At 35.2% G+C, this 65,157-nt stretch overlaps 3 protein-coding genes across 3 annotated transcripts; all 3 read right to left on the reverse strand.

Moving 5' to 3' along the window:
* Positions 1 to 25,016: 25,016 nt before the first annotated feature.
* LOC128558060 (uncharacterized) lies at positions 25,017 to 27,143 on the reverse strand. The gene has a single exon (XM_053546847.1). The coding sequence runs from the start codon at positions 27,141 to 27,143 to the stop codon at positions 25,017 to 25,019; it is 2,127 nt and encodes a 708-aa protein (XP_053402822.1).
* A 10,289-nt stretch (positions 27,144 to 37,432) lies between these two features.
* Positions 37,433 to 53,587, reverse strand: LOC123548737 (GPI mannosyltransferase 1-like). The gene is made up of 7 exons (XM_053546070.1): positions 53,498 to 53,587; positions 49,103 to 49,271; positions 47,851 to 48,389; positions 47,059 to 47,209; positions 42,830 to 42,937; positions 41,665 to 41,769; positions 37,433 to 37,738 (listed from the first exon to the last, which is right to left on the reverse strand). Exons 2-7 carry the CDS (start codon positions 49,247 to 49,249, stop codon positions 37,433 to 37,435), a joined length of 1,356 nt encoding a protein of 451 aa, XP_053402045.1. The 5' UTR covers positions 49,250 to 49,271; positions 53,498 to 53,587.
* On the reverse strand, positions 49,308 to 56,687 carry LOC123550444 (uncharacterized). The gene is made up of 3 exons (XM_053546848.1): positions 56,608 to 56,687; positions 49,433 to 49,986; positions 49,308 to 49,324 (listed from the first exon to the last, which is right to left on the reverse strand). The coding sequence occupies exons 1-3, from the start codon at positions 56,685 to 56,687 to the stop codon at positions 49,308 to 49,310; spliced, it is 651 nt and encodes a 216-aa protein (XP_053402823.1).
* Between the last annotated feature and the right edge of the window lie 8,470 nt (positions 56,688 to 65,157).

Below are 65,157 nucleotides of genomic sequence, written 5' to 3' on the forward strand. Positions count from 1 at the left end.
ATATATCTAAGTCCAAAGGACAGGAACAACAAAGGGAAGAAATTTAACCAAAAAGAAAAAAAATTACAAGTTACAGATATGTCAAAATACACCTAAAAATTGGAGGTACCATCCATGTTGTACCACAGAATAGTGGTCTCGGTTTTTCCCTACGGCCAATAATAAAAAAGTTACTAAATAAGCTGTTTATAGTAACATAAAAGGGAAGTAATTAAAAAAATATATTGTAAGTGAACAAAAGAAGGATCTGCCAAATGAAAACAAGAGCACTGCAATGCAACGCAAATGCAGAGCAATATACCAACAAAACAAAGTCATATGACCTTTGACCCCTAAGTGTGACCTTGACCTTGAAGTGAGCCATCCAAAACATGCGCTTTGCATGTCGTTTCAATGAGGTGAACATTTGTGTCAGGTTCCTTTGAAATCCTTCAAGGGGTTCAAGAGTAACAGAGTAGAAGGGAAATTGCTAACCAACAAACAGACAGACAGACAGCGAGGCGATAACATAATACATCCGTTCGAGCATATAAAAAGGAATTGAGATCTTATGGTGATACAAGTTGTGTGCAAGTTTGGTTAAAATCAAATAATAAATGAAGCTGCTATTGTGCAGAAAAGGTCAAAATAGCTTATTTTGGCCCTTTCAGGGGCCATAACTCTGGAACCCATTACGGGATCTGGACGGTTCAAGGAAGGAACCAAGATCTTATGGTGACACAAGTTTTGTGCAAGTTAGATTAAATTCAAATCATAAATGAAGCTACTATTGTGCAGACAAAGTCAAAATAGCTAATTCTGGCCCTTTTAGGGGCCATAACTCTGGAACCCAAAATTCATGAAGATTAATTGAAAAATACAGACTCTATCGCATACACTATGTTTTTCTTTGATTTGACCTAGTGACCTAGTTTTTGACCCCAGTTGACCCATTTTCAAACTCGGCCTAGGTTTCATCAAGGTAATCATTCTGACCAAATTTCTTGAAGATCAGTTGAAAAATACAGTCTCTATCGTATACACAAGCTAAATGTTGACGGACAGACAGACGACAGACAGACAGACAGACGCCGGACATCGAGTGATCAGAAAAACTCACCTGAGCAGGTGAGCTAACAAGAGGACCATGATGGTCCTGAATCACTCACCTGTCCAAACATGACCCAGTTTTGAACTGAGAATGACGTCGTTTTTTTCTATTATTTGACATAGTGACCTAGTTTTTGAGCTCATGTGACCCAGTTTTGAACCTGACCTAGATATCATCAAGATGAACATTCAGACCAACTTTCATACAGATCCCATGAAAAATATGGCCTCTAGAGAGGTCACAAGGTTTTTTCATTATTTGACCCACTGACCTAGTTATTGATGGCAGTTTCAAACTTGACCTAGATATCATCAAGATGAACATTCTGACCAATTTTCATGAAGATCCATTCAAAAGTATGGCCTCTAGAGAGGTCACAAGCTTTTTCTATTTTTAGACCTAATGACCTAGTTTTTGACCGCAGCTGACCCAGTTTCAAAATTGTTCTAGATATCATCAAGATGAACAATCAGACCAACCTTCATACAGTTCCCATGAAAAATATGGCTTCTAGAGAGGTCACAAGGTTTTTTTATTATTTGACCTACTGACTTAGTTATTGATGGCACGTAACCCAGTTTCAAACTTGACCTAGATATCATCAAGGTGAACATTCTGACCAATTTTCATGAAGATCCATTCAAAAGTATGACCTCTAGAGAGGTCACAAGGTTTTTCTATTTTTAGACCTATTGACATAGTTTTTAACCGCAGCTGACCCAGTTTCGAACTTGACCTAGATATCATCAAGATGAACATTCAGACCAATTTTCATACAGATCCCATGAAAAATATGGCCTCTAGAGAGGTCACAAGGTTTTTCTATTATTTGACCTACTGACCTAGTTTTTGATGGCACGTGACCCAGTTTCGAACTTGACCTAGATATCATCAAGATGAACATTCTGACCAACTTTCATAAAGTTCCCATGAAAAATGTGACCTCTAGAGAGGTCACAAGCAAAAGTTTACGCACGGACGCACGGACGGACGCTGCGCGATCACAAAAGCTCACACAGTCACTTTGTGACATGTGAGCTAAAAATAAATTATAGAAAAAGGTAATAATATATATTCTATCTATCTTTAGTGTACCCGTACATTTATCTTAAATGTCTTTCTGTAAGTACTGCATTATATTGTTTGGGGAAGGTGGCCAGTATCAAATAAACATTCGTCATTGTCATAACTCCCAAAATATATAAATTTAGACAGTTTTAATTATTTCAAGTAGCAGATTACATCATCATCATGATTTAGAAATTTATATATAAGAATGAAATGCATGGTTTTTGTGTAAAGTGCATGTGAAGACTTCTGGCCTCTACAAACTTAACACATGCATATGTTTCATACCCAAATATGAACTACAAAACCACAGTCTTTTTCTTAATGAAAGGGAATGTATGGTGGACATAAGCATTTTTACACTGCCTAGTACTCTAAACAAGAGCTGTCCGTAAGACAGAGTGCTTCACTATTCGGGGATTTGACAGTAAAAAGAACATATGTCTCAATAAGAACCCTCTACTTTAAAATGAAGGGGCAAAATTCTGTCAAGAACACAAGTTAGAGTTTAGTTGGATAGTTACAACACAGATGAAGATGGTAAAGATTATTTTGAGTTTCAAATCACTATCTTATATAATATCAAAGTTATGTCCAGAAAACGAGGTTTGTTAAAAAAATTAAGTATAAAAGGGGCATAATTTGGTCAAAAATACAAATCAGAGTTATGGAGATTGTTACCACACATGTAGAAGATGATGATAAAGATACATTTTAAGTTTCAAGTCTTTATCTTATATTGCATTAAAGTAATATCCAGAAAGCGAAGATTTTTCAAAAAAAGTTTAATTACAAAAGGGGCATTATTCTGCCAATAAGAGGGTCATGATGGCCCTATATCGCTCACCTGAGTAGAGTTGCTTGCCTGAACAAATTTCTTAGCTAAAGCTTTAAGATCTAGGCCTTCCGGTTTATTTTTAGCAAATTTATGAAGATTTCCCTATGCACAATCAAGTAACCCTGGGACAGGGTCAATTTGACCCTGGGGGTCAAGATTTGAACAAATTTTGTAGAGGTCCACTAGGCAATGCTACATGTCAAATATCTAAGCTCTAGGCCTTCTGATTTATTTTTAGAAAATTTTGAAGATTTTTCTATGTACAATCAAGTAACCCCATGGGGCAAAGCCAATTTGACCCCGGGGGTCATGATTTGAACAAATTTGGTAGAAATCTACTAGGCAATGCTACAGGTCAAATATCTAAGATCTAGGCCTTCTGATTTATTTTTAGAAAATTTTTGAAGATTTTCATATGTAAAATCAAGTGACCCCTGGGGCGGGGTCAATTTTGACCACGGGGTCATGATTTGAAAAACTTTAGTAGAGGTCCACTAGGCAATGCTACATATCAAATATCTAAGCTCTAGGGCTTCTGGTTTTTGAGAAGAAGATTTTCCTATGTAAAATCAAGTGACCCCGGCGGCGGGGCCAATTTTGACCCCGAGGGTCATGATTTAAACAAATTTTGTAGAGGTCCACTAGGTAATGCTACATGTGAAATATCTAAGCTCTAGGCCTTCTGGTTTATTTTTAGATTTTTTTTAAAGATTTTCATATGTAAAATCAAGTGACCCCTGAGGCTGGGTCAATTTTGACCCCGGGGGTCATGATTTGAACAAATTTAGTAGAGGTCCACTAGGCAATGCTACATGTCAAGTATCTAAGCTCCAGGGCTTATGCTTTTTGAGAAGAAGATTTTTTAAGATTTTCCTATGTACAATCAAGTGTAAAGTTAGGGGAATTAACTCCTGATTTTATTATGATAATTAATAAGTCAACCAACAATTCCATTTTACTATGTTCCTTTTATTTCTATGGTTCTAAGATATATATGTAACGTTCATGTCCATCATAATTAATAACAAAATATATTTCCAAAACCTTATTTAAATCTTTCACTTCATTATCTCATTAATAATATTTTCTGCATAATTTCTTAATTTCCGATCTAACTCCAAATTTTGACCTAAACAGTTCTAAACCTAAAAAGTATTCTGACCTAAACAGTTCTTAGTCTTAAAATCTTCTGCCCACAACAATTTACAAACTTGAGCAGCTTCTGAACGTAGCCACACCTACAGGTATCATATTTCACAGGGCTGACCCTTTCTTAACCAATCAATGCCTTTGTAAAAGAATAGATAACTTGTCAATATTCATTAATTAGGTTACTAATGATGATTCCATCTTTTCCCACCAAACTAAAGATCAAAGGCACTTTCACCTATGTGTGACTTTTAACAAGTAATACCATACCAAATTGCAGTATGTAGATCATGCTGCTTTCTAGACAAAACCAGCATGGACATTATGTTATATCAAAGACAAGCTATGTACACTTAATTAGCTCACACCTTGCCTAATATCTATACTTAATTCTGTCCAGACCATAATAAATATGCAGCTGCTGTGCATTCATGATTTGACCTAACAACTACTTAAAAATTTATCAAATATTAATAATGCATAATATCAAATTCATCAAAAATAATATTCATAATCATAACTCTGTGACATATCCTCACTCCTTCAAAAATTTGCTCCGCAAATCAATATCATTAAGGTAAAATTTGTAATGTCCAGAAATATGAACAGGTAGCAATTAAAACATATGATAATAGCAAAGTATGTACATAGTAAGGAAATGAACATTAAATAATCAAATTTTCAGCAAATGAAAGTTTCAATAGATAAGGTGTGCATCTGAAACTTAAAACTGGCTTTTCAAATTTCACATCATACATAATATATACAAATGAAACATACTATCAATGAAGAAGACATGATTCACAATTGATGAACATGAACAATAAAATAAAGCAAGAAAACAAGGCAAATATCATAACATAATCATAACCATGTAAGTATCTCAAAAATCATCTTCATAAAAAAAGTCTTGGTATGGATAATTACAATAAGAGATACTACACTATATAACACTTTATTGTTCTCTATACATGTATGTCTCTGTCTCATTTTTTTTTTTTGCAGGTCAATCATAATTTCTGATTGCAACCTTAAGTATGCCACTTAATATCATGACACTGTTTGTTGACAAAATTTTATAATGATGTATTCCTATTTTCAGTTGTGTTTGTGCCTGTCCAACCCAAGAATATTACTATAGATTCCTAGAACTTAGATAATTTCATATTGCTGTTGCTATGTAGCATTTATCTATCATGTTCTGTTACTAACATGAGCATTTTCATGTCATGTTCTTAGTTTTGTCGACTTTATTCAATTAAGTAGTTATAATTATTACTTGGGTGCCACTTAATGCTTTAATAACACAGACCGTCAAGTTGAAAATAACAAGGTGGAATATATATAAATTGTATATGCAAGTACTTTCCCATCCCCATGAAAGTTTCTAAAAAGCGTCTAGACTTAATTTTGAATGATATTAAAATAGTAGTTACACATCAATAAATAGATTCCAACTTAATCATTTAACACTTCACTTCAGGTTATAGCAGTGGAAGGCTAACATCTTTGTTTTATTATAAAGTGTGTTGCTAATTACCACTTTATTATTTTTTTTTTTGTGTACTACAACTGAGGTCGTTTACGGATTTTTCCAGAAAACGTGTATTTTATATGAAAATCTTTTCTCACATCTTCTGGCAAATCATCCCCAAATACCCATAAGCTTCTACTTTTATTCTGCTCATCCCTGTATCTCACTTTGTACACAACACGACCTTTATAATTTGCAGCTTGCAACACTTTCTCAAACTCCCAGTCTTCAACATCACTGTTTTGATCTACAGCTTTCACAGTATCCTGACTCTCATTCTCTCCCCGTCTCAGATCATCATTTTCTCCCTCAAACTCCAACTCTGTCACTTGCATACCTTGCAATTCTGTGAGAATATTTGTAGGTCTTAAACTAGGGTCACAGTAAGGTTTCAGTCTGTTCGCATGAACCACATTTTTAACAGCCTTATGAGACTTTAAATCTCTTAACCTGTAATTTACTTGACCTAGCTTTTCTGAAATGTAAAATGGTCCTACCCACCTTTTAGTCAACTTTGGGGACAAACCCGGCTCTGTTCTAGGGTTATATAACCATACATTATCACGTACTTGATAATTCTGAGGTTTTGCATTTTTGTCAAAGCTTTTCTTGTAATTCTTTTGAGCCTTAGCAATGTTTTCTTTGACTAATTCCCTACATACAGTCTGATTTTCAATGATACGCCTTAAATGTGCTTCGTGACTGGTTCCTGCAGTAACTGTGGGAATCAAAGCAGTGTCAAGAGGCAAGGTACATTCACGCCCAAACATGATATAATATGGGGAGTAACCTGTTGAGACATTCGGGCTTACACGGTAACTGAACATAATACTAGGTAACAGTTGGGCCCAGTTAGTTTGCTTTTTGTTACAAAAGATTCTCAGTTTTTGGAGAATAACACTGTTCATACGTTCAGCTGATGAATTTGTTGCAGGGTGATAGCTGCTAGTGTTAATCTTATGGATTTTGAATATATTGCAAAGCTCTTTCATCAAGTTTGACATGAAATTGGCCCCTCGATCTGTCAAAATAGATAAAGGACAGCCATACCTGCAAATGATTTCATCATATAATTTCCAGGCTACCTCTCTTGCCTCCATAGTGATCAATGGTATAGCTTCACACCATTTTGAAAATGAATCAACCACCAATAGTACATAGCGGTACCCTTCATCAGTCTTTACAAGTGGGCCTAGGATGTCAATATGAATTCTTGACAAAATGTCACCTATTGGCAAAGGTTGCAGCAAAGCTTTCTTGTATTGGACATAACGCTTTGTTTCCTGACATGATTCACATGACTGACAGTATATCTTAATGTCTTTATACATGGATGGCCAAAAGAATTTCAATTTTATTGCCTCATAAGTTTTCTCAGTAGCATAATGACCTCCACTATAAGCATCATGATACGACTTGAGGACTGCATCCCTAAATTTATGCGGTACTGCTACTTGTTTCTTAATGTCAGTCCATTTGTGACCTTTTGACCTAGGGTGGTACAAGTGATATAAGATACCCTCATCAAGCTCATAGAACTGCGCCTCAGCCACTAGTCTATTTGCTTCATTCCTATCTTCAGGTACCTTACCCTTTTCTTTATATTCAAACATAGGCGCAAAGTCCTTTTCTGACAATTGTGCTTCTCTCAATTTCTCAAGTGTCAAATCATTAATCTCTAACATATGTTTGGCAGGGTCTAACTTATCATAGGCATCTATCGCACATATCATTTCAGACAATGTATCATTCTCACTCCTAGCTGACGAAGAATTCATGACTGGCTTATCACACTCTGCATATTCAAAAGTGTATTCCATCACAACAGGTGTTTCTGACCTTAGATTTAGAGAACACACTTGAGGATCAATAGGTAAATCATCCGTATCATTTTCATTGGAAGAGACTGACAAGTCACTCTTATATTCCCTTCTAGAGAGTGAATCTGCATTAGAATGCAATTTACCTGCCTTATACACAACTTCATATTGGTAGCCCTGCAAAAACACACCCCATCTACCTAATCTACCACTTGTTCTGTTATCCCTTAATGATCTCAAAGCTATATGATCAGTAATGACCGTGAATTTTCTATTTGCCAAGTATGTATGATACTGCCTAATACCTTCAACCAAAGCCAAACCTTCCAAATCACTAATGCCCCAATTTCTCTCTGCTGGCTTTAGAGATCTACCACCATAAGACACTACTCTCTCTCTACCTTTGTCATCTTTCTGGCCTAATATAAAGGAAATTGCCTGTTGACTTGCATCAGTGTATAATATGAAGTCCTTACTGAAATCAGGGAATGCCAAGATTGGCGCTACAGTTAATCTCTGTTTTAAGGTATCAAATGCTTCTTGACATGATTCGGTCCACTTGAACACTGAATCTTTGCGTAACAAATCATTCAAAGGTCTAGCAATCTTAGCATATTCCTTTATGAAGCGGCGATAGTAATTGGACAAACCGAGAAAGGATCGAACCTGGGTTTGAGTTTTAGGTGTAGGATAGTCCATGACTGCAGAAACTTTCTCAGGATCTACACTTAACCCATCTTCATTGAATATATGCCCCAAGAATTTTACTTCCTTAGCTGCGAAAGTACATTTACTTGGTTTCAACTTCAAATTTGCCTTGCGAAATCTGTTGAACACCTCGGACAAATGATTCAAATGCTCTTCGAAATTTCTTGAGAACAGTAAGCAGTCATCTATATATACTAGGGCGTATTTGTAATTTATGCCTCGTAATACCTCATTCATGACCATGCTAAAGGCAGAACTTGAATTCATGAGTCCAAAGGGTAACCGATTGAACTCCCATACCCCCTGATGCGTGACAAAACCTGTCCTATCTTTTGTTGCAGGATCTAGTGAAATTTGAAAAAAAAACTTGGGCCATATCAAGCACAGAATAAATACTTGATTTTGACTGACCTAACGAATCCACAACATCCTGAAAATGAGTAATAGGGAAGCTAACTGGTTTCGTTACCTTGTTAACGCCTCTAAAATCCACCGCAAACCTGTATTCACCTGTCTGCTTCTTAGCAACTAATACTACTGGACTTTGCCATAAAGTACTTGATGGACTAATTATTCCATGTTTTTCAAGATCTTCCGTTTGACGCTCAATTTCACGTCTTTGATCAGGTGTTACCCTGTACGGACGTCTACGGACTGGTGCAGCATCACCTGTTTCTATTTTGTGAGGATAGTAATGCGTATGGCCCAACTCAGAAGTATCAACAGCAAATACATCTCTATTCTTGCCCAGAAATACCATTAATTTGGTCTTTTGCTCATCAGTTAAATTTGCATTCGATAAGTCAATACCAATAGACCTGGCAATTTCAATATACTCCTCCTCAGATTTATTACATTGTATGTCATCATAGCTTACAGAACTCTCATCAACCTCTTGAACTATGCAACTTGTATCTATTCTGTCAACTCTCGCAACCGGCTCATTCTTATTCATATGCACCCACTCATCATTGGGATTCATAATTTGCACAAAAGAAGTGCCATTTTCTACCTTTCCAATCACCCTACCACCTATAACCTGACTCTTACTAGGCAAAGTTCTAATTGGGTCAATCATGGCCAAGCCTTCATTATTTTGCCCTTTTACCTTAACCTTAGTAACCGTAACAGACTGAGGTGGAATGCTTATTCTGTTTACCAGTCGAGCTAACCTTGACTTACGAGGAGACGAAAACATTTGTGCAGTGACCATACCCCCTTGAATTTCAATAACATCATTTCCAAAGTCTACCCATGCTTTTTGGTCCTTCAAGAAGTCCCGACCTAAAATAACAGACATATTCAATTTCTTGAATATGTAAAATGTCTGGGTGAGGGTAAGCCTACTTATAGTCATGGGAATTACAACTTTTCCTATTATTTTCATATTGGTACCATCAACAGTCTGGGCATGTCTTATTTCTGAATTCTCAATTTTGTAATCATTGCTCAAACCACTTCTTTTGTACATATCATAAGTTATACATGACAAAGATGCCCCACTGTCTACCATAGCAGCAACTGAAAATTTCCCAAGTCTGATATTAATCAAATTCTTTTCATCTCCTAACTGATATGCTTTACCAATAACTTGATCACCCATATTTTTGTTTTTGTTTTGCCCATCCCCCAATTTATGTGAGACAGGCGCGAGTCCCTATTTTTTATATCTAAAGTGCATCCTAGCGGTATGTCCTGTACAATTACATTTTGGGCATGTGGCAAACTTAAAGAAGCATTCAGAAGGTTTATGATTAGACCTACCACAATGTTTTCACTGCTGTCTGTTGTCACTCTTGTCCCATCTCCTGTATCGTCTATCTGTCATCTCACGTCCTCGAAATGGTCTGCTTGCCTCACTTTGGTTTATCGTCACATTATTATTCCTGTAAGTCCGTTTGTTTTGGCTATTTCCTTCTACACTCTCTGCCATTTTTGCATACTTTACAAGTTCTTCTATTGACTGTGGCTCTTTCATCATAACATGACTTCTTATGTCATTATTTAATCCATGTATAATTTTGTCCATAATGTCCTCATCACTTTTGTCCAAATCACGTCCCAAACTCGTAATCGATTCCACGTAATTTTGAACACTATCAAGTCCCTGTTCGGCGTTCACATATTTCTTAAAGAGATTTGCTCTATTTTCTATATTACCAAACCGAGTCACAAATGCCTGTTTCAACTGTTCAAAATTGTTCTTCACCTCTGGCTTCAAATTCATGAACCATGATTCTGCTTCTTTAGGTAATGCTATGCATAATTGTATGCACTTCTGTTCTTCTGTCCATTGGTTAATATTTGAAAGTCCTTCAAATTTTTGGATATAAAACTGTGCACTTTCTGATGTTTCGTATTTTGGCGCATAGGCCTCCATTTTCTGTGCCCTTGGCATTGTAATCTTAACAACGTGGATGTAAACAGTAATCCAAACAGAACTTTATCAAACATAATTCCAGTTTTTATCCATGTTTTTGACTCTACTCCTCGGTATCACTACCACTTAGATTCTCGCACCATATGTAAAGTTAGGGGAATTAACTCCTGATTTTATTATGATAATTAATAAGTCAACCAACAATTCCATTTTAATATGTTCCTTTTATTTCTATGGTTCTAAGATATATATGTAACGTTCATGTCCATCATAATTAATAACAAAATATATTTCCAAAACCTTATTTAAATCTTTCACTTCATTATCTCATTAATAACATTTTCTGCATAATTTCTTAATTTCCGATCTAACTCCAAATTTTGACCTAAACAGTTCTAAACCTAACAAGAGCTGTCGGAGGACAGCAACGCTCGACTATTTAACAGCCTTGTCGCTTGAATAAATAAGAAAGTCGAAAAAGGGGCATAATTTAGTAAAAAAGTAAAATAGGGTTATGGAACCTGCATAGTGCTTATCAGCTCATGACAGTGGACAAGTGTATGAAGTTTCAATCCATTCCTATTAGTGGGTACTGAGATACCAGCTTACATATAAGAATTTAACCCAAAAACTCCTAAGTTGAAAAAGGGGCATAATTTTGTAAAATGCAAAGTTGAGTTATTGACCCTTTGCACTGCATGTCATATCATGACAGTGAACTAGTGTGTGAAGTTTCAGTTCTTTCCCATTAGTGGATACTGAGATACCAGCTTACATACAAAAACTTAACCAAAAATTTCTATGTTGAAAAAGGGGCATAATTTTGTAAAAAAGCAAAATAAAGTTATGGGACCTGCTTTGTGCATGTCAGATCATGACATTGAACAAGTGTGTGAAGTTTCAATCCATTCCCACAAGTGGTTACTGAGATACCAGCTTACACACAAAACCTTAACCAAAAATTTCTAAGTCAAAAAAGGGGCATAATTTTGTTAAAAAGCAAAACAGAGTTATGGAACCTGTGCAATGTAAGTCAGTTTATCACAGTGAATAAGTGTGTGAAGTTTCAATCCATTCCCACAAGTGGTTGCTGAGATACCAGCTTACATACAAAAACTTAACCAAATCGGGACGCGGACGCCGACGCGGACGCCGACGCGGACGCCGACGCCGACGCATGGGCGAGTCCAATAGCTCTACTATTCTATGAATAGTCGAGCTAAAAAGTATTCTGACCTAAACAGTTCTTAGTCTTAAAATCTTCTGCCCACAACAATTTACAAACTTGAGCAGCTTCTGAACGTAGCCACACCTACAGGTATCATATTTCACAGGGCTGACCCTTTCTTAACCAATCAATGCCTTTGTAAAAGAATAGATAACTTGTCAATATTCATTAATTAGGTTACTAATGATGATTCCATCTTTTCCCACCAAACTAAAGATCAAAGGCACTTTCACCTATGTGTGACTTTTAACAAGTAATACCATACCAAATTGCAGTATGTAGATCATGCTGCTTTCTAGACAAAACCAGCATGGACATTATGTTATATCAAAGACAAGCTATGTACACTTAATTAGCTCACACCTTGCCTAATATCTATACTTAATTCTGTCCAGACCATAATAAATATGCAGCTGCTGTGCATTCATGATTTGACCTAACAACTACTTAAAAATTTATCAAATATTAATAATGCATAATATCAAATTCATCAAAAAATAATATTCATAATCATAACTCTGTGACACAAGTAACCCCTGGGGCGGGGTCAATTTTGACTCCGGGGTCATGATTTGAACAAATTTGGTAGAGGTCCACTATGCAATGCTTCACACCATATATCTAAGCTCTAGGGCTTCTGGTTTTTGAGAAGAAGATTTTTAAAGTTTTTCCTATATAAAATAAAGTGACCCCTGGGGCGGGGTCAATTTTGACCCCGGGGTCATGATTTAAACAAATTTTGTAGAGGTCCACTAGACAATGCTACATGTCAAACATCTAAGCTCTAGGCCTTCTGGTTTATTTTTAGAAATTTTTTGAAGATTTTCATATGTAAAATCAAGTGACCCCTGGGGCAGGGTCAATTTTGACCCGGAGGTCATGATTTGAACAATTTTAGTAGAGGTCCACTAGGCAATGCTACATGTCAAATATCTAAGCTCTAGGTCTTCTGCCTTTTGAGAAGAAGATTTTTTAAGATTTTCCTATGTAAAATCAAGTGACCCCTGGGGCGGGGTCATGATTTGAACAAACTTGGTAGAGGTCCACTAGGCAATGCTTCACACCAAATATCTAAGCTCTACGGCTTCTGGTTTTTGAGAAGAAGATTTTTAAAGTTTTTTCTTTCGGTTGCCATGGCAACCAGAGTTCTCCATGGAATTCAATTCTTTGAACAATTTTGAAAGGGGGCCATCCTGTGAAGTTTGGTGTAATTCTGCCCAGTGGGTTTCAAGAAAAAGATTTTTTTACAAATTGTTGACAGACGACGGACGACGCACGACAGACATCAAGTGGTCACAATAGCTCACCTTGTCACTTTGTGACAGGTGAGCTAAAAATACAATTAAGAGTTATGGGGTTTGCAACCACATATGCAGATGGTGATTATAAAGAAATATTTTTTAATTTCAAGTCATTATCTTTTAAAGTACCAAAGATATGTCTATAACGAAGCTTTCAAAAAAAATTAACATCAAAATAATTCCAAGTATAACAACTTTGTGACCTTGACCTTGGGTATAATGGACCCAGCCCCTGCATATACTTTGTTTGTATGCTGGACAATGTTTATGTGAACTTACAGTAAGACATTAGCAATAGTAACAAAGATATAACAGAAAAACAAAGGTTGCCGAAAAAACCTTAAAAATATCCAAAGTATAACAGCCTGGTGACCTTGACCTTGGGTATAATGGGCTCAGCCCCTATACATACATTGTTTGTATACTGGACAATGTTTATGTGAAGTTACAGTAAGATATAAACAATAGTAACAAAGATATGACAGAAAAACAAAGGTTGCCGAAAAACTTTAACCAAGAAGGGTCATGCAGATGCGGACACCGACGCCGAGGCGAGTAGAATAGCCCCCCTCCACCCCCACCCCCCCACCCCCCTGTTCTCCAAATAGTGGAGCTAGAAACAATAATAATAAATATTGCAACTTTACATAACTAGGTAAAACATCGTTTTGACAATTGTTTACATTTATTTCTTTACATATGGCATTTTTATTTAAAGGGGGACAACTCATTTAGAATATTTTAGGTATCCAACTCCGTGGGACAGAACAGTAAAACATGTATTGGACAGATAAGTTGTGTGTCAACTTACTCAAGATGCTGTTAATTCGCTAAAAAAAATCTGTTGTTTTGTGATATACTGCTAAACCTTAATCGGTATTTACATCATATAAATGCATTTTTGTTTGGCCTTTCTTTAACATTCTTTACACTGATTCCGTTATGCATATTTTTTACATTGGGACTATTGGAACAGCAGACATACTAGCATGCATCATTATGAAAGTGTCATATAGCTAATGTCCACTGTAATCTAAAGGAATGACGACGCGAGGTCTGTAAGCAATTGTACATCAAAGCCTTGTGATTTTTGTAGCCCTGTTTTGGAAAAGCCACTTATCTTTTATAGAAAAGTATTAAGTTGCGATTCATTTCTTAAGTTAATCAAACTGTGTTTATATCTGACAAAGGGCCTCCATGGCCGAGTGGTTAAGGTCCCTGACTTCAAATCACTTGCCCCTCATTGATGCGGGTTCGAGCCTCACTTGGGGCGTTGAATTCTTCATGTGAGGAAGCCATCCAGCTGGCTTACGGAAGGTCAGTGGTTCTACCCAGGTGCCCGCTCGTGATGAAATAATGCACAGAGGTGCAACTGGGGTCTTCCTCCATCAATAAAGCTGGAAAGTCGCCATATGATCTATCATGTGTCAGTGCGACGTTAAATCCAACAACAACAACAAAGAATATTTAAAGATTGAATGAAAGTTGACATTAAAACATGATTTAGTCACACAAAACATGAATACTGTAATCTTACAGAGTAATTATTAACCTATCATCACAAAGGTCTATGCATGACCATAGTGTAATTCATTCTTATTCTTATTCTTACAGGGTCATTGAAATGTTTTGATGGGCTTCATTCATCCAAGTAGTAATACACCAGACATCATGCGACCATTTGACGTCATAATGGACTTCATAATGCTCCCTTACCAGTCCACGTGTCAACCGTTGTTTATTGCAGATTCTAACTCGACCAAATTCATTTTCCTAGCTGAATATTGTGTATTAATTGTTTAAAAATAAAATATATATAACTTTATTACGTATTAAGCCAATTCTGGCCCATGTACATGCATCAATATAACATAATCAAAGAAGAAATAACAATGCAACTTTGCAAGATGTGTAAGCAAGATGACAATAAATATATCAAAAGATAAACCCTTCATACCAAATGCATGCTGTATCTTTGACAGAGAGAGAGACTGTGAGAGCATTATCTAACATTATGACAAAAGTTAATATCAAGTGTTACATCATAATAGAGACTTTTTAACATATATATCTGACTGCTACATTGAATTAAAAATCAAGTTTCGTTTTTCAAACGCCTTGTAAACATACGCTGTAAGTTTTCTTAAATCAGTAATATTTTCAGTTTTAATTAGTTCCATAAATTTGATATAGTTAGGATGAAACCAATAGTATCTTTTAATGTACTGATGCCTTAAATCTGTATATAGAGAGCACTCAATAATAAAATGGTATTCATCCTCTAATAAATTACAAAATAAACATTTTCTTTGATCCAAAGGGACGCTTACAGGTTTTTTCCATCTGCCACTTTCTATTTTTAGTCTATGTGATGACATTCTTAGTCGAGACATACTTATTCTATGTTTTTCAACAATGACATCATTTAAATATTTCTGAAAAGTAAAAGTAGCTATTGTTCTGTAAAATAAGGCACGAGAGGATCCCTGTAAGCTGTTGTTCCAATTTTGTTTAAATATATCATAAAGACGAACCTTCAAGGTTTGTAAAAATATATTAATGTCCCCAACTCCTTGGTTTAACCACACCTCATAAAAACCTAACCTTGACAATAAATTTCTAACACTGTGTACCCAATTCATATGATTAGGGTGTAATTCAATATCATTTTTAATAGAACATACCTCTTCGCACTGACACAATTTTAACCAGTATTTTATAATATTAAATATCTGTGCGTAATATATGTCACTCTTCCAGTTTCACCATATACAAAAGCATTTTGACAACAAACTTTAACTCCTAACAACTTTTTATAAAAACAAAGATGGGCTCTTTTAATATGTGTACCCTTGTTAAAACCCCATATCTCTGAGGCATAATTCATTACCGGCCGGTGTAACTAATTCATCATAAAGATTCAATACATGTTTTGGCGAGATAGATGTGAACTTATACAAATATTTATTAAGTTGAAAGGTGGCTTTCAGTGCTTGGCCTGCTAACATTTTGTCCATCTCGTTAAAAGCACCACCTGTCGTAAAAAGAACACCTAGGTATTTAAAGTTGCTAACAATTTCTATTTGTTCATTATCATAAGTAAATGCTAAATTATCTGGCAACCGACCACCTTTTCTAAAAATCATAATTTTTGTTTTCTTCGTATTAACAGTGAGCTTCCGTTTAGAACAATAATCATACAAAACATTTAAAGAGTTCTGGAGACCGTCTAGGGAGAGGAACTATACAAGTTCTCTTTCGTTCTTATCCCTTTCGTATTTGTGTTAAATATGTATACCTGTAAAAATTTAAATTGATGTATTTTCGAAATAAATATGTTTAAACTAAGACCGTCTGCAGACTGAGAAAATAATATAATATCATCAGCATATAATAACAGACAGAGTTTCATAGTACCAATATCAATACCTTCTATACCTTTGTTTATGAACGTGTCTTCTATGTCGTTTAAAAACATGCTAAAAAGGAAAGGAGAAAGGCATTCGCCTTGTCTGACCCCTAAATGACATTCAAAAATATCACTGATATTATTAGAGAGTTTAACTTTTGATTTTACATTATCATACATAGACTTAATAACACTTAAAATTTTCCCATTTACTCTTGTTCTAATAAGTTTGTACCATAAAATGTCTCTTACAACGAAATCAAAAGCCTTCTGAAAATCAACAAATGCACAGAAAAGTTTTTCATTACTATTACATATATGAGAAATAAGGCTGTTTAACACAAAGATATTATCTATTGTGCTCATATGTTTACGAAAGCCAGCTTGCGCTTCAATATAAACATGATAGTTTTCTGCCCACTTGTTAGTCGGTTGTTTAAGATTCTGGTGAACAATTTACCTAAAACACTTAAAAGTGTTATACCTCTATAATTGCTTGGCTCTCTAATATCACCACTTTTAAAAATGGGAACAATAAAACCGTCGCTCCAAGGGTCTGGAAAATAACCTATATTTAGACATTTGTTAAATAACTGAGACAAGTATGGTAATAAAACATCTATTCCGTGTTTGAAAAATTCCTTTTTATAATAAATCTGGACATCCACTTATATTACTTTTCAACTGCTTAACTGCTTTCAGTATTTCTGTGTGACTAATATGTTCATCTAATTTGGTGAACATTATTTGAAGTTCCCCGTTTAAATACCTTTCGTTAAAAATTTTGGCTTTAAAATATCTAGCGAAATTATCCAGTGTAAGAGAGTTAGGATAACTACAGCTAGTTAATCCCTTCAACATTTTCCAATACTGCTTAGCATTATCTGTTCTCGCTTTAATCAGCTTATTATAGTTTCTTTCTGTCTATGTTTATAATGCTTATTTCTTAGTACATGTACATGCTTATACTGAGATCGTGCCCTGCACATATTTAGTCTGTTAATATCACTTTTACAGTTTCTATATGAATTTAAACAGTTATAGAATAAGTCACGCTTATATCTCATTTAGTGATTTGTCGCTGAATAAATCATTGTTTGGAGTTCAGATGCGAAGGAATTATATCATGAGGGCGCAGCCCGAGTGATATAATAACATGCATCTGAACGACAAACAATGATTTTATTCAAGAGCAAATCACTAAACGAAATATACTATTTTGATAATAAACACGTTACCAAGGACTTTAAAGTACATCCTTGACAGCATTCATTAAATATTTGCCCGTTTTCAATTGGTTTCTTTTCCAGAGCGCTGCTACGCTGTTTGACGCTATGACGTAATAATTGTGATGTCAGAACAGTGAATTGTTGTATAATAATTCACTGTTTTCATCCTTCTTTGTTTAATAGGAAAATAAATCGGATCGTGTTAGAATATTAACAATACATTTTCCTGACGTCACAATTACTATGTCAAAGTGTTAGACAGCATACAGTCTAAAAGAAACCAACAGGAAACAAGCAAATACTTATGAATATCATCAACGATGCACTTGAAAGTCCTTCGTAATGTGTAAGAATCGAAAGAATATATCTCATAAATAGTGGTTTGCTCTTAAATGAAATCATTGTTTGTCATTCTGATGCGTATGATTATATCACTCTGGCAACCAAATCCAGCCATGTTAGAATGTGCAAAATTATTTATGGTAAAGCATTCAATTGTTTATATGAGATTTATTTATTAAGTGCAGCTAGAAGTAAGACTTTGTTAAACATGAGATTCTACTCTATTAGTCTTTTTGTGACTAAGAACCTTTTAATCTAAATACGGAAGTGCCGGGATACTCGTAAGTAACCAGTATAATAATACATTAATCACGTTAATGCAGCAAATATGCACAATCTATCTCCTTGTACGATTACCTCCCTTTTAATTGAGTAAACTGATGTTGCTTTTTTTCCCGGAAAATGATATATTCGATTGCTGATAATGTCACAAAATTGTAAATAGTTTTTGGTGGCTGCTGCCACCAGTGTCAAAAAGAATACTAAGTTTGAGAATTATTATAACAACCAAAAATAGTCCCAGGCCTTCCAGGGAAACAATTATCTACACAACGTGCAGAATATGCAATGCTACAAGGTATGCCTTAAAACCATTTTTAATTTAAATTCAGCGACTAAAATCAACATAAACTGAAGTCAACGTTTTAATTAAACCAACCACGTGTATGAATATAAATATGCAAATTTATGGTCACATGAATAAAGGATGACCTCATGTCACCTGAACTGGAGCGATGATATTTAGCTATTGGTTGTTTCTTATCGTATCATACCATAGCATGGAGGTAACGTAGCTTATAACGTAGAAAAGGTGAAACCTAGCCTGGGAATCAGCATTGTGTCGGTTTCGTTTCAAAGAAGCATGTTAATTAGGCTATTTATAGAAAATCGATAATCAGCAGTGACATGGATTTCCTCAGGCATTGATACTGCCAATTACCATCATGCATAGATATACATGTATGAGGTCAAAAAAGAATTATCAACGTAGAAACCCACAGGTCGCCCAAACTGATAAATGTTGCAAGCTCACTTTGACTAAGTGGTACTACTGTCTCACAATTTTATCAACTTGTAGGCCATATATGAACCTGCAGCGATGATATTAATATTTGCCAGTTACATATTTTTCGATTTTTTCTCTCGGTCTGACTAAAGTTGTAAGCTTGTCTGATTGAATGTCCAGCATTTTTGTGAAGCCTGCTGTTATGTATATATAGCGGACTTTTGAGTATAGGAGGTGGAGTGAAAAATAATGCACCTCGAAAATACACTGGCTGCAGAACTGACATTCTGAGGTACATTTGTGGTGTTTTCTTTCATAAAAATCTCATGAAAACCACAGCTATCTGATAAGGACTAAATCAGTTTGTATATAATTAATAGTAGGCACTGTCCAAAAGCTTTAGAAACAAATCTTAAAAGCTGAATGATTTGGAAAAAAGCTTATATTATTTATTTATAGTAAAAACACTGTCGATCTAATTTATGTTGTAGTTTTTGTCACAAATAATCAACTAGAATGTGTCTGTAGGACACAGGGTGTGCCCCCCACTGGTACATTTGTCACAAATAAGGGGCAATAATTCAAATGTTTGTAGTCTCAGTTTGAGGATATAGCCTCAACAAACATTTTATGAAAAGGATTCATTATTCTAGGCCATATACTTTTTGAGCTATGTGCATCACAAACAAAGAATCCACTATTTTGGCTATTTCAAGGGCCATAACTCTGTAATAAGAGCTAAGATTCTTAAGAAGAATGCCAAGTGTGCAAGGTCACATCACGATAAAGACTCCAGCAAGGTTTTCTAAATTTACATCAAATACTTTTTGAGCTAGGCACATAATTTGGTGAAAAAGTGCATTTTTTTGCTATTTCAGGGGCCATAACTTTAAAAATAGGGGGTGGAGCCAGCCAAAAAATTAGAGGTGTGCAAGTTTATATCATGATTAAGACTTATGCAAGTTTTCAACCATTTATATTAAATACTTTTTGAGCTAGGTGCGTCACAAAGTGAAAATGTGCATTTTTGACTATTTCAGGGGCCATAACTCTAAAAATAGGGGGCGGACCCAAATGAAAAATAGGAGGTGCACAAATTCATATCATGATTAAGACTCATGCAAGGTTTCACGAATTTTTATCAAATACTTTTTGAGCTAGGCATGTCACAAGGTGAAAATGTGCATTTTTAACTATTTCAGGGGCCATAACTCTGAAAATACCGGGCGGAGTCAGATAAAAAAATAGGAGGTGCACAAGTTCATATCATGATTAAGACTCATGCAAGGTTTCATGAATCTATATCAAATACTTTTTGAGCTAGGCATGTCACAAGGTGAAAATGTGCATTTTTGACTATTTCAGGGGCCATAACTCTGAAAATAGGGGGCGGAGCCAGATGAAAAATAGGAGGTACGCAAGTTCATATCATTATTAACACTCATGCAAGGTTTCATGAATCTATATCAAATACTTCTTGAGCTAGGCGTGTCACAAGGTAAAAATGTGCATTTTTGACTATTTCAGGGGCCATAACTCTGAAAATAGAGGGCGGAGCCAAACGAAAAATAGGAGGTGCCCAAGTTCATATCATGATTAAGACTCATGCAAGATTTCATGAATCTATATCAAATACTTTTTTAGCTAGGCATGTCACAAGGTGAAAATGTGCATTTTTGACTATTTCAGGGGCCATAACTCTGAAAATAGGGGGCAGAGCCAGACGAAAAATAGAAGGTGCGCAAGTTCATATCATGATTAAGACTCATGCAAGGTTTCGTGAATCTATATCAAATACTTTTTGAGCTAGGCGTGTCACAAGGTAAAAATGTGCATTTTTGACTATTTCAGGGGCCATAACTCTGAAAATAGGGGGCGGAGCCAGACGAAAAATAGGAGGTGCGCAAGTTCATATCATGATAAAGACTCATGCAAGGTTTCATCAATTTATATCAAATACTTTTTGAGCTAGGCATGTCACAAGGTAAAAATGTGCATTTTTGACTATTTCAGGGGCCATAACTCTGAAAATAGGGGGCGGAGCCAGACGAAAAATAGGAGGTGCGCAAGTTCATATCATGATTAAGACTCATGCAAGGTTTCATGAATCTATATCAAATACTTTTTGAGTTAGGCGTGTCACAAGGTAAAAATGTGCATTTTTGACTATTTCAGGGGCCATAACTCTGAAAATAGGGGGCGGAGCCAGACGAAAAATAGGAGGTGCGCAAGTTCATATCATGATAAAGACTCATGCAAGGTTTCATCAATTTATATCAAATACTTTTCGAGCTAGGCGCGTCACGAACTTCGGACGGACGGACGCACGCACAGACGGACGGACGCACGGACAAGACCAAATCTATATGCCCCCACCACTCATGGGGGGGGCACAAAAAGGACCAAAACTTTTCATTAAAGACAGTGAATCTGTGTGTGTAAACAATGACTGGCAGTGAAAAAGGATTAATTTTGAAACACAAGCTGAAAATGCAAAAAATGTTCTTCTTGTCTATATCAAGAATTCCTCAGATGTCACTTTCTTTACAATATTTTAAACACATTGATAAGCAGCCACCATCAGTGCTTTGATTCTTAAAGGTTTTGTATTGAAAAATGACTATTATAACCTTAGGACGGCCAGCACATATTTATGCAATCTCGCCAGGCACATGTATGTTTTTGACAACACAGAAAATGACGTCACTCGACCTTCAGCTATTTCCGGAAGTAAATAAAATGAAAGTAGAAATGCTAAACTTGAAAACGAAAGCCGCATTTTGATTCGTAGATAGTCAGGGGTCACCCCGTCTAAATGTATGCGCGTGGACTTCTTTTTTTTTTTTTTTTTTTTTTTGCTATTGGGGAGCCAATTTTCAGCACTTTATTACGAATTGAAATTACCTGGGCTTTAGTACAGCGTGTCAGCTTTTAATCTATGAAAAAATATTTGAGCTCTGGATAAACAGAAATCCCACAGGGGTCCGTAACGGACCAAGAGTACATCGATAATTTTGGAACTTCATCAAATTGCTCAAAATGTCATTTTTGATGCTGTCTGAGAGTGTCAGTATATGCCTCAGATGTAAGATATAACCATATTTGAGAGCTGCAGACCTAGACATTTCAGAAATATTTTCAAAATAAGTTTCGTGTAATAAATGTTGTTTCTACGGAAGCGTGAAAGGGCCATCAGACGCTAATACGTTTTAGTACGTTAAGACTGCGGAAAGGATATACAGATTTCCTAAAATGCATTTTAGTTTAGCCATTTTTGTCTCAAACGTCAGTTTTGGTACAGACGTGTTAAAAAATGTCGAAAAAGCACAGATTTTTAGATAAAAAATGATTTCTCTAATAACCTTAGGACGGCCAGCACATATTTATGCAGTATCGCCAGGCACATGTATGTTTTTGACAACACAGAAAATGACGTCACTCGACCTTCAGCTATTTCCGGAAGTAAATAAAATGAAAGTAGAAATGCTAAACTTGAAAACGAAAGCCGCATTTTGATTCGTAGATAGTCAGGGGTCACGCGCAGGGGTCACCCCGTCTAAATGTATGCGCGTGGACTTCTTTTTTTTTTTGCTATTGGGGAGCCAATTTTCAGCACTTTATTACGAATTGAAATTACCTGAGCTTTAGTACAGCATGTCAGCTTTTAATCTATGAAAAAATATTTGAGCTCTGGATAAACAGAAATCCCACAGGGGTCCGTAACGGACCAAGGGTACATCGATAATTTTGGAACTTCATCAAATCGCTCAAAATGTCATTTTTGATGCTGTCTGAGAGTGTCAGTATATGCCTCAGATGTAAGATATAACCATATTTGAGAGCTGCAGACCTAGACATTTCAGAAATATTTTCAAAATAAGTTTCGTGTAATAAATGTTGTTTCTACGGAAGCGTGAAAGGGCCATCAGACGCTAATACGTTTTAGTACGTTAAGGCTGCGGAAAGGATATAGAGGATGAATATTTGTTGTCTTTTTCTGAAATATATTATTTATTTATACTGTTTAAATTTTGCATTCCTATAAAGATAAATTATGTAACAACTTTGTCAAGTTTCGTTAAAAATGTTACTACATAGAGCGTTTTTATCAAAATAATGGAAGTTGTTGAGCATGAATAAACTTGTGAGTAAATATGCTTTTGTTACTATAAATAGAAAGATATTAACACAAAACACTTAAATCCCCAAAATCTTAAATTTCTATTCAAAAAGAAATTTGCTGAAAATATCTTTTATCTGAGTTGTCTGCCCCTGACAAGGTGGTGTGAAAAGTCAATGTTTCATGTCCAGATTTCTATTTGACATAACCTTCAATTATTTTATGTTCATAGCTTGTCTCTACTAAAAAGTGCAAGATCAAATGACTTATAAGTGTAGAGCTCTACATTATGTATTGGGTGAGACCCCTTTTTTTCAAATAGCCTACAGTTCTCATTTATGACCCGATTGCTAACAGCTCTCATTTATAATCTAACTGCCTACAACCCTCATTTATGATCCAATTGTCTAAAGCCCTTATTTATAATCCAACTGCCTACAGCCCTCATTTATAATCCAATTACCAACAGCCACCATTTACAATCCAACTGCCTACAACCCTCATTTATAATAAAGTTGCCTACAGCCACCATTTATAATCCAATTGCCTACAGCCCTCATTTAAAATCAAATTGCCTACAGCCCTCATTTATAATCCAGTTGCCAACAGTCCTCATTTATGACCCAATTGCTTACAGCCCTCATTTAAAATCCAATTGCTGACAGCCTTCATTTATAATCTAACTGTCTACAGCCCTTATTTATAACCCAATTGCCTACAGCCCTCATTTACAATCCAATTGCCAACAGCCCTCATTTCTGCCCCAATTGCCTACAGCCCTCATTTATAATCCAATTGCCAACAGCCCTTATTTAACGTCCAATTGCCTACAACCCTCATTTATAATTCAATTACCTACAGCCCTCATTCATAACCCTATACTCTACATCCCTCATTTATAATTCAATTACCTACAGTCCTCATTTATAATCCAATTACCTACAGTCCTCATTTATAATCCAATTGCCTACATCCCTCATTTATAATTCAACTGCCTACAGCCCTCATTTATGACCCAATTGCATATAGCCCTCATTTATAATCCAACTGCCTACAGCCCTTATTTATGACCCAGTTGCCTACAGCCTTCATTTATAATTCAATTGCCTACAGCCCTCATTTATGACCCAATTGCATACAGCCCTCATTTATGACCAAACTGCCTATAGACCTCATTTAAAACCCAACTGCCAACAGCCCTCATGACCCTATTGCCTACAGATCTCATTTATTACCCAAATGCCTACAAACTGCATTTAGGACCAAGTTTAGTTCATACTCTCAGTCAACAATCCCTGTGGATTCAGATATGTACAGTCAGAGATGTTGTATCCTTTCTGTATGAAAGCAAGATCAAAATCATCTAATCTGCAACAGTTTAGTTTACCAAAATGAAATGATGTTAAAAAACTTTTTTCCTACCAACCTACCCTATCAACCTTTTTTTTGTTTTTTTTTGTTTTCTTTTCAACATGTTACCAAACTGTAATAGTTTGTGTTGGCTAATCCTTTGAAACTCTTCAATAGTAATCAGCATTACGACAGCTTTATCAAAATTTTCTTTAAAAATGGGGCATAATTTTGTAAATGGGCTAGAGAGCTATATAATTTAACTAACAATTGTGGGGAAGTGTCTCAAATAGGCAAAAAAATGACAGCTTTTGTTTGTGTATAGTGTACATCCGTTCATACAATTTTTCTGCATGAATGAATTACACACCGAGTCCTCTACATTGCCTGTATAGTACTTGTAATAGATCATTCATAAGTGTTTTACAGCAACCTACAGTATCTTTATGTGTTAACGATTTCACAAAGAAGTCTGCAAATAAGAAAATTTGCAGCATTGTTTCTTGCTCGGATATTCAAAGACATTATATAGCAGCGTAAAGCATCATTATGTTGGTTTTCCTGTTCCATACACTGTCCTAGTAAGTTCAGTGCTGTTTCCCTGTGATCTAGAATTAATTCTCTTTCAAAGGTAGTGTCCAGGTTTGCAAGTGCACATTGTTGGTCTGCCACTCTATGAAGAGCACCATAGGTCTTATACTGTAGGAAATACAGGTAAGGGAGACTATCCACTATAGCCCAATCCAGCCAGTAGTCAACCATTTCATTCCTTTCAAGCCTGTCCTCTTGTGTTGATCTAAACATTTCATATTGTAACTCTTTAGGAACACAGCAAATTTCACATCGCAGAAATCTAACACAAAATGCTGTGTAATGTTGTATTAGTTCTTCATTTCCAGTGTTACATTTATGCGTGAATCCTTGCTTTAAATACATGGGATGATCATAACATTTACATAAAGGTCCAATAGAATTCGGATCATACTTTTCTTCTGTACTCCTCAGAACAAACTCTGCCCTTCCCATATCTCCTACACAATATAATGCTGATGCAAGTTTCAGTCTACCAGATGCCACATCTGAGTTCAAACCAACTGAAAACCAGGACAGTGCTTCTGGAGATATACTGCGAGTAGTGTAAATGTCATGAGATGCTATCACAGATCCTAGGGAAGATGAAAATAGAGGTGCTAAAAGCTTCAGTGCATATTTTTCCAAATTGCTAAAACCCACTTCTTTGTACATTTTAGTTAGTGTTAACATAAAGTTTGATACATTCTCACGCACTATTGCATTTCCATCATGACTCATTTTTCGTAAAAAGTCCATTTGACAGACAGTTACTGTACAGGCAGTATCAATTAGCAGAACTGCTGAAATATGGGCATACATTTGTGCTGGAGTTTGGTAATACTGAAAAGCTTCATCCATGTTCATTGTCACCATTAGTCTTGGACCAAGGTCATCAATGGAAATCTCCAGCAGTGCACGACCCTCACTTTGTATGATCTTTTGTAGTATTTCAAGAATTCTGAGTTTGTTATGAGGAGAAATTCTTCCAGCCATCAGGTTGTTTTCAGGTATTGTAAAATGTGGACAGTTTTCTTTCCTAACGAAGTTCTGCAATACTGTAAGGCAGCACAACAAACATGCAAGTAAGTTAGATTTCACCCAGTTATTTGAACATGTATTCTGTATACAATGAAATAAAACAGTTTTGCACATGAAACTTGAAAGTACACCATCACACTGAGGATTTATGAATGTTTTAAGAATCATCTTCATCAGAATGTAACATCTTAATTGTGTGATGTTTAAATTAAACATGAGACATCTTTCAGCCTGGGAAGTAGATATTCTCCATTCAAGTTGCTCATTCTGGCCATTTTTACTGCTTACTGGTACAACAAAACATCCAGTAGTCTCGCAATATCTCTTCATGTCTTCTGTTGGCCATCTTCCTATGCCTTGTTGTAATAACCATGGTCGGGCTTCTACAGGCCATGATTTACAGTGGTATGCTGTAACATGATCTTGATCAGCTAAACCTGGTATTCCTTGTAATGATTCAGCAGGACCATTCATTACACTTACTGGTAAGACAGCATGTCTTAAAGCTGTGTTCTTCAGTAGCACTTTACCTCTGCTAACTGTATGATCTCCGTCTTGTTCATTATCAAGTACAGCAGTAGGAAGAGGAAGAGGCTCATCAATCCTCAGACATTGTAGTAGACAGTAACCTGGTGATGTGGTGTCATCCTGGATCACCAGTAGATTGAGCATGCCAGGTTGCCACTCACCCCAGTCCTGTATCATATTATACTCATTTAGGCACAGGAGTGTATCATTATCTGAATTGAGTCCTTTTGTTGTTGACCCTTCAGACCGGCTACCAAAATTATAGATGGACACATTAATGCCCTGCAATCTGTTACTACTAGTCTGCATAGTTTCAAACAACAAGGCCGTCCTCCTCCTCTTCTGAATCATTCTTTCATTGACACAAATATCACTGAGCACCTCTGACAGTTTCAGTGATACGGTCTGGTAATAATCAGGATCCTGAGACATTCTGGAAATGTAAGGCAGAAAAATATTGATGTTTTTATCATCTTATTTCTTTAAATGTATTTTTTTTAATCAAAATATCACAGCAGCTTGGAAATTTTTGCATTTTAAAATATAATGTCTATTTAAATTCTGTATCTTTGTATTTTCTTGTGCTATATGATATATTACAACTGGTTATAAGACATGATGTCGTTTTTAACAAAATAAAGATTTTATTAATATGGTCAAGTGTGACATATCAGGTGTAAAGACATAGATATGCTTCATTTCTTTTAAAGAAGTACCAGTAATGATCAACTCACCTTGAAATTTTCCTGCTAACAAAGTGATTTTATTTATTGTCTATTTTACTTCTTTAAAGACATATGATGTTGATGACTTTAAATTTTATAGTTTTTTTAAGGAAATTTTATTCAAATTTACTTCCTCTTGGTGTTATTCAACTAAGACAGGTAATTCATTCTCATAAAACTAGACAAGAGGGTCATGATGACCCTGGATCGCTCAACTGAGTAATATGAGCTACATGTTTCAAATGTCAAACTGATGATATAATATTTTAAGAAAGTCAGCAGGTCACATTCATGGTCAATGAAATTCAGTTTTACGATTTGTGTGCAAAACTGTGTATGTCATCAAAATTTCAAGGCTTTATCTTAAAAACAAGAAAGTAGGTCAGTATGTCCAGGTCACAGTCAAAAAATCATCTGATCCTATTTCTAAGACTGTTTGGACAAGAAGATGTTTAAAGTTTTTCCTTTCGGTTGCCATGGCAACCTGAGTTCTGCATGGAGTTCAATTCTTTGAACAATTTTGAAAGGGGGCCACATAAGGATCATTCCTGTGAAGTTTGGTGTAATTCTGCCCAGTGGTTTTTAAGAAGATTTTTTTAGAAAATGTTGACGGACGGACGACACATGTCACACGACGGACATTGAGCGGTCACAAAAGCTCACCGTGAGCCTTTGGCTCAGGTGAGCTAAAAACTGCTGATTATTTCCCTTGACAGTATTAAGATACTAGAGAGGCATAGAGCTTGAGAAATAACAGGAATTAAATGTCCTTTTAAATAAGGCATCAGGAACCACTACATCTAAAACAAATTCTTAATTGAGAAAAAGTTTAAGTACATGTACGTAACAAGAGCTGTCACAGGAGACAGCGCGCTTGACTATTTCGATGCTGGATAGTGAAACTGGGCACATCTGAGGAAACTAGAGCTGTCACTGGAGTGTTTAATGACTCCAATTGTGGATGAAGATATTGCACAATAGCCTGAGTCTATGTCAAAAATATCAACTTAAAGTAATAAGAGAGATAAAGATAAAATGTATCAAAACATTATTATAAGTATATCCTAAGCAAAAAGGGGCATTATTCATTAAATATTGGTGCCAGAGTTATGCACCTTGTGTTGTATGGCGTGGGTGATGATGCTGAACAACTATTTTAAGTTTGAATCAAATCCATTCAGTAATAACAGAGACAGAGTGAAAGTGCATCAAAACTTTAACCTAAAATTCTAAGTAACAAGAGGACCATGATGGTCCTGAATTGCTCACCTGTCCCCACATGAACTCAGTATGACGTCATTTTTTCTATTATTTGACATACTGACCTAGTTTTTGAGCTCATGTGACCTAGTTCTGAATTTGATCTAGATATCAAGATAAAAATTCTGACCAATTTTCATGAAGATCCATTGAAAAATATGGCCTCTAGAGAGGTCACAAGGTTTTCCTATTATTTGACATAATGACCTAGTTTTTAAAGGCATGTGACCCAGTTTTGTACTTGACCTAGATATCATCAAGGTGAACATTCTCACCAATTTTCATAGATACAAGATACAAATTTCATTTAAAGTCGGTGTTAATATACAGACAACATTAGCTAGGTATAGCTATTGACCGACATAAAGATCTCATGAAAAATATGGCCTCTAGAGAGGTCACAAGGTTTTTCTATTTTTAGACCGACTGACCTAGTTTTTGACCGCACGTGACCCAGTTTCGAACTTTATCTAGATATCATCAAGGTGAACATTCTCACCAATTTTCATGAAGATCCATTGAAAAATATGGCCTCAAGAGAGGTCAAAAGGTTTTTCTATGTTTAGACCTAGTGAACTAGTTTTTGATCGCAGTTGACCCAGTTTCAAACTTGACCTAGATATCATCAAGATGAACATTCAGACCAACTTTCATACAGATCCCTTGAAAAATATGACCTCTAGAGAGGTCACAAGGTTTTACTATTATTTGATCTAATGACCTAGTTTTGAACCGCACGTCACCCAGTTTCGAACTTGACCTAGATATCATCAAGATGAACATTCTGACCAATTTTCATGAAGATCCATTAAAATATATGGCCTCTAGAGAGGTCACAAGGATTTTCTATTTTTAGACCTACTGACCTAGTTTTGGACCGCAGTTGACCCAGTTTCAAACTTGACCTAGATATCATCAAGATGAACATTCTGACCAATTTTCATGCAGATCCCATCAAAAATATGGCCTATACAGAGGTCACAAGGTTTTTCTATTATTTGACCTACTGACCTAGTTTTGGACCAGACGTGACCCAGTTTCAAACTTGACCTATATATCATCAAGATGAACATTCTGACCAATTTTCATGCAGATCCCATAAAAATATGACCTCTAGAGAGGTCACAATGATTTTCTATTATTTGACCTACTGACCTAGTTTTGACCGCAGTTGACCCAGTTTCGAACTTGATCTAGATATCATCAAAGTACACATTCTGACCAATTTTTATGCAGATCCCATGAAAAATACAGCCTCTACAGAGGTCACAAGGTTTTTTTATTATTTGACCTACTGACCTAGTTTTGAACCGGACGTGATCCAGTATTGAATTTGACCTAGATATCATCAAGATAAACATTCTGACCAATTTTCATGCAGATCCCATGAAAAATATGACCTCTAGAGAGGTCACAACGATTTTCTATTATTTGACCTACTGACCTAGTTTTTGACCGCAGTTGATCCAGTTTCAAACTTGACCTAGATATCATCAAGATAAAAACTCTAACTAATTTTCATGAAGATCCATTGAAAAATATGGCCTCTAGAGAGGTCACAAGAATTTTCTATTATTTGACCTACTGACCTAGTTTTTGATCGCATGTGACCCAGTTTCAAACTTGACCTAGATATCATCAAGATGAACATTCTCACCAACTTTCATAAAGATCCCATGAAAAATGTGTCCTCTAGAGTGGTCACAAGGAAAAGTTTACGCACGCACGCACGGACGACGGACGCTGCGCGATCACTTTGTGACAGGTGAGCTAAAAAGGGGAAATAATTAATGAAAAATTTGTGCCAGAGTTATGCACCCTGTGTCATATTGTGTGGGTGGTGATGTTGAAAAACTATTTTAAGTTTGAATCAAATCCATTCAGTAATAACAGAGACAGAGTGAAAGTCATCAAAACTTTAACCTAAAATTCTAAGTAAAAAGGGGAAATAATCCATGAAAAATTGGTCCCAGAGATATACACCTTGTGTCATATGATAAGGGAAATGATGTTGAACAATTGTTTAAGTTTGAATCAGATCCATTCAGTAAGAACAGAGATACAGTGAAAGTGGGTAAAAATTTAACCTGAAATTCTAAGTAACAAGAGGGCCAAGATGGCCCTAGGTCGCTCACCTGAGAAACACACCATAACAGTGTAAACATGTTTGACCTAATGATTTCATGGAAAAAAATATTCTGACCAATTATTAAAATTGGAGCAAAAAATCTTGAGTATAAATAAGTATTTTCTTTGATTTGACCTAGTGACCTAGTTTTTGACCCCAGACTACCCATATTCGAACTTGACCTAGATTTCATCAAGCCAACCATTCTGACCAAATTTTATGAAATCCAGTGTAAAATGCAGTCCCTACTGCATACACACGGTTTTTCCTTGATTTGACTTAGTGACCTAGTTTGTAAACCCAGATGACCCATATTCGAACTTGACCTAGATTTCATCAAGGCTATCATTCTGACAAAATTTCATGAAGATCAGTTGAAAAATACAGCCTCTATCGCATACAAAAGATTTTTCTTTGATTTAACCTAGTGACCTACTTTTTGACCCAGATGATCCGTAATTGAACTTGACCTAGATTACATCAAGGCAATCATTCTGACCAAATTTCATGAAGATTAATTGAAAAATACAGCCTCTATCGCATACAGAAGGGTTTTCTTTGATTTGACCTAGTGGCCTACTTTTTGAGTCCAATGACCCATAATCAAACTCAACGTAGATTTTATCAAGGCAATCATTCTGAGGAAATTTCATGAATATCAATTGAAAAATACAGCCTCTATCGCATATATCAGATTTTTCTTTAATTTGACCTAGTGACCTAGTTTTTGACCACAGATGACCCATATTCAAACTCGACCTAGATTTCATCAAGGCAATCATTCTGACTTAATTTCAGGAAGATCAATTGAAAAATATAGCCTCTATCACATACACAAGGTTTTTCTTAGATTTGACCTAGTGACCTACTTTTTGATCCTAGATGACCCATATTCAAACTTGACCTATATTTCATCAATGCAATCGTTCTGACCAAATGTCATGAAGATCAATTGAAAAATACAGCCTCTATCGCATACACAAGGTTTTTCTTTGATTTGACATAGTGACCTAGTTTTTGACCCGAGATGACCCATTTTCGAACTCGGCCTAGATTTCATCAAGGTTATCATTCTGACCAATATTCATGAAGATTAATTGAAAAATACAGCCTCTATCGCATACACAAGGTTTTTCTTTGATTTGACCTAGTGACCTAGTTTTTGACCCCAGATGACCCATTTTCGAATTTGGCCTAGATTTATCAAGGTAATCATTCTGACCAAATTTCATGAAGATCAGTTGAAAAATACAGCCTCTATCGCATACACAAGCTAAATGTTGACAGACAGACGACAGAAGCCGGACGCTGGACATCGAGCGATCAGAAAAACTCAACTGAGCATTAAAAAGGGGAATAATTCAAGAAAAATTGTGCAAGAGTTATGCATCTTGTGTCATATGATGTGGGTGATGATGCTGAACAACTATTTTAAGTTTGAATCAAATCCATTCAGTTACAAGAGGACCATGATGGTCCTGAATCGCTCACCTCTTCCCACATGATCCAGTTTTGAGAATGACGTCATTTTTTCTATTATTTGACATAGTGACCTAGTTTTTGAGCTCATGTGACCCAGTTTTGAACTTGACCTAGATATTATCAAGATAAAAATTCTGACCAATTTTCATGAAGATCCATTGAAAAATATGGTCTCTAGAGAGGTCACAAGGTTTTTCTATTATTTTACCTATTGACCTAGATTTTTAAAGCACGTGACCCAGTTTCAAACTTGACCTAGATATCATCAAGGTGAACAATCTGACCAATTTTCATGAAGATCCATTCAAGGGTATGGCCTCTAGAGAGGTCACAAGGTTTTTTCTATTTCAAGACCTACTGACCTAGTTTTTGATCGCAGTTGACCCAGTTTCAAACTTGACCTAGATATCATCAAGATGAACATTCAGACCAACTTTCATACAGATCCCATGAATATGGCCTCTAGAGAGGTCACAACGTTTTTTCATTATTTGACCTACTGACCTACTTTTTGAAGGCACGTGACCCACTTTCGAACTGAACCTAGATCTCAATAAGATGAACATTCTAACCAATTTTTATGGAGATCCATTCACAAGTATGGTCTCTAGAGAGGTCACAAGGTTTTTCTATATTTAGACCTACTGACCTAGTTTTTGACCACACATGACCCTGTTTCGAACTTGACCTAGATATCATCAAGGTGAACATTCAGACCAACTTTCATGAAGATCCATTGAAAAATATGGCCTTTAGAGAGGTCACAAGGTTTTTCTATTATTTGACCTACTAACCTAGTTTTTGATGGCACGTGACCCACTTTCGAACTTGACCTAGATATCATCAAGATGAACATTCAGACCAACTTTCATACAGATCCCATGGAAAATATGGCCTCTAGAGAGGTCACAAGGTTATTCTATTATTTGACCTACTGACCTAGTTTTTGACGGCACGTGACCCACTTTCGAACTTGACTTAGATATCATCAAGGTGAACATTCTGACCAATTTTCATACAGATCCCATGAAATATATGGCCTCTAGAGAGGTCACAAGGTTTTTCTATTATTTGACCTACTGACCTAGTTTTTGAAGCCACGTGATCCAGTTTCAAACTTGACCTAGATATCATCAAGGTGAACGTTCTGACCAATTTTCATGAAGATCTCGTGAAATGTATGGCCTCTAGAAAGGTCACAAGGTTTTTCTATTTTTAGACCTACTGACCTAGTTTTTGACCGCACGTGACCCAGTTTCGAATTTGACCTAGAATTTACCAAGATGAACATTCTGACTTTATTTTCATAAAGATTCCATGAAAAATGTGACCTCTAGAGATGTCACAAGGAAAAGTTTACGGAGCACGGACAACGGACGCTGCGCGATCACAAAAGCTCACCTTGTCACTTTGTGACAGGTGAGCTAATAACAGAGGTAGAGTGAAAGTGCACCAAAACTTTAACCTGAAATTCCAAGTAAAAAGGGGGAATAATTCATGAAAAAATGGTGCCAGAGTTATGCACCTTGTGTCATATGATGTGGGTGATGATGTTGAACAACTATTTTAATTTTGAATCAAATCCATTCAGTAATAACAGAGATAGAGTGAAAGTGCATCAAAACTTTAACCTGAAAATCTAAGTGAAAAGGGGGGGATAATTCATGAAATATTGGTGCCAGAGTTATGGCCCTTATGTCAGATGATGTGGATGATGATGAGGAATAAGTATTTCAAGTTTGAATCAAATCCATTAAGTAATTACAGAGATAAGTTGAAAAAAGAGAAAGTGTAAAAAAACTTTAACCAAGGTGGGGACGCGGAAAGACGCCGGCGCCGGGTCGAGTAGGATAGCTCTCCTTATACTTCGTATAGTTGAGCTAAAAATGATTAGTAACATTTAAGACTTAGCCATACATTTTGAGAAAAAAAGAATTCACATAAAAAGAAAAGGTAATATTTTGGATTTCGATGAAACTTTACAAACATGATCTCTGGGTAGCTCTCTTTCAAAGTTGTTCAAATGGCTCAGTTTATTGAATGTACCAGTATTGTTGATATAAAAAACTAGTCTTTTTAGCTGTCAGACTTCAAAAATCTTCTACTCTTAGAGCTTTAACATTTGGCATGTGATACAAGTAAAGGTTTGAGTACCTTAATTGTCCAAATTATTGCAAAATTGCCATGCCCTTATGTGTGACATGTACTTACTATAGGCTATATATTTGCAACTTTCAAAATGTTTCTCTGAATACGTAATAGCTAGAGCCTTGATATTTGACATGTAATATCAGAGTTTTACTGTACAGTGATTGTTCAAATTATTGCTCAAGGTCCAGCAAGAACACCGCCTATGGGTGCCATTGCTCGTTTGCAACTGCTGGACAATATAAAAGAAAAAAGTTATAATTTAAATTTTTTTTAAGTACAAAAAGGGTCATAATTTATCAGAGTTATGGTTTTTGGCCTATATAGTCATTTAATGATGATAAAGAAGTGTGCAAAGTTGTTTCACAGTTTTACCTCTTATAGTTTTTGAGAAAAGGTTGGCCTAAACAAAAGTTTTAACCAGCACTGACACGGACAATCAAGTGACAAGAATACCAAGTCTTGTAGAATTTTTTTAAAAAATCAGACAAGTTAAAAATGTGTGATTTATTTATATATAGGCTAACATAGAAGAAAGCTAACTCTGTACTTGCACCATTAATATATTATACAAACACACTTGAAGTCTTGTACACAGGTGGGCGCTTTAGGGTCAATGACACTCTTGTATCATAATGTTCATTTCATTTCAATGATTGGCTATTACCAGTCACACACTAGGCTAAGGCATGATTTAGCACCATCTTGGTTTAGTTTATAGTAATTTGTTTTAGCTCGATTGTGATGAAAGCTTCAAGCTTATTGGAACCACTCTCAAGTCCACTTTCTGGAAATACCAGTACTGGTGTCATATGAGAAGTCATCTATAGTCATGACGCCATTGGGGCTGGAACCCATGACCCCTGGATTGAGTGGCCAACACTTTATCCACTTAACCACTGCTTCCCATCTGGAATGATCTCTGAGTATAAATTATGTTCATGCTCTAATATAATATACTGAATTTCAAAAAAATGTATAAGGATTCTGTTTTTCTGATATCTATAGCTGTCAATGCCTTAAGGTGTGTTGGAGTGAGATGGGGATCTAAGGAGCAGTTGCCCCTTGGTCATGGGGTCTGGGAGACGAATGTCTTGGAGAATGTGCGTGTGTGTTCGGGTTTAACGTCTTTTTCAACAATTTTTCAGTAGATTGATTTTGGCTATTTTTCATAAACAAGAGGGCCAAGATGGCCCTAGGTCGCTCACCTGAGAAACAAACTATAACAGTGTAAACATGTTTGACCTAGCGATTTCGTGGAAACAAATATTCTAGCCAATTTTCATTAAGATTGTACCACAAATGTGGTCTTTTAAGTTTAAACAAGTATTTTCTTTAATATGACCTAATGACCTAGTTTTTGACCCCAGATGACCCATATTCAAACTTGACCTAGATTTCATCAAGGCAATTATTCTGACCAAATTTCATGAAGATCAATTGAAAAATACAGCCTCTATTGCATACACAATGTTTTTCTTTGATTTGACCTAGCGACCTAGTTTTTGACCCAAGATGACCCATATTAAAACTCGACCTAGATTTCATCAAGGCAATCATTCTGAACAAATTTCATGTAGATCAATTGAAAAATACACCATTGTCAAATATGCAAGTTTACCTAGTGACCTTGGTTTTGACCCTAGATGACCCATATTCAAACTTGACCTAGATTTCATCAAGGTAATTATTCTGACCAAATTTCATGAAGATCAATTGAAAAAAACAAGCCTCTATTGCATACACAATGTTTCTCTTTGAATTGACCTAGTGACCTAGTTTTTGACCCTGGATGACCCATATTCAAACTTGACCTAGACTTTATAAAAGTAATCATTCTGACAAAATTTCATGAAGATCAACAGAAAAATACGGCCTCTATCCCATACAAAAGATTTTTCTTTGATTTGACCTATTGAATTAGTTTTTTAACCTAGATAACCCCCTTTCGAACTCTACCTAGATTTTATCATGGTAAACATTCTGACAAAATTTCATGAAGATCAGTTGAGGAATACAACCTCTATCACATACACAAGGTTTTTCTTTGATTTGACCTAGTGACCTAGCTTTTGACCCCAGATGAGCCATTTTCAAACTTGGCCTAGATTTTATCAAGGTAATCATTATGAAGATCAAGTGAAATAATACAGCCTCTATCACATACACAAGGTTTTTCTTTGATTTGACCTAGTGACCTAGTTTTTGACCCCAGAGGACCCATTTTTGAACTTGAAGACTCAACAAGTTGGTATTTATCTCAGAGTTTACAATTGTGCCAAGTTACATCAAAATCCCTCCATGAATAAAGAAGAAATGCTCCAGACAGTCATTCTTGTATCTGACTTTTGACCTTTAAGTGTGACCTTGACCTTAGACCTAGGGACCTGGATCTGGCGCAAGACACTCCATCTCATGGTGGTGGACATCTGTGCAGAGTTATATCAAAATCCCTCCATGCATGAAGAAGTGACAAAGTTTTCATTCTTGTATCTTTTGACCTCTAAGTATGACCTTTACCTTAGACCTAGGGACTCCGTCTCATGAAGGTGAACAAGTGTGCCAAGTTGCATCAAAATCCCTCTATGCCTGAAGAAGATATGGTCCAGACAAAGTCCTTCTTATATCTGACCTTTGGCCTCAAAGTATGACCTTGACCTTAGACCTAGGGACCTGGTTCTTGTGCATGACATTCCATCTCATGATGGTGAACAATAGTTCCAAGTTTCATCAAATTCCCTCCATGCATGAAGAAGATATGCTCCAGACAAAGTCTGTGGACTCTGCCAGCCCAACTGCCAGGGGCGTTCCCATAATATGTCCCGTTTTTCAAACGGGTGTATAAAAACAATCAGTGAACAGCATGAATTCTGACCAGACTGGGCGGATGCGCAGACTGGTCACAAACGCACTATATTAGTTTTGTCATGGCAAGGCTCATTAATTAATAATCATTAATCAAATAAAACACAACAGTATCAGTTTTTGATTTTATTTCTTCTTCTAGTTTGAGACCTTGTATTTCTTGTGATTTTTTCACCTGATACAGTCTGTTCAATTTTCATGCTCCTATTTTCATGGTTTAGTTCATCTTCAGCAACACGATCTTTTACCACCAATTGTTTAGATCTCTCGAAAACATACGGCATACTGGAATAATTGTTTATAATCTCATACAGAATGTAACAATTGATGATAAAGAAGAAGAGGCCAGCAAACCAAATGTAAAGGAAAGTGTTCAAGCCTTGGAATTCCAGGTAATAAGCTGGTAGCAGCCACATCCCCTGTAACAGAAAATTTGTATAACAAATATGTGAACACTGAAATTAACAAAGAATATTCAAAACGAATCCATTGAAAAAATAGGCAATAACAAGCAACAATGATATTTTCAACTAAACACATGCAAAAGTTTATAGAAATATACATTAACAATATCTAACACAAAGTTTTGATTATGGAGCAATAAACAATGTCACTGATGTCAGTCAGTTAAAATTTCTCAAAAAACAAGAGCTGTCACTAATGGTGACAAATGCCCCCGCATCACCTTGACCTTTGACCTGGTGACCCCAAAGTCAGTAGGGGTGGTGTACTCAATAAGTACTATCAACATGTGAAGTTTAATGGTCCTGGGTGAAGTGGTTCGCATGTAAAGTGCCTTCATGCAAAAAGTTAACATTGGCCCCTGTGACCTTGACCTTTGACCTGGTGACCCCAAAGTCAGTAGGGGTGGTGTACTCAATAAGTACTATCAACATGTGAAGTTTGAAGGACCTGGGTGAAGTGGTTCGCATGTAAAGTGCCTTCATGCAAAAAGTTAACATTGGCCCCTGTTACCTTGACCTTTGACCTGGTGACCCCAAAGTCAGTAGGGTAGGTGTACTCATAAAGTACTATCAGTATGTAAAGTTTGAAGGTCCTCGGTGAAGTGGTTCGCGAGTAAAGTGCCTTCATGCAAAAAGTTAACGTTGGCCCCTGTGACCTTGCCCTTTGACCTGGTCACCCCAAAGTCAGTAAGAGTGGTGTACTCAATAAGTACTATCAGCATGTGAAGTTTGAAGGTCCTGGGTGCTATATTTCGCGAGTAAAGGGTCTTCATGCAAAAAGTTAATGTTGGCCCCTGTGACCTTGACCTTTGACCTGGTGACCCCAAAGTCAGTAAGAGTGGTGTACTCAATAAGTACTATCAGCAAGTGAAGTTTGAAGGTCCTGGGTGCTGTATTTCCCGAGTAAAGTGCCTTCATGCAAAAAGTTAACGTTGGCCCCTGTGACCTTGACCTTTGACCTGGTGACCTCAAAGTCAGTAGGGTAGGTGTACTCAATAAGTACTACCAGCATGTGAAGTTTGTAGGTCCTGGGTGCAGTGGTTCGCGAGTAAAGAGCCTTCATGCAAAAAGTTAACGTTGTGACTAAGGAATGAACGGACGGACGGGCGGACAGTTGAAAACTAATATGCCTCTCTTCGGGGGCATAGAAAGAAAAACAAGAAAAAAATATCATAAACATTACGTATACACCTTAAATTTCTCTGTACCTAAGTATGTAATTTTCCCCATTTCTAATTAGTTTTTTCCTATGGCAAGATAGCACTGTGGTAGTGAACCTAAGTTTTTTAAGATTTTACCCATATGCAATTTTGGGTTTAACACTTTGAATACACACAAGAGCTGCCACAAATGCCAACATGCACTACTACTTTGGTGCTGGAAAGTGAAATTGGCACATCTGAGGAAGCTTGAGCTGTCACTGGAGTGTTTTATGACTCCATGCAGATGAAGATACTGGCCAACAGTTTGTGTCAAATTTATTCAAATATAAAAGAAATAGAGATAAGTGTATCAAAATATTAAAGATGTATAAAATGGACATAATTCATGGAAAATTTCTGTAAAGTGATGCAACAGAAGTCATTTATTTATTTATTTTTTGTTTTGTTTTTTTTCTTTGGTTTAATGCCGTTTTTCAACAGTATTTCAGTCATACAACGCAGTCAGTTAACCTAACCAGTGTTCCTGGATTCTGTACCAGTACAAATCTGTTCTCCGCAAGTAAATGCCAACTTCCCCACATGAATTACCTGAGGTGGAGAACGAATAATTTCAGAGCTACTTGTGTCTTATCATGTGGCTAATAATGTGGAACAACTATAATTTGAATCAAATCTGTATAGTAACAGCTGAGATAGAGCTAAAGTGCATCACAGCTTGAAAGGAAAAATTCGAATAAAAAAATGGGGCATAACTCATAAATAATGGTGCCAGCATTATGCAACTTGTGTCATATGATGTTGGTGATGATGTGAGACAAATATTTTAAGTCTGGATCAAATCCATTAAACTATAACGGAGATAGGGTGAAAAAAGCATCAAATAAAACCTGAAATTCTAAGTAAAAAGAGGGCATAATTCATGAAATATTTGTGCAAGAGTTATTACTCTTGTGTCATATGATGTGTGTGATGATGTGGTACAACTAATTTGGTAATAGAGAGAGTGAAAAGTGCATCAAAACATTAACTTGAAATTTTAAGTAAAATGGGGGATAATTCATAGAATTTTGGTGGCAGAGTTAAGGCACTTGAGTCAAATAATGGATGTGGTGATGTGAAACAAATAGATTTTATGCAAATCGTTTCGTCAGTAACAGAGATGTAGTGCAAATGCATCAATATTAACCTAACCACTATAGTGTGGTAGTGCATACACATCTTTCATCAGGATCTCTTAAGTTCCTTCAGAGAAAATGCCCTCAAACTATTCTAAAATTCATAAATTCCTACAAAACAAAGTTGGCCGGTGATGGATCTTCACAAAACTTACTACAAATATGGATCACTATAGAGCAATTTTTTTTTAACCCCAGGGGCATAATTTGAAAAATTTTGGTAGAGGACTACTAGACAATGCATCATACCAAATATCAAAAGCCTATGTCGTATGGTTTCAGACAAGAAGATTTTTAAAGCTTTTTCCTATATAAGTCTCTATAAAACTTGGGACCCCCAGGGCAGGGCCTCTTTTCACCCAAGGGGTACAATTTGAACAATTTTGGTTGAAGACCATAAAACAATGCTACAAACCAAATATCAAAGATCTAAGTGTTGTGGTTTCAGACAAGAAGATTTTTAAACTTTTTTTCCTATATAAGTCTATGTAAAACTTGGGATCCCTGGGGCGCGGCCACATTTCATCCTTGGAGGATAATTTGAACAATCTTGGTAGAGTACCACTAGAGGATGCTACATACCAAATATCAAAGCCCTAGGCCATGTGGTTTTGTACAAGAAGATTTTCAAAGTTTTCCCTATATAAGTCTATATAAACCATGATGAACTATATTATAACAAATACAAAATACAGTTGTTTGTAATAACTTCTGGACATGTCGCAATAACCCACTTATTCTTACTTAATAACAAACAGCTGTCTTATTGTATCTTAATATTCTAATATTTTATTAATCTTATCTGATGTCTGATCTTTTTTTTAATGCTTACTAAATAGTTTATTCACAATGGTATTTTAATATGCTCATTTATGTTATATGTCATTAAATATCTTATTTTTTGTCGTATTTTTATGTATTTGTAAAACGCCATTGAATATGTTTTGCGTAAAAATAGACGTTTAATCAAATGAAACAGTTTCAGTTTCAGTTTTTTATAAACCATGTGACCCCCGGGGCAGGGCCATATTTGACCCTAGGGGGATAATTTGAACAATTAATGGTAGAGGACCACTAGATGATGCTACATACCAGATATCAAAGCCCTTGGCCCTGTGGTTTTGGACAAGAAGATTTTTAAAGTTTTTCCTTTCGGTTGCCATTGCAACCAGAGTTCTGCATGGAATTCAATTCTTTGAACAAATTTGAAAGGGGGCCACCCAAGGATCATTCCTCTGAAGTTTGGTGTAATTCTACCCAGTGGTTTTCAAGAAGAAAATTTTTAGAAATTGTTAACGGCCGACGCATAACGGACATCAAGCGGTCACAATAGCTCACCTTGTCACTTCGTGACAGTTGAGCTAAAATGATCTCCCGTTAGCAATCCTTATCTTTCCTCATCAGGTAGGCTAAAGAATGATTTCACTGTCAAATTTAAATGAAAGCATGGTAATTAAACTCACAACCTCTTGACTCATAATCTTGTGCATTATCTACTGAGCAAAGTTGAGGAGCTCTTTCTACAGTGAAAACACAAGTTTACCTGTCCAGTGAACCACAGTACAACAAGAGTGACAGCTTTTGTACGAGACATCTTGGTGAGATATGGTAACAGCAGGGGAAGTAGGCATAAATACCACAAAAAATACTGAAAAAGACAAAATTGATGGTTGTTTATATCTAAAGTATGTATCCAAGTTCCCACTGGTTTTTACAAAGCATACGCTATCCTTTATCAATTATAGTGTACATGTAATAGTGTAATTTACATTAAACTGCTTTAAACGCAACTCCTCTTGTAGAGTCAAAAATTAATGTGACTATTTTATGCAATATGTTTGATGACAAAATCAACCCAAAGCTGTTACATATACCTAAGTATATTCTGACGTTCAGTTTTGAACTCATTCGTGCTTGAAAACAGAGTACCTGTAGATGGTTTTGTTCGTATTTCACGATTTCTCTTCTGTGATAATTTCAAAGCTAAACGAAACAAAATGAAACACCAATCATGATGAAAACATTTTCTGTGCTGATTATCAGTCCTATAAATACCCCTTCTCCGGTCTAAAGGCACATGTGGGATTACCCCTTCTCCGGTCTAAAGGCACATGTGGGGTAAGTTTAAAATACAGCAAGAAATTTCAAAGTATCATGTTCTGAATGGTTGATTTGACATCACCTTTAACACAAAAAAAAGTTATTTTACATAACTATTTCAAATTATTTGAAACTGTTGGCTGGTTCTAAAAACAGAAAACAAAACAACCTTTAGGAGAGCTCTTTAATTGGTTTACACCAGTCCTGAAACTTGGCATTAACAAGCATAACTATAGAATGTTTTAAGTCATTCTGATTATAATTATTTGCTGATTTGATCATTATTTGAGGTGTAAGTCATTGTTTCAAGGAGATTTGTGTCATTTTATAACTATCATTTTTGCTGTGTGCGTCTTGTGAAGCACTGTTATGCAAAAATAAGTAGGTATTTCTCCACAGTGAATTTTTGTCAAGTATGATTGACATACAACGCAATGTTCTTAGAAAATTTGAATCAAAACCTTTTCCATAAATAGGGGTGATTTAGACCAATTAAACAACTAAAGAAATACATGATCTTTTACTTAACTTGCACTATCTCTATTTTTTTTTTTCAATACTGACCTAAATTAATAACACAGGAGAAGCTGAAAGTTTATAAGACTTACCTGTGAAGTGCACACCTTATTGAAAGTAACAAAGGCAAAGGTGTTCAAGAAGAACACAAGAGCAGGATCTGTGTAGAACTTGAAAGAGAATACCAACAACAGCAGAACCTGAAATATATAATGGCAAAACCTGAAATGTACAACTGCTTGGCTTGAAACATACAGAAGCAGCAGCAGAACCTGAAATATTCGACAGCAGAACTTGCAACAACATACAACAGCAAAAGACATTCAATAGGTGAACCTGAGACATACAACAGCAAAATCCGAGACATTCAATAGGTGAACCTGAGATATACAACAGCAAAATCTGAGACATTCAATAGGTGAACCTGAGACATACAACAGCAAAATCTGAGACATTCAATAGATGAACCTGAGACATACAACAGCAAAATCTGAGACATTCAATACATGAACCTGAGATATACAACAGCAAAATGCCCACATGGTAGATGGTAGATGGGGAAACCTAATGTGTAGCCTCTGGAAATAAAGTCGTTACTAACTTACTTACAAAACATTAAACATACAACAGCAAAATCTGAAACCTTCAATAGGCGAACCTGAGACATACAACAGCAAAACAAGAAACAAACAACAGCAGAACCTGAGACACAAAACAGCAGATCCTGAAACAATCAACAACAGAACCTGAGACATACAAACAACAGCAGAACATGAAACATACAAAAGCAGAACCTGAGACACATAATAGCAGAACCAGAAACATACAACAGCAGAACATGAAACATACAACAGCAGAACCAGAAACATACAACAGCAGAACCAGAAACATACAACAGCAGAACATGAAACATACAACAGCAGAACCAGAAACATACAACAGCAGAACCTGAAACATACAACAGCAGAACCAGAAACATACAACAGCAGAACATGAAACATACAACAGCAGAACCAGAAACATACAACAGCAGAACCTGAAACATACAACAGCAGAACCTGAAACATACAACAGCAGAACCTGAAACATACAACAGCAGAACCTGAAACATACAACAGCAGAACCTGAAACATACAACAGCAGAACCTGAAACATACAACAGCAGAACCTGAAACATACAACAGCAGAACCAGAAACATACAACAGCAGAACCAGAAACAAACAACAGCAGAACCAGAAACATACAACAGCAGAACCAGAAACATACAACAGCAGAACCTGAAACATACAACAGCAGAACCAGAAACATACAACAGCAGAACCAGAAACAAGCAGAACCTGAAACATACAACAGCAGAACTTGAAACATACAACAGCAGAACCAGAAACATACAACAGCAGAACCAGAAACATACAACAGCAGAACTTGAAGCGTACAACAGCACAACATGAAACATACAACAGCACAACCTGAAACATACAACAGCACAACCTGAAACATACAACAGCAGAACCAGAAACATACAACAGCAGAACCAGAAACATACAACAGCAGAACCAGAAACAAGCAGAACCTGAAACATACAACAGCAGTACCTGAAACATACAACAGCAGAACCAGAAACATACAACAGCAGAACCAGAAACATACAACAGCAGTACCTGAAACATACAACAGCAGAACCAGAAACATACAACAGCAGTACCTGAAACATACAACAGCAGTACCTGAAACATACAACAGCAGAACCAGAAACATACAACAGCAGTACCTGAAACATACAACAGCAGAACCAGAAACATACAACAGCAGAACCTGAAACATACAACAGCAGAACTTGAAGCATACAACTGCAGTACCTGAAACATACAACAGCAGAACCAGAAACATACAACAGCAGTACCTGAAACATACAACAGCAGAACCAGAAACATACAACAGCAGAACATGAAACATACAACAGCAGAACCAGAAACATACAACAGCAAAACATGTAACATACAACAAGTAACTGATTAACACTAGTTTTATGGAAATATTTCCAAGCATTTGAGAAGATACACAGTAAATATGAACTTAAATTATCTGATCTTTCACCTTCAAGCATGACCTTGACCTTTGACCTATTGCCACAGGAAAAGTGCTCAGCATGTTGACTTGATGAGATAAACAACTTACCAGTATACTGATTCTATGAAAATCTTCCCAGGGGTTTAAACAATATGGAATTGACATGAAGTTATTTTACCTTTGACCTCCAAGTTTGACCCTGACCTTGGACCTAGTGATTTAGGTTTGCTCTCTGCAAGTTGTCTTGATGAGTTTAACAATCTAGCCAGGTAAGAAGATAAGAAAGACACACAAATTTGATTTATAAATCTTTAACATCTGAATGTGAACTTGATCATGGAGCTAGAAACCAAAGTTGTGTTTTCTGCACATCTTCTTAGTGAGGTGAACAACTGATGCAATTTAAAATATTCCAAACTGTTTAAAGTGGACATGAAGTTAAGCTATTTGAACTTTCACCTGTTAATGTAATTTTGCCCTAAAAAATATTGTGACCTAATGTTGTCGGCTCTGCATGTAGTTCTGATGAGCTTTACTATTTATGCTAGTTTTATAAAAATCACACCAACAGTTAATAAGTGGTGTGGACAAGATGGACAGACAAACAGCTGTACATTTGTGAATCCAGTAAAGCACCAACATTCTTTGTAACTGAAGTTATAAACATGCAAATACATGTTTAATAGCATATGTATGTTCAATCTATGTTTACTTACAGAAACATAATATATCTGAGCCGTGCCACGAGAAAACCAACATAGTGGCTTTGCGACCAGCATGGATCCAGACCAGCCTGCGCATCCGCGCAGTCTGGTCAGGATCCATGCTGTTCACTTTCAAAGCCTATAGCAATTAGAGAAACTGTTAGCGAACAGCATGGATCCTGGCCAGACTGCGCGGATGTGCAGGCTGGTCTGGATCCATGCTGGTCGCAAAACCATTGTTGGTTTTCTCATGGCGTGGCTCATTTTTCATATTGACATTCAAATTATATATCAGGAGTATGGTATCATATGGATGTGTCTTGTGGCATTAAAACGTTAATTTACTACAAATTTTCAATTTTAAGTGGAAATACCAGAAATTTATATCATTTATATAATATTGGTAAGCATAGATATGTACGTAATAAAAAAAAACAGCTTTACATTGTGAAATATGCACTTATTCACATACTTCTAAAGTTGTGCAATATTTCCACTGCAATACTTGTGTATTTTTCTCTATACAAAACTAATAACCTATAAAAGTCAACTTACTCAAAGAAGTATAAAATACACAGAATGGCAACTGGCTGTAATCTCACATGATCTCGCATCAGAGCGTGATTCGACATTATCTTAGTGAAGCAAGCATGGAGTTGCAATTTGTACCTTTAAAACTACATGTAAAATACATGTTAGCTTTTAAAACAACATTTGTTTAATATGAAATTGTCTTAAGACAAAAAATACACGTTTCTTATAAAGAAAAAAAGATGGTCATACTGTGATAATTAATTAATTCACCGTGTCATTCTTTCGCATACAAAACGTGTCACTTCCGTTAACGAGATCTCATCCACAGCCGTGGGATTTTGGCGAGATTTGCTCTACATGCTTTCAAGTTGCCGATCTATTTATTTTTATAACTCTTTGACTTACTGTAAAAGCAGAAATTTTCGCAAGGGTTTAAATTTGGCTATATTCACAAGGCGTTACATCTAAAAAATAGACCAAAAATTAATCCTCACATGAATATTTACCATTAGCATAATTCAAATTAAAATAGGATACCATTTCAACAACTTCATGCATATTAAAATCTCGCGAACATACTCAAAAGTTCAATTTCTTATTCAGTAATTTACACTGACTGATGTCATTTGACCAAAAGCATCTCTAATGTTACATGCTTCAAAATTCTTCAAAATGGTCCTCTATACACATATTTTACAATAATTTTTCTCAACATTTTATCTTGTTATAAGACTAATAATAATATGTGGTAAAAGCTGGAATGATGGTGTAATGAAATTGTAAATGTTGATCATTCTTTCCTTCTACTGCCAGTTCCAAGACCAGCAGAATCAAACCCTTGTATATTTTTCAGGAATGACAATATGTAAGTGACTATCTACTGTGAAATAAATGTGTTAAAAAACACAAAAAGATGCAGGTTAAAAAAAAAAGTGTTTTAAGAATTTAACTTTTTTAACCAAAATATCATATACAAAACAAAGAAGCTAGGCTTCATTCATTAAATCTTTACCTGTGGTACAAATGAAATAAGACCTATTATAACAGATGTATCTGCCCCCGACTGCTGATACAACATGTAGAAGTACACGGAAAAGTTGTGCCGTATATCCTTCCTGGTCACATGATACAGGTAGGTGTGCTGCAGAAACTCCCAGCCATACCTGCAAGTATTCATTTCCTTCATATTTTCTTTAAGGTAAAATCAATTAGTTTTGTCCATGTAAAATTTAGACAAAGCACTAGTTTATACCATAGGGAAATAAATTTATGGATTTCAAATTTACAGACAAGTCAAAAAATACAAATTTTAGTTGTCTGTTGGCATTTGATTTTTTAGATGAACATAACTATGAATTCCACAAAAATAGACCAAAAACAACTATTAGAACTAATAATATGAAATTAAGTAACTGTCAAGAAATGAGATTTTTTCGACATCTTGAAAACCATATTACTTTTAATTTGAATCTCTCACTTTGTATAACTGATTAGAGATAGGTAGTCCTAGTTACATTTAATCACACATTAAAGTTATCTGAGAATAATTTTTCCAGAAGTTCTAACAGAAATGAACATTCAAGCGTGAGTACAGTACCTGACTGCTAACCCCTAGTTTACAATTTTTATTCCAGGTCAGAACAGAATGTTTACTACAATGTCCAGAATTCCTTTACTTACTAAGCCAAGAGTAATAGTTTATATCCAGAAAACAGAAATTAAATGTAGTTAACATAAAGTTTAATTATTTGTCTATTATCAATTTAAAATTTGTTTAACTCCTTTAATGTTTATGATGACTTACATGTTATAAAAGATGCCTGTCAATACTGCTAACGTAAGACCAGTGGCCAAAACAAATGTTGTTCTTCGTCTTGTTGGTTTTACAGCATTCCAGACAGTTTCCCACAATCCTCGCGACTGACTCTTTATTTGGTTATGATCCTCACCAAGGAAAAGATACATCGGTATGGCATAAGTTACTGGATAGATCTTGAAATGTACCGCCAGTGAATAAACAATGGCTGAGGTTAAGATTTTGCGCTCCAAGAACAGTTTTAAGCATAAAAGCACAAGGCACGTCATTATGGACTCTGCATTTCCACGACTTGAAACGGTCATTGGTAGAGGATTGAATAACCAAAATACTGCACACAGCTTTGCAAAGTTTAGTGAGAGGCTTTTAGATGAGCTCATTATACGATAGATAAGAAATCCTGTATAAACATCTAAGGTGACAAACAACAATTTCCCAAATACCGATGAGAACCAGATATTTGGTTGTAACATCCATGCCAGTAACGGGGTATATCTGTAAGTAGCTCGCAGGTAAGGTGACTTTCCCTGAAGTAATTAAAGAAGAATCTATTATCACTATTACACTGTGTACACTTTTAAGTGAATATATATTCTGTCTTATTTCAACAACTAACTGCTGATAACAGAGAAGACAGCTTCTAGACCTTCATTAAAATGGCAGAATTTTCTTAGGTTTTCAAAAATGACCTTGTTCTACACACATGTAATAAAATGCTAATAGGTTTTGAACATGCTAAACTGGTTACAATGAACATGGAATGTGACAAATGGAGAAATGCTGAACAAAGGCCATGAGAATAGAAAGTTGCTATAACATATAAGGCATTTAGTCCTTTTTCATATAAATATCATTCTTATAAACAAGAGCTGTTTATCAATAACAATCATGATGGTCTGTCAAAGGTAACTGGGTAAGTAATTTCAATCTTAGGTGACTTTGATCTTTGACCTTATGACCCAAAAACAATAGGGGTCATCTACTGACCAAGGACTATCACCCAATGAAGTTTGGTGACTGTATGCAGAGTGTTCTCCAGTTCTCCAGACATAAGCTAACAATAAACACCCTCTTCTTCATTCGGATAAAACTGTTTTACGATATTTGGTATTTAACAAGTGTTCTAAAGACTTGTAATTGGAGTCATACCCATTTAAAGTTTAGCAACATATTATATACAGTGCCTCTATGATATATGAAGCGTCCCATTTAAAGGTCATCAATATTTCATATGCAGTACCTCAGTGATATATGAAGCAGCATCATTAAACACAAAATAATCAACATCTGTAAATTTTACAGCCATCGTTCTGTCCTGCCATTCTCCATAAATGATGAGACCAAGACGTAACAGAAAGCCAACCAATGCCAGCACTACCATGTCCATACTGAGATGTGTATACAGGTACCTAAGGGAGACAACAAATGCATGTAAAGTAAAATGATCAGAAACACAGAATGCCTGATATATAAATAAAAAAACGAGCATATTCAACAAAGGCATAGGTATTAAAGTAATTCAATAGCAATAACTTTTTATTTATAGTGACTAAAACAATTTTTTGTATACATGTGTAGGGAGTGGGGCTGGCAGGGTTGAGAAGGTGTAGGGAGTGGGGCTGGCAGGCTTGAGAAGGTGTAGGGAGTGGGGCTGGCAGGGCTGAGAAGGTGTAGGGAGTGGGGCTGGCAGGGTTGAGGTGTAGGGAGTGGGGCTGGCGGGGTTGAGAAGGTGTAGGGAGTGGGGCTGGCAGGCTTGAGAAGGTATAGGGAGTGGGGCTGGCAGGGCTGAGAAGGTGTAGGGAGTGGGGCTGGCAGGGTTGCGAAGGTGTAGAGAGTGGGGCTGGCAGGGTTGAGAAGGTGTAGGGAGTGGGGCTGGCAGGGTTGAGAAGGTGTAGGGAGTGGGGCTGGCAGGGTTGAGAAGGTGTAGGGAGTGGGGCCGGCAGGGTTGAGAAGATGTAGGGAGTGGGGCCGGCAGGGTTGAGAAGGTGTAGGGAGTGGGGCTGGCAGGGTTGAGAAGGTGTAGGGAGTGGGGTCGGCAGGGTTGAGAAGGTGTAGGGAGTGGGGCTGGCAGGGTTGAGAAGGTGTAGGGAGATGGGCCGGCTGGGTCGAGAACGTGATGAGATACTAAGGAACAATATCAAGAATCTAAAGACAAGAGGGTCCTGATGACCATACAGCGCTCACCTGTTAAACTTGGCCTAGGAATCATCAAGATAGACATTCTTACCCAGTTTCATGAAGATATGGTCATAAAGGTGGTCTCAAGAGCGTTGACAAGCTTTTCCTTTGATTTGACTAGGTGACCAAGTTTTAAACTTGACCTAGGAATCATCAAGATAAACATTCTTACCCAGTTTCATGAAGATATGGTCATCAATATGGCCTCTAGAGTGTTAACAAGTTTTTGACCCCATATGACCCAGTTTCGAACTCGGCCTAGGAATCATCAAGATAAACATTCTGACCGTGTAAACATGTTTGACCTAGCGATTTCATGGAAACAAATATTCTGGCCAATTTTCATTAGGATTTTACAAAAAATGTGGTCTCTTGAGTTTAAAAAGTATTTTCTTTGATATGACCTAGTGACCTAGTTTTTGATCCCAGATGACCCATATTCAAACTTGACCTAGATTTCATCAAGGCAATCATTCTGACCAATTTCATGAAGATCTATTGAAAAATACAACCTCTATCGCATAAATAAGGTTTTTTTTATTTCACCTACTTTTTGACCCCAAAGACCCATATTCGAACTCGACCTAGATTTAATCAAGGCAATCATTATGACAAAATTTTATGAAGAGCAACTGAAAAATACTGCTTCTATTGCATACACAATGTTTTTCTTTGATTTGACCTGGTGACCTAGTTTTTGATCCCAGATGATCCATATTCAAATTCGACCTAGATTTCATCAAGGCAATCATTCTGACCAAAATTCATGAAGATCAATTCAATTGCATACACAAGGTTTTTTTTTTACTTGACCTAGTGACCTAGTTTTTTAGCCCAGATGACCAATTTTCAAACTTGGCCTAGATTTCCTCAAGGTAAACATACTGATTAAATTTCATGAAGATCAGTTGAAAAATACAGCCTTTATCGCATACACAAGGTTTTACTTTGATTTGACCTAGTGACCTAGTTTTTGACCTCTGATGACCCATTTTCGAACTTGACCTAGATTTCATCAAGGTTATAATTCTGAAAAAATTTCATGAAGATCAGTTGAAAAATACAGCCTCTATCGCATACACAAGGTTTTTCTTTGATTTGACCTAGTGACCAAATTTTTGACCCCAGATGACCCATTTTCGAACCTGACCTAGATTTCATCAAGGTAATCATTCTGACAAAATTTCATGAAGATCGCTTGAAAAATACAGCCTCTATACACATACACAAGCTAAATGTTGACAGACAACAGATGACAGACAGACAACAGACATCGAGCGATCACAAAAATTCACCTGAGCATTGCTGCTCAGGTGAGCTGAAAACATAATTATGTTTTTATCAAAATGGTTAGATGAGTGTTCCAATTCTGATAAAAATGTAGATCTTTCAAAAACAGTGATTTATTGCATATTTTACAGATACATTCAAAGAGGTCAAGACAAGCTAGTTTCGGGTCAGGACAAGTGCTTTCAGAGAGTACTTGTAAATGTAAATAAATGTAAAATAAATCCTTACTGCTTAGTTTTAATGATCAACAATCAGTTTTCAAAATAAAAGTAGCAAAGACTACAATCGCCTTCACACTTCTCTGGAAAATTTTACATGCATCTGAAGTAAACAGAGCTTAAATTATGCTATCATGTATTTGAATAAAGTGTCAAAAGGCTGATGATGGATAATTTGTGGAGTTGGGATAAATAATATCAGGCAACTTCAAGTTTCTTTGATGTCAGGAGCTACAAGGCGACTATTCTGCTCAAGTTGCACACTAGCCCAAGCCCTGTAATACTTACCTGTATCTATGATATGCAAGTGGCAGACCTATTGTTCTATAATTTTTTTGACATGTGCTTATTATATTTAAATGCCCGATCAATTAATTATTTAAGAAAGCTTTTTTTTGATAAGAAAATAAAATTAATTGTTTTCTTGGGATTGATATAAAATTATTTGAGTTGTGGTAATTTTATCGTGTTGATAAGTCAATGTTACTTTGTTACCTTCATCTGTTACAGAGCGTCTGAGCCAGATATGACCCTTAAGCTCCTCTGATCTGGTTTCTCTATAGGGGTCCGAATGGAAAACAATAGTCACTGTATAAATCCGAACAAAACTTTAAAATTGTAGCCAAAAGTTAAGCACTATTAGTAGATACAAAGTCTTAAGAACCATTGCATGTTAGTATATCATATCTGTGTCATATCTCTTAATTCTCCAGTTCTTATCCAATTTAGTCAAGGACAAACAAACAATATTTTAATTTCTATGCTAGTGTGACCTATAAGAAAAAATGGTCAAAAAATTGAGATTTTACAAGCTATTGATATAAATGTGTTATTTTTGTCAATTTTGCTGTAAAAATGATTACAAAAACCCACATTTTCACTGTTTTGGGTTTTTTATATCGCGAGTGTGATCTTAAGTTAATAACGCAAGGTAGTCCAACTAATTGTGCGTGAGCCACGATATTGTGGTAATTTTAGCATAGATCAATATCAACCTTTTCTGTGTTGAGCCTTCCACGACAATTTCTGGGCGGAGAGGCAGCGATTTTTAAATCACATTCTAACTATTAAAAAACAAAAATGTAAGTGAAATTTTAAGATACCTGGAAAGAATATCCATTTTTCCCCTTCATTCAATTGATGTTTATGTGAAAAAACGGCAAAACACGAGCTTGTCACTGTTTTAAACAATACACCCTAAAGTTTACACAAATTTTACATGGCTCCGATTCATGTCACATGATGGATAACGACCAACCGCACTGTCAGCGTGTACTGAGTATAATGGCGGACGTGTAAATACAGCAAGGTAGCCAAACTGAAACATACTGTGTTTATCAAATTTTATGCTTTATTAATGTGTTTTACTGTTATGTTTAAACCATAAGTTCAGTTATAAGGTAAGGTAAATTTTATTTAGCGTCGCTTTGTGAAACAATTAACATAAGCTCTGTAGAGCTTTTGAGCGACCCTATTTAAAGAACAGTTAAAACCAATTATACCTGACCCCTAGCAATTTGCTGGTACCCATTTACAGCTGGGTCGACTGAGGCAATCATGATAAAGTGCCTTGCCCAAGGACATACCACAATGGGAGTAGCCAGGATTCGAACCAGGGGCCTTCACCTCAGTAGGAAAGCGTCTTAGCTCGACCATTGCGTCCACTAAAGTTTTATTTTGTATTACGATATTATCGTGTAAATATATTGCCTGTTCGTTTCTTTACCTAAATCTAATTTCACCAAAGAAAAGCTGGTTATTGGTTTTGACGTAAAGAGAGGGATTATGACCTATCACGAAAATATTTCACAAACACTTTTGACGTCAAATTATTTGGACTAAACGCGAGGCTGATAGACCAGAACTTGAGAAGTGGTCCTCAAACGGTGTCAGCTTATTTCTAAGCAATAATTATTACTGATTATAAGACTTACGATTTAACTACTCACCAAGTAAATTGAAAATTTGATATCAGCAATGCCTGTTTGAAAATGGCGTAAATTCAATGAGGGGACATAACTCATTTTTAGAGAGAGTAAATTCCGTGTAATGACGTTCACTGATAGATAAGGTAAGATCAAGTTTTGAGTTTTTTTAATTGTGATCTAGACAGTAATTTTTAGGCTTTACAGATGGATTTCAAACGAAAACTGACCAAACTGATTCAGTATTAATAACATATCAATGAACTGTTCTATAGAAAATTAAAGATTTTTTTTTGTTGGTGCTCATTTAGTGTTGTTCAAATCTTACATGATCTATCATTTGCACTTATCACTGAACTCGTACAGCATGTTAGCCTTTCGCTTGAGATATTTGTAAAATTTGGTTTTTCTAAACAGGTTGTCCATCGAAGATAAAGATGTTTTGAGCATAAGAATAAATTGAATAAATATATGTTGCAGAAGGAAAAGGATATTTTAAGTTATGCTGTGATAATCTTAATATGCTACATTTTTTCTTATTTTCCATTTATGTTATGTGATGACATCTTTCCCTGCAGCTGCTTTGCTTCTGTCTATGAAACTGGTAAAAGCAGGAAAAAAGGCAGAAATAGTGATAGAGAAGGGTGAAAGATTTCTCCAAGATAAAAGCAAAATATTTATTCATTTGTTTCAATTTAACTGCATTCAAGCCTACCCTGGCAAGTTTCTGACAAGTTTCAGGCCTTTGCTGTTGACAAGAAAGCTGTAAATAAAATCTGGAAAGTAGATCCCTCGGGAGCACCGAGAACAAGGCAAACAGTGAAAATTACAGACTCGGTTTGATTGAGTCTGTTCATGAGCAGTAATGGAAAACGCAACACTGCCCACGCCCCCTAGCACCGGCTTAAGCCATTCTCAGGCTTTTAATCTAAGTACACATATATGTCATGTGTTGAAGTACTCAGACTTTTCGGTATGGACATTGACGTCATGTTTTGAAGCATTATATTACTTGGAGCGACAGAGACTGCAAATGCAATGTCTGGCTAAATGAATTCCTACAGCACTGGCGGGGATTACAAATGAGTTCAGCTATCTAAGTGTATATCAATATATGTTGTTGCTTCGTTTAACTGCATTTTGTCTATATCTTATCTGCATTGGTTCTGCCTTTGCTGCACCTGAACGACGCTTGCAATTTATTATGAACAGTGTTATATATAGATCAGTTTTTCGTGGTTGTATTTATTATGTTTGCATTAATTTTAGGCTGCGTTTATTTGGCATTGATATTTCCTGAATTATTTGCATTTTCCTTCGTTTGTTTGCAACTTACTTTTTGAATTAGGCTCTACATATTCGATGCACAAAATAATGTTCTTCATGCCATTATAAATATATACTTGCAGTCTATGGAGTAAGCAGTTTCAGTCTTGTCGTATTTTAATGCTGCTTTAGTATATATGCATGCTTCTTTTTAGCTCACCTGAACCAAAGATTTAGGGTGAGCTATCAGTATCGAAGGATTGTCAGGCGTTCGGCGTCCACATTTTTGTTCAAATAGTTCCACTTGATCACTTGTATAGGTTAGAACTAAACAAAGAATAAACATTGAAGTGAATTCTTCTCATGAACCACTTACTGGATCTTCACATAGCTTTTAACTTGTTTCTTTTTTTAGTAATTTTGTAGAGTCGTTTTTCAAGTTTGTTCAAATGATCCCACATGATCCTTTTAATGGACCTCCAGAGCTGAAGGGAATAAAACCTCTCATAGGTTCATACAAATGATATGGATCGACAGCTATTAAGGCCTGCCTGGGCTAAAAATAGAGAAACCTTTTCACAACTTCACAACAAGAAATTTAAAATTATATTTGCTAAATAAGGAATTCAACAGCGTGTAAATGATGCCGTAAACACACTAAGATGACTGTCTCCATGATTATCCATTTTCTTAAATTTAATTTCAAGCTGTCATATCTTTTTCAATCAAGTACGTTTTTAAAAAATCTTTCAGCGTTATGAAAGACTTGAGGATGGCTTTCATATAAAATTAACTTATTGTCAGGCATTCCTTTTTTTTATAATTACAAAGTTTCTTCCATCAGTACATGTATATGACTATTCTACTTTGTATACCATTCTGCCAAATAATAAAATAAATGACAAACTAACTGTCCTAACTCAAAAAGACTTTTGTCAGAGAGGATGATAGATTTCTCACATGCAATTTCGATAAAGCGCATTTACTAGTTCCATAGTTAAAAATGTCTTTTATGTGGACATGTGATGAAGTTATTAACATCATTTCCTTTTCTTAAATGACATTTACGTCAGGTTTGGAAATGCAGTTGTCCAGAAAGTAATTGCGTGGTGGTATTCACGTAGAAACAAAATATGCACCCCTTGTTGCAGATTTGTTTTTATATGGTTTTATGTTGATTCTTTCAGACAGACATTACAACCGCATTTAACAATGCATCACGCTTTCTTGGCAATATTCTTGGAAAATCCGCCTTTCTTGTGTGCTCAAGCGATAGATACCATTTATCCCCAGGATCTCCAGTTAAATAAAACTAATAATTTAGATACTACTGTTTCACTTTTTGTTTGACATTTCTCTGTGTATTACAATACTATACATACCAAAGTTTATAGCAAAAGAAATGATTTTAGTTTTAAAGTTGTTAACTTCTCCCATTTGGGTGGAGATATACCCAGGCAATATCTTATGGGGTGTATATTTCTCAGTTAATTCGTTTTGCCAGAGCCTTTTGTCAAGTTTAGGATTTCAGTGAACGTAATCTATATATTAAAAATAACATTCTTCATCAATACTATCGTTCTTGTAAGTTACGTAAACATTTTTCTAAATACTGTCGTAATTCAGATTGGTTGAAAACATAAATCAAAACCCAATTTACATAGGGGCTGTGATTTACGAACATTGTAAAACCAGGGGTGACGGTTATTTTCTTACTTTATTTGGAAAAATCATAAAACGTTTAATTAAAAGAGGTTGTGACCCAATTATTTGAGAATACATCGCAAGCAACCGTTTTACAGTTTTATGCTGTGCTTCTCTCTTTGATTGTGTCTGACACAGGACTCTGCTATGGAATTTTTAAATACTATTTGGACTGAGCTGTTTTGATACCTGTCTTCTGGTCTGTTTCGTCAAGTCCTTTAGGATGTTTCTCTTGATGCTCCATCTTCTGCAATGGCAGAGAGCTCATGTGCTCCGGTTCTTATATAAATTGACAAGAGAATTTTTGTGTGTGTGTGTTTTTTTTTTTGTTTTGTTTTTTTTGCCATATCTTTTGTTGACACTGATTATGTTAGGGATTCAGTTGGCGGGGATTACTTTTATTTACACTGTCATCTGAATTTCGAACATTGTGAAGGTAACAGCGAGGTTAAATCGGTTTAAACCCTCAAAGGTGGTTTTGCCACTGACCATTCAAAAGTGGTATTTATTTGTGCTGTCATTTATTGCTTATTTACTGTGCATGTGCGTTTTGTCTATTTATGTGTGCTCGTCATGTGCATGTCTGCGTGTTGTGGGATGTGCTTTGAAAAAAGTGTGTTTCTTAAACATGGTTTTACCTGTCGGATATTCATCCTTGTCTTTTTCCTCTTATGAACGACTCCATCAAGCATCAAGAAATATGGTTTGTAGAATTCTTGTATAGTCCTCTCTCAATTTTGTTCAAATAGCTTAGCGTGGTCTCTTTAATAACCCATTCCCCTCCTCCTTAGCAAAACCCGTACGTAGGTAACATATAGGATTTTCAAACTAGTTGTGTGTTGTAGTCCCTCTAAAAATGCTTGCATTAAAGTTACACCCAGTGTAACATCTTTATTGTTGTGAACAATTATTTTTGATCCTAAACACCCTCACCAGCACTCAGATATGTTACTAAAACACCCATTTTTAACTGAACATTGTCTTCTTTTCTTCTGCTCCGTCAAGTAATGGTCAAATTTGACAGTTTGACGTACGATTTCCCTTATATCCACGGCAATACCTGGAAATGGCCATGACTCTCCAGACAGGAACAGATAAAAACAAAATGAACAATTAATTTTTAAATCTAGTAAGGTCGAGTGCCAAGTTGTTCTATATAGTAAACTCATTCTTCTTATTCTTATCTGTCGTCTTCGTAATTATTACATTGCTTCATAACTTTGTTATTATTATTATTATTATTATTATTATTATTATTATTATGTCGTTTTTACGTATCATAGGCTACAGCTTGTGATAGGTTTACTGTTGTTTTTTTTGTTGTTGTTTTTTTGTGCCCCCCAACCCATGAGTGGTGGGGGCATATAGATTTGCTCTTGACCGTGCGTCCGTCCGTCTGCCTGTGCGTGCGTGCGTCCGAAGTTCGTGACACGTCTAGCTCAAAACGTATTTCATATAAATTGATGAGTTATGTCCCCTGAAATAGTAAAAAATGCATATTTTCACCTTGTGACACACCTAGCTCAAAAAGTATTTGATATAGATTCATGAAACCATGCACGAATCTTAATCATGATATGAACTTGCGCACCTCCTATTTTTCATTTGGGTCCACCCCCTATTTTCAGAGTTATGGCCCCCGAAATAGTCAAAAATGCACATTTTTACCTTGCGATGTGCCTAGCTCAAAAAGTATTTCATATAAATTTAAAACTTGCATGAGTCTTTATTATGATATGAACTTGCGCACGTCCTATTTTTTGTCTGCCTCCATCCCCTATTTTCCGAGTTATGGCCCCTGAATTACTCAAAAATGTGCATTTTCACCTTGTGACACACCTAGCTCAAAAAGTATTTCCCAGCCAGCATGACTATATCGGCCCGATATAGGTATAATGTCGGAATGTTGGCACAATGCGCCGATGTAGGGCCGACGTCGGGCCGTTGTAGTGCTGCAAAATATTGAAATCGGTAGATCGACATCAATCAGTGTAACTATTTCGTACGTCGGATTGACATCGGGTCGATATTGGATTCTCTAACTATATTTTTCAAAATATAAACGTGAAAATGTAATCTAATTGTTTATATGTGCTAATTTACTAAGCAAATATGATGTATGCCAGAATTAATCAAACTAGGTTCCAAACAAAATTTGTATACGGTATTTATCAAAATTTTAAATGTTATTAAGGGAGGCAATAATTAAGATGCATTTTTATTTTTATGTAAAATGCCACCATAGAAATATTTATATTTACAAAAAAAAGAAAATATAAATACGTTTAAAATCCTGATTGAACAATTCTAATAATGTTAAGAATATACAGAAAGCTTACGTAACTGTATAAAGCATGCAGTACATAGTTGTTAAAACATTATATCAATGAAATCAAATAAGCATCATACATACGATGCGAGACACATCAGTTCTCAAGAAAATTACTCTGAGAATTTATAAAGTGTATATTTAAAGAAAACTTTCACCTAATTATGTGCCTTGGTCAAAAAGTATTTGATGTAAATTCATAAAACCTTGCTTTAGTCTTTATCATGATGTGACCTTGCACACTTGACATTCTTTTTGAGAATCTTAGCGCTTATTACAGAGTTATGGCTCTTGAAAAAGCCAATTAAAATAGTGGATTTTTTATTTGTTTGTGATGCTCATAGCTCAAAAAGTATATGGCCTAGAATAATGAATCCTTTTCATAGAATGTTTTTTTAGGCTATACCCCAATAAGACTGTAAACATTTGAATTATTGCCCCTTATTTGTGACAAATGTACCAGCGGGGGCACACCCTGTGTCCTACAGACACATTCTAGTTTTTTTGTTCTTGTTGTTGTTTCTTTTTGGCAAGTCAAACTATCTATCTACCTACCTACCTACCTACCTACCTACCTAACAAGAATGATTTACAGATAAAAGCAGTCTAAAAACAGGTCTATCATGTTAAGCATTGTGTACAAGTTTGGTCACACCCTGCTTAAACTGATTCAGGGTGGGGGCTTGCACAAGTTGTACTGGAAGGGAATTCCAAAGCACTATGGTGACTGGAAAGAAAGAGTACTTATAGTAATTACAGGGAGTGAGGATTTGAGTATAGGAGTGGGGATGCATATGTCTTGTTAGACGGGATGGGGGCTGACACAGGGGTGGGTGGTGGCGGGGGGGGGGCGGGGAGTGGCACAGCAACCAAACTATTCAATATCTTGTAGAACATAAGGAGGCGTGAATCAGATCTCCTATCTTCAAGGGAACGCCATCTCAGCTGACATAGCATGTTTGTGACACTGCTGTAAAGGGAGTAGTCATGATTAACCCATCGCGCTGCCCTCCGCTGAATCATTTCGATCTGGTGGATGTTTTGTTGGGAACAGAATACTTTGCAGACAAGTACTGCAGACACTATACACAAAGAAGGATTTTGCAGACAACATAGGTAAAGAAGGATATTGGATTTTGCAGACACTATATGTAAAGAACAAAAGGTGTGAATGTCTATATGGATGGTTGAGTGAACTGATAATGTTTTTATTATGTCACTGATTTTGTACTATATTTTAAGACCAAGATTTAAATGAGACTTATGGTTTATAAAATATTCAAAATATTATTTACAATTAATAATAATAATAATAATAAATGGTAATAATGATAGAAATTTAATATTAATAATATAATCATTATTTGTTCTTATTATAAATGGTTTTTATTATTAATTGTATTATTTGAAATAACATTTCGAATATAATTTATAACCATAATTCTCATTTAAATCTTATTATTAATAACGGATAAATATTAAATGGTATAAGGTCATATAAGGGAGTTACTAACACTTTGACATATTCAAATAACACAAGAAAAGTGAATATTTCTGGTTTCTTTTACTCTGATATCATCTTTTTAAAACATTTATTCTTTATTCGGCATCTTATCTTTATTCTTACCTGTCTGCAAAATTCAACTGATTATCATTACATTATTATGTCTATGCTTTATTTCTACTTATCTGCAAAATTCAACATTATATATACATGTACATTATTATATCAGTCTATGCTCTATTTCTATTGTTTGCAAAATTCAACTGAAATCTGTCTGCAAAATGCAGTTACTGTTGATTGTACAGTATTCCATAACTTTAGTCTTAAGTCTTCCTTGTCTGCAAAATTCAACCGCAGTCTGTTTGCAAAATACAGTTAATGTTGCAGTTTTATTATTATATCAATTTATTCTTTATTTCTACTTGTCTGCAAAATTCAACTGATATATGGTAGAAATACATAGGTTTATTCTTTATTCTTACTTGCCTGCAAAATTCAACTGATGTATGATAGAAATGCATAGGTTTATTTTTACTTGTCTGCAAAATTCAACTGATTTATGATACATAGGTGTATTCTTTATTCTTACTTGTCTGCAAAATTCAACTGATGTATGATAGAAATGCATAGGTTTATTTTTACTTGTCTGCAAGATTCAACTAATTTATGATACATAGGTGTATTCTTTATTCTTACTTGTCTGCAAAATTCAACTGATGTATGATAGAAATGCATCGGTTTATTCTTTATTCTTACTTGCCTGCAAAATTCAACTGATTTATGATACATAGGTGTATTCTTTATTCTTACTTGTCTGCAAAATTCAACTGATGTATGATAGAAATGCATAGGTTTATTTTTACTTGTCTGCAAAATTCAACTGATTTATGATACATAGGTGTATTCTTTATTCTTACTTGTCTGCAAAATTCAACTGATGTATGATAGAAATGCATAAGTTTATTTTTACTTGTCTGCAAAATTCAACTGATTTATGATACATAGGTGTATTCTTTATTCTTACTTGTCTGCAAAATTCAACTGATGTATGATAGAAATGCATAGGTTTATTTTTACTTGTCTGCAAAATTCAACTGATTTATGATACATAGGTGTTTTCTTTATTCTTACTTGTCTGCAAAATTCAACTGATGTATGATAGAAATGCATAGGTTTATTCTTTATTCTTACTTGCCTGCAAAATTCAACTGATTTATGATAGAAATTCATAGGTGTGTTCTTTATTCTTACTTGCCTGCAAAATTCAACTGATTTATTATAGAAATTCATAGGTTTATTCTTTATTCTTATTTGTCTGCAAAATTCAACTGATATATGATAGAAATGCATATGTTTATTCTTACTTGTCTGCAAAATTCAAGTGTATGCTTTATTTCTACTTGTCTGCAAAATTCAGCTGAAATCTTTCTGCAAGATGCAGTTACTGTTGATATATGTACAGTATTCCATAACTTTATTCTTTATTCTCACTTGTCTGCAAAATTCAACTGATATATGATACATAGGTGTATTCTTTATTCTTACTTGTCTGCAAAATTCAACTGATATATGGTAGAAATACATAGGTTTATTCTTTATTCTTACTTAATGTCTGCAAAATTCAACTGATGTATGATAGAAATACATAGGTTTATTCTTTATCCTTACTTGTCTGCAAAATTTAACTGCAGTATGTCTGCAAAATGCAGTTAATGTTGCTGTTTTATTACATATCAATTTAATCATTATTTCTACTTGTCCGCAAAATTAAACAGACATCTGTCTGCAAAATACAGTAACTGCTGTATTACTATATCACATCAGTTTTTGCATTATTTCTACTTCTCTTCAAAATTCTTAAATTTTAATTAAAATTAAAAGTCATTGATAAAATAGGACTCTCCATATATGCATATTGATCACTATCTGACCTTATCAGACAGGACTTGTTTATTCCTGGGGCACTAAAGTAATTAAAGACACTTAGCTTATTTATGGTGGGTGCATCTAATTTAATTATAGTTGTCACACTTAAAGATGTTCCAGTAAGTGGCATACAGTCATGTCTCTTCTGTATATTTGAATAGCATATCCTGGGGCAAACATTTTTAATCCTTTTATCTCTTATAGCACCTTGCAGATAAGAGTTTTTAACTGTCTCAACCAAATGTGTCTTGTTTGACTGATTTTGCAGACAAGTTAGAATAAACAGTAAAAACTTTTTATGTAATAGTGTACATTATATAAGTTGAATTTTGCAGACAAATAAAAAATAAAGAATAAATTGATATAATAGTTAAACCGCAACAATAATTGCATTTTACAGCCAGACAGCAGTTGAATTTTGCAGAAGTAACAATAAAGAATATATATAAAAAGTTATGGAATACTAGTACTGTACATATATCAACAGTAACTGCATTTTGCAGAAGATTTCAGTTGAATTTTGCAGACAAGTAGAAATAAAACATAAACCTAAATAATACTGTACAATTATATCAGTTGAATTTTTGCAGACAAGTAGAAATACAGCATAAACTTAAATAATACTGTACATACATCAGTTGAATTTTGCAGACAAGTAGAAATACAGCATGAACTTAAATAATACTGTATATATATCAGTTGAATTTTTGCAGACAAGTAGAAATACAACATGAACTTAAATAATACTGTACATACATCAGTTGAATTTTGCAGACAAGTAGAAATACAGAATGAACATAAATAATACTGTACATATATCAGTTGAATTTTTGCAGACAAGTAGAAATACAGAATGAACTTAAATAATACTGTACATATATCAGTTGAATTTTTGCAGACAAGTAGAAATAAAACCTAAACCTAAACAATACTGTACATACATCAGTTGAATTTTGCAGACAAGTAGAAATACAGAATGAAAAAATACTACTGTACATACATCAGTTGAATTTTGCAGACAAGTAGAAATACAGCATGAACTTAAATAATACTCTACATACATCAGTTGAATTTTGCAGACAAGTAGAAATACAGCATGAACATAAATACTACTGTACATACATCAGTTGAATTTTGCAGACAAGTAGAAATACAGAATGAACATAAATAATACTGTACATACATCAGTTGAATTTTGCAGACAAGTAGAAATACAGAATGAACTTAAATAATACTGTACATATATCAGTTGAATTTTGCAGACAAGAAAGAATAAAGAACAAACTTATGTAATACAGTATTTATATCAACAGTAACTAAATTTTGCAAACAGATTTCAGTTGAATTTTGCAGACAAGTAGAAATAAAGCATACACTTGAATTTGAATTATAATAATGTACATGATACATCAGTTAAATTTTGCACACAAGTAAGACTAAAGATTAAACCTATGTAATTCTGTCAATTCTGAAGATAAGTAGAAATAAAGAAAAAAATGATACAATATAATAAAACCGCAACATTAACTGCATTTTGCAGACAGACTACAGTAACTGTTGGATTTTGCAGACAAGTAATAATAAAGGGAAAAAAATGGAATGCTGTACATAAATCAACAGTAACTACATTTTGCAGACAGATTTCAGTTGAATTTTGCAGACATGTAGAAATAAATAAAAGATGGTATAATATAATAAAACCACAGCATTTTGCAGACAAAAGTAAGAATAAAGAATAAACATTTGGAATACTGTACATATATCAACAGTAACTGCATTTTGCAGACAGATTTCAGTTATATCTTGCAGACAAGTAGAAATAAGCATAGACTGATATAATAATGTACAAGATGTATCAGTAGAATTTTGCAGACAGGTAAGAATAAAGAATAATTGTTTTAATAGATGATATCAAAGTAAAAGAAATCAGAAACATTCACTTTGCTTGTCTTTTTTGAATACATCAAAGTGTTAGTAACTCCCTTATTTGACCTTATACTGCTTTAATATTTATCTTTTATTAATAATAAGATTTAAATGAAAATTATGGTTATAGAATTTTCAAAATGTTATTTCAAATAATACAATTAATAATAAAAACCATTAATAAAGTGAACAAATAATGATTATGATAATAATAATTATTACTGATATTAGATTTCTATCATTATTACCATCTATTATAATTATTATTAATTGTAAATGATATTTTGAATATTTTATGAACCATAATTCTCATTTAAATCTTAGTCTTAAAATATAGTACAAAATCAGTGACATAATAAAAACATTATCAGTTCACTCAACAATCCCTTTATACATCTACACCTTTTGTTCTTTATATATAGTGTCTGCAAAATCCAATATCCTTCTTTACCTATGTTGTCTGCAAAATCCTTCTTTGTGTATAGTGTCTGCAGTACACAATGTACAAGATGTATCAGTAGAATTTTGCAGACAGGTAAGAATAAAGAATAATTGTTTTAATAGATGATATCAAAGTAAAAGAAATCAGAAACATTCACTTTGCTTGTCTTTTTTGAATACGTCAAAGTGTTAGTAACTCCCTTATTTGACCTTATACTGCTTTAATATTTATCTTTTATTAATAATAAGATTTAAATGAAAATTATGGTTATAGAATTTTCAAAATGTTATTTCAAATAATACAATTAATAATAAAAACCATTAATAAAGTGAACAAATAATGATTTTGATAATAATAATTATTACTGATATTAGATTTCTATCATTATTACCATCTATTATAGTTATTATTAATTGTAAATGATATTTTGAATATTTTATGAACCATAATTCTCATTTAAATCTTAGTCTTAAAATATAGTACAAAATCAGTGACATAATAAAAACATTATCAGTTCACTCAACAATCCCTTTATACATCTACACCTTTTGTTCTTTATATATAGTGTCTGCAAAATCCAATATGTT

Source organism: Mercenaria mercenaria, chromosome 6 (genome assembly GCF_021730395.1).
Source record: "Mercenaria mercenaria strain notata chromosome 6, MADL_Memer_1, whole genome shotgun sequence".
NCBI lineage: Eukaryota > Metazoa > Mollusca > Bivalvia > Venerida > Veneridae > Mercenaria > Mercenaria mercenaria.

Coding starts and splice junctions, on each gene's coding strand:
- LOC128558060 (XM_053546847.1), bottom strand. CDS start 27,143: ATGTCTCAGGATCCTGATTATTACCAGACCGTATCACTGAAACTGTCA.
- LOC123548737 (XM_053546070.1), bottom strand. CDS start 49,249: ATGGACATGGTAGTGCTGGCATTGGTTGGCTTTCTGTTACGTCTTGGT. Junction 47,210..47,850: donor ACAGGCATCTTTTATAACAT/GTAAGTCATCAT, acceptor GAATACTTGCAG/GTATGGCTGGGAGTTTCTGC. Junction 37,739..41,664: donor TACTGTGGTTCACTGGACAG/GTAAACTTGTGT, acceptor TTTCTGTTACAG/GGGATGTGGCTGCTACCAGC.
- LOC123550444 (XM_053546848.1), bottom strand. CDS start 56,687: ATGGAGCATCAAGAGAAACATCCTAAAGGACTTGACGAAACAGACCAG. Junction 49,987..56,607: donor AAAACAGCTCAGTCCAAATA/GTATTTAAAAAT, acceptor ATTGTTCCTTAG/TATCTCATCACGTTCTCGAC.